General features: G+C 34.3%; 5 protein-coding genes across 5 annotated transcripts in view; 3 read left to right on the top strand and 2 right to left on the bottom strand.

The window, feature by feature from the left end:
- The first annotated feature begins 8,960 nt into the window (after positions 1-8,960).
- LOC108217016 (probable 2-oxoglutarate-dependent dioxygenase AOP1) lies at positions 8,961-10,822 on the top strand. Its single transcript, XM_064092283.1, has 3 exons — positions 8,961-9,551; positions 9,870-10,191; positions 10,395-10,822. Exons 1-3 carry the CDS (start codon positions 9,181-9,183, stop codon positions 10,632-10,634), a joined length of 933 nt encoding a protein of 310 aa, XP_063948353.1. The 5' UTR covers positions 8,961-9,180; the 3' UTR covers positions 10,635-10,822.
- A 2,093-nt stretch (positions 10,823-12,915) lies between these two features.
- On the bottom strand, positions 12,916-15,351 carry LOC108215595 (GEM-like protein 5). Its single transcript, XM_017388101.2, has 3 exons — positions 15,010-15,351; positions 13,378-13,652; positions 12,916-13,294 (listed from the first exon to the last, which is right to left on the bottom strand). The coding sequence occupies exons 1-3, from the start codon at positions 15,206-15,208 to the stop codon at positions 13,103-13,105; spliced, it is 666 nt and encodes a 221-aa protein (XP_017243590.1). The 5' UTR covers positions 15,209-15,351; the 3' UTR covers positions 12,916-13,102.
- An 8,094-nt stretch (positions 15,352-23,445) lies between these two features.
- LOC108217017 (probable 2-oxoglutarate-dependent dioxygenase AOP1) lies at positions 23,446-25,267 on the bottom strand. Its single transcript, XM_017389870.2, has 3 exons — positions 24,833-25,267; positions 24,428-24,755; positions 23,446-23,953 (listed from the first exon to the last, which is right to left on the bottom strand). Exons 1-3 carry the CDS (start codon positions 25,204-25,206, stop codon positions 23,684-23,686), a joined length of 972 nt encoding a protein of 323 aa, XP_017245359.1. The 5' UTR covers positions 25,207-25,267; the 3' UTR covers positions 23,446-23,683.
- A 13,268-nt stretch (positions 25,268-38,535) lies between these two features.
- On the top strand, positions 38,536-55,721 carry LOC108219378 (E3 ubiquitin-protein ligase BRE1-like 1). The gene is made up of 19 exons (XM_017392795.2): positions 38,536-38,775; positions 39,709-39,870; positions 39,968-40,052; positions 41,138-41,359; positions 41,446-41,607; positions 43,592-43,782; positions 43,905-43,988; positions 44,170-44,289; positions 44,403-44,589; positions 44,689-44,849; positions 45,007-45,078; positions 45,365-45,441; positions 48,593-48,787; positions 49,091-49,163; positions 49,255-49,341; positions 53,728-53,865; positions 53,941-54,143; positions 54,229-54,394; positions 55,080-55,721. The coding sequence occupies exons 1-19, from the start codon at positions 38,704-38,706 to the stop codon at positions 55,209-55,211; spliced, it is 2,589 nt and encodes an 862-aa protein (XP_017248284.1). The 5' UTR covers positions 38,536-38,703; the 3' UTR covers positions 55,212-55,721.
- A 13,494-nt stretch (positions 55,722-69,215) lies between these two features.
- LOC108217018 (pleiotropic drug resistance protein 1) overlaps positions 69,216-72,089 on the top strand; it is a 6,940-nt gene continuing 4,066 nt past the window's right edge. The window contains exons 1-11 of the mRNA XM_064091186.1: positions 69,216-69,535; positions 69,882-70,002; positions 70,097-70,185; positions 70,323-70,407; positions 70,500-70,659; positions 70,761-70,837; positions 70,924-70,977; positions 71,069-71,159; positions 71,283-71,584; positions 71,683-71,964; positions 72,042-72,089. The exon at positions 72,042-72,089 is cut by the window's right edge and continues 269 nt beyond it. Of these exons, the coding sequence (XP_063947256.1) occupies positions 69,216-69,535; positions 69,882-70,002; positions 70,097-70,185; positions 70,323-70,407; positions 70,500-70,659; positions 70,761-70,837; positions 70,924-70,977; positions 71,069-71,159; positions 71,283-71,584; positions 71,683-71,964; positions 72,042-72,089 (1,629 nt within the window). The remainder of the gene's footprint in view (positions 69,536-69,881; positions 70,003-70,096; positions 70,186-70,322; positions 70,408-70,499; positions 70,660-70,760; positions 70,838-70,923; positions 70,978-71,068; positions 71,160-71,282; positions 71,585-71,682; positions 71,965-72,041) is intronic.

Below are 72,089 nucleotides of genomic sequence, written 5' to 3' on the forward strand. Positions count from 1 at the left end.
TATTTTTTTATATTACTGCCTTTTAACCCGAGGCACGGATCATATTTTATTATTTAAATTTTAACATCATTTTATTAATATTTTAGTATTACTGAGTTGAATTTTAATTAAATTATATTAACCAACTGGTTATACGTTCTCACGAAAATTTAGCTTTTGCAATGTTTTATCTATTTATAAATATTTTTTGTTATTAATATGTTATAATTTATTATTCAATTAATTGTAAATAGTTTAAGTCATGTAACTTATACAAGTGAAGTGAAGATCAACGACTAATCAAAGCGTCAACGGATGAAGAATTAAAGTACTATCAATTGCTATCTCAATTCATCAACGAATGAGCTCAAAAAGAACTATCAACTGGTAATTAAAGAATCCATCAACGGCTATTGAATTAACTTATCATTTTCCAATTCTGCAGTTATTAGTTGACTGCAAAAAGTCAACAGAAAGGACAACAGTCACATGGATTGATAAGAAAGATGTTGCGATAGTTTTGGAAGCTAAGCTATAAAAAAGCTTAATCAAATATTGAAGACTTCGAAGCGTACCATTTCAAGCAAAGCAACAAAGAAATAAGCTGTCATGTTTTCAGTCACAAAGAACAAGTATTTCCCAAATTGTGAATGCAAATAATAGAATAAGAGTATACTACTGAAGACTAGAATAGAAATAGCTAGTCTGCCTTAGTATATATACACATTGTAATAATAAACGAAACTCTCAATAGCTCATCTCTGTGACTCTACAAACTAACATCACGTTTTCTTCTTTTTCCTTTTTTCACTTCCTGATTAATGTTCCTTGGGCAACATTCTATCAAGAATAATAAACGAATACTTGAGACTAGAGAAAAAGAACAAATCACCTTACTTGAAGTAAATAAATTGATAATAACTCAAACTCAGAGTATCAAAAATTATATACTTCACTTATTGCACCTGTTATATATAAAAAAGTTAAAAAAATAATTAATGAAGTAAAAATTAATATAAAGAATAAATATTGTATTAGTGTGGGTATACATTTAATTAACTTGTGTTTTATGCATATGTGATTAGTGAGTTAGTGTGTGTATTGGATGTACCAAAATATAATATTAAACAGATGCTTGATGATATTTACATGTGAGTGCATCAATGTACAGTAGTGAGGCGATCAATTGATCGTATTATTAGTTTAGGTAGGTAGGTAGTCAAATAAGATATCAGGATAGGCATAACACACACACGGAGGTTAAAACAATTAAAAATTTAATAAAAATGTTTAAGTTATTTTTCCTTATACTGGACAATGTATAGTAGTAACATTACATGCATTATACAATATTTGGGCCCCTAATTTTTGGTCCTAGGCGGTCAACCTGGATGCCTTCCCTCTGGTCCGAGACTGGTTTTTAAACATCCCAGCACAGCACACTGGAGATCGTCCGAGTGGAAGCGCTGATATATATGCATACAGCATTGGAACAACAATATAAATCATTGTAAGCCCGTTACAGTGTGCTGAGCCCAAAAATTGTAAAACGAAAAAACATATGTCATCTTTTTAGTTTTTGTTTTTCTTTTGATGCTTTCGTATGTACAAATTTAGTTAACATACATATAAATTAACGTAAACATTATTGTTGAAATTAAATTATTTATATAAATCTGAACGTTATAAATATAACGTCTACTTTTATAAATTTTCTATAAATACCAACTCTCATAACACGTGGTCCGGTCCGATTCTAGGAAAAACGAGATCTTGCTAGAATAATGAGAGCATGTATCATATTGCACAATATGATTGTCGAGAATGAGAGAGACACATATGCAACTCACCTTGGTCCGCTTCCATCTTACTACGACACAATAGATGGTTTATCACAATCAAATTTATGTGAGGAACCTTTTGCTCCATATGAAAACTTCATTCAAAGAAATATACGAATTCTTGATAAATCAAAACATCGTCAGCTACAAAGCAGACTTGGTTGAACATATCTCACATTTCCATATCAGCCGTTAATTTATTTAAATTTTAATATGTTTAATTGTATCAATGTTCTTGTTATTTTTTATTATGTTATTATTGTAATGTTTTATTATGTTGTTCTTGTAACGTTTTTCTCTAATTATGTAATATATTTTAATTATAAATTAAATTTATTTATTATTTAAATCAAGTATGATTACATATAGCTAGTGAGATATTTATAATTGTTTTATAAATTCAAATAAGTCCTCCCACGGCCCCATTTTAACTGTTTATTTACAAAGATGCACATAAATCAATTTTTATATTTATTAAGATATTTATTTGAATACTTTTACATAGTTATCCCTAATAAAGTCAAGCTAAACTACTATTTGTATTGCATGAAAATCATGAGCTGCATTAATGAGGGGCAAAATTAAAATTCACCTACTAAATAATGTATGAAAACGAGAAAAAATCACTTATATTGGAACAACAATTAAATTTTAAAAAGGTTCTTAAAATATGATAGATGGAGTATTATATAAAGAAAATCAGATTTAATGGGATTGATATATAAATGGAAGCAGGCTTGCATATTTGTAACACCCCATTCCCACATCGAGGAGTGTGAAGACATTAGTTCAATTTATAACCATAAATACTACCACTAACTGTAGGGCTGAGCATTAGGTCGGGTCGGTCCAGAACCGGACCGAACCGAAAAGACCGAAGACCGAACTTTTGAAATTTTCAGGACCGAACTGGACCGAAATTTGTATATGGACCGAACCAGACCGAACCGAAATAATTCGGTCGGTCCGGTCTGCCGGAATTGAAATTTTTTAAAAATTCAAATTAGTCTGTATTATAAAGAAACCCATCAAACTTGATTAATGAGACTTAGTTGCAAGAGCAGGGTCATCCTTATTATTTCACTAATCATAACACAACCTCCACAAAGTAAAAATAATCATGCAGCCCACATCAGCTAATGAAAGCAGAGAAAGAATGGTCTTGATTAGGTTTTGCAGATTGAGTATAGCCGAGGGTCGTATAGAATATACATATTAGATAGTATAACTATAATATGATATTTAATATATAAAATAAAAATATTAATTATATTATATATATATAAGTTCGGTCCATTCGGTCCCGGACCGAAATTTTTTGATGAGTACCGGACCAGATCGTATTTTATTTCGGTCCGGACTGAAATACCTGAACGGACCGAACTTTCAGAAAATTAGGTCCGAACCAGACCGAAAGTATTCGGTTCAGTCCTGTTTTTCGGTTTCGGTTCGGTTTTACTCAGCCCTAACTACTACACCAAAAAATCATGATTTTTTGGGGGCATGTGGTGGGCTTGTGGATTACTCAAGTTTGTGGCAGTTGGGCTAATGTATTTCGGTTTATTTTCGGATTCAAAGTTCGAGACTTGACACGATTTTTCACAAATGACTCGAGATTTAACCTAGGTTGTCACATATGGTATCAGAGCCAACTATTGAAAGCTTGATTAGTCAAGTTGTCGGAAGTGGGGACATGATGGCTAGTGGTATTTAGAGATGACAAAAAATCCGACCTGAATGAATACCCGACCGTTTGACCCGAATGGATTTTACTGAACCCGATATTTTGGATTTGGATTTGTTTTTAGACCTGAAAGAGTTTGGATTTGAATTTGGATATTAGGTATTCTATATCGAAACCCGACCCGAAATCCGAATCCGATTTGAACCCGAAAAAAATCCAAATATCCAAATATGTGTGTGTGTGTGTAGAGTATACAGATATATTTTTTTTTCAATTTTAAATATACTAAATTTTGTTTATAATATATATATAGATAAAGTGTGAATGTGTATATTCTTACGTGATAGTGTCTTTTTTTGTTTAACTAATCAAATACTTTTAAATTTCATACTCCATATAGTGAAGATTTGTGTTAATTAGAAATTATTAAATACGGTTCGAGATTTTATTAATGTGTAATACTTTATTATTAGTGTAGTTTAATTTTAAATATAATAAAATTCAAGGGCGAAAAAATCAAAAATAATATTTTTGCAATACTACTTACATTTTGGGATTCAAGATTTAGGTTTTGGATAAACCCGAACCTGATCCGAAACTCGTGGATTTGGATTTGGATTTGATATGTGAAACCCGATTGGATTTGGATTTTGATTTGAATTTGGGTATCTCGGATATCCGAACCGATCCGACCCGCTGCCATCCCCAGTGGTATATTCCCATAATGACAAGAGCCTGGAGGTGATGACATGAAGTGAGCCGGTATGCTAGAGAGGTATGATCTATGCATATTGGCTATTCGTTTCGGCCTGCCGAGGACGTTGGGAATTTAAGTTGGAGAGTTTGTAACATTCTAATTCCACATCGAGGGTGGACACTTTAGTTCACAAGTTGGTGGACTTGTGGATTATCCAAATTATTATATTTGGGTCTGTATATTTCGGATTATTTTCGGATTTGAAGTTCGGAACTTAACCCGATTTTCGAAAAGATTCATTTGACTCATGTTATCATAATATTAGAGTAGTATTATCATATTTTTCTAAAATTTGTTTTATTTTTATGTGACATCAAAAAGTTTCAAGTACAAGTGGACTTTGGACTCATTATTTGGACGTTCTTATAGAGTTTTTATTGAATGGTGCCCGGAAAATGGACCGGGCCTATGTACATCCGGAGAGAACATCACTGTACACATATATAGGTAGATGAGGATGGTGTGGACTGTGGATAGGGGGCAGAGTAGTAAAAGAAAAGCAAGGGGGCTGACACGGAGGTTACTCCAATTGTACGAACTGTCTGGTGTAGTCAGACACATCTTCTCTTCTTCCCCATGTGAATTAATGCTTCTCTTTATGCTCCCCTCAATTATTCGTAGTCACTATTGTGTGACAGAATAAAGATACTATTGCTTTTATACTTTATCAGTAAAATTCAGTAATTTTCATTCACATTTATCGTTGAACTATTTAGATTATCAGACTATGGCTCGTTTAGTTAGTCTAAAAGGAATGATTTTTTACTTAAATTAAATGAGTCGATTAGAAGTAAGAAGTAATTGATTTAATAAATTGTTTGGAAAAAGAAGTAGAATCTCTAAATAAAAAGTTAAAATTCTGAACTTCTTAAAAATGTTTCTGCTTATTTACACAAACGAGTAAAAAAAATAAATAAATCAGAAGCAACTTATGCTTCCGGTAAACAAACAGCCGCTATGTCCATTCTATTTGAATCCCTTTTTTTTCATTTGGATTGCTCAAAAAGAAAATTATTTGTAACATCTATTTATATTATTATAACCACGTGTTCATATACTAAATTTTTAAAATTTATTACTTGTAATTTTTAGTGGTATAGATAAGTCCTATATCATAGAGTATATAACTTCGATCATAGGGATCAATTTCTAGTCGCATAGTTTCATAATAGTTCTGTAAAGCTTCCGCATAATTTCTTTCGAATTGAGCCGACATCCGTTACGGTTGTCATTCAATTCAAAGAATCTCCATTCTAGAACCGTACATGAGATTTTCATCTCATAGGGCTCTTCTGGGGTGGTGAAGATAGGGCCCCAGTTGGGAGAAGAAAATCCACAACCCCTTGGGGTTATCCTGCACTTGGGAGAAAAAGTAGAATAAAGAATAAATATAGTGATAATTTGATTCTTTGTCGCCGTAGTAAATAGGAGAGAAAATAGAATTTATTTCTTCTTTTTTACAAAAAAAAAAAAAGGAGTAAGCTAAAGTCTAACTTTTAACTTTAAAAAATGGTACCGGTCAAACTTGCTCATGAAATGAGATAGAGTAGTATTCGTGCACTTGAACTCTTGAAGTTGAGTTGTGCCAACGAAGATGGTTTCATAATTCCAGCCTACTCTCTTTTTCTGATCCAGTTACAATTATTTTCTGGTTCCTCACACTTGGTATAACTTTGTGTCAAGCCTGACCCATGAACCTGGTCTGAGTTCTCTACATGCATTAAACAAAATGAAGAAGATTGGACTAATACTGGATTGAATTTGAAAGCCACTGGAAATAATTATCTGTTATCTAGTGTAGTTCTTTACTTGATAGCATCTAAATCTAATGATATCTGATCCATTGCTTACTTTACACAAGGCTAAATGTTCGAAACTTGTCAATAACTATATAGGTAGCTATGTGGGCGATTAATTATCAACCTGTGTGCACTTCTAGATCCAAACATACAATGGATCACATTTGTTTTCATTGTTAGGAGAGTTAGAAAAACAGAATATAAGCAACAAGAACAACCTCAATAATATGAGACCTTTTAAGAGACGTCCAAAAATAAAGCCGTAAAGACTCGTTACAAAGCGGATAATATCATAGAATTTATGGTTCGCTTAGCTGACCCAACATTCATAAAGGGGTGTTACCTGGTGAGTCAATTTGAAAATGTGCGACAATCGAAAGTCTGCTTCTGGGTGCAGTAGCTTTCAGAAACTCGGCTTGCCTAAGTAGAAACAACTAAACTCTTCATGTGATTGATTTTTCAAATGCAAAACCAAAAAATATGGTCCTCAATGATTTAACGTGCACAAACAAAGCATGCAAAACAGCTGCATCGAAAATGAACTACCACAAGTGTGGTAAAACAGCCGAGCGAGGGTTCGGCATTACATAGAGCCTGTTTTCTTTGCCTTGTCACCATCTCACCTTCATTTTTACGAAACTTCAGCCCCACCATGCAAAGAATTGAGAAGACAATTCAATTTTTGTGTGCTTCCGAATCATAGATTACGATCTACATTTTTCTGCATCGCCAAAATCTTTCTATGGTCCCCGAATAAATCAAGCATTTGGCACAATGATCGATTCATGACAAGAATTTACTCACGTTTGATATGGAATTACACCAAGAAATGAGTATTTATACGAGAAATTCTCTTGAATTTTATGTCTCGAAATTATTTCGTTAAAACTACCTACAATTTCATGAAATCTTCGTTACAGAAGAAAGGAGCTAGTCTAGGTGTATATGGGCCTCCTAAAATTTTGTTTCTCAAAGAAAATGTGGAGTTCGAGCTGACTTCGAGATTAAAGAAATATTTGGAGTATCAGAGTTTGCAAGATTCTCGCCAGAAACTCTGTTTCACCTGTCATTTTAAAGTCCTCTTTTGAGTGCTCCTGGAAATAGATAATTGTTTGATAATTTTTTAATATTTGCACATTTTAAGATTTAATATAAAAAATAGTGTTTTTGATCGATGAGTTATAATAGTGAAATCTATGACACCTTCACACACAAAAACTAAAAATCAGTTTTTTAAAAAAAATATGGATGGAGTTGTTTTTTTCTAAAACAGTTTATAAGCTAAAAGCTGTAATTCTTTTGCGCATCTAAAGAATTGTTTGAACTCCCGTTGATAAAGCGGGAGTGATAACGAGAGCACGGATTCCGAAAACGGTGACATGAGTCATCTCTAAGTTGTCTCCACGGGAGACCTAGTAATTAGAGGATGATATTTAGTTTCGTGAATGTAATTTGAATTCGGGTTGATATGTAGTCTTTCGTTTGTGTATGATACGTGTTAAATATTTTTCAATGAAAATTATGGTATTATAGATTGATTTATTTGGTTGAATCAATTTATATAAGTTGAAATATTTGTTATAGTAGTTAAAGATATTGGGGCTGTTTGAGAAAACTTTAAAAAAATGATTTCTTAGTTAAAGTAATAAAATGGATTATAAGTGAGAGGTAAATAAGTTAATTAAATGTTTTGAAAAGAAACATAAATTCTGAAAAAGAAGTTAGCATTCTTAGATTTTTAAAAGTGCTTCTACTTATTTACACAAACGGGTCAAGAAAAACAGAAATCAGAAGCAACTTCTATTTCTTAAAAACAAACAAGCCCAATGAACAGGTTTTGGGTCTATTTTGAATGCCATAAAATGGCAAAAATATTGAAAATACAGCATGATCCCGTAAAAACTAAATTCATATTTGCAATAGATGTTCATAACAGATTCCATCATTAGTTTTAAAATTTAAAAACTATCAAAAAAAAATTATGAAATTGGACCCGCAATTTACATACACCGGATAGTTTTGTTGTAAAATATTTATCTTACGATGGATATTTTATGGTAAAATAGCTATCTTATGATAAAAATTACTATCATAAGTTTATGTGTTAGTATAGCGAGAGCGTGGGGTCTATCTTTTTAACTTAGTGATGTTTTACCAACCTCACTACGAAGGTCAAAATTTTGATGGTTTTTAAAATTTATTACTCGATCCAAAATTATTGCAATTTTTTCGTCGTAAGTTGCCAACTTACGCCAGATTGAAGCCTAAAATTCCGTCGTAAAAAGACCTGTTTTTTTAGTGAAAATCTATTAATACAAACTTTTGTAATGCATTATATAGTCGGACTTCACTTATAGATATTTTAATAAACTTTGAATCAGTCATGCTCACAATTTTGCTTCGAAGTCTACATATCGAACTTGTTCACGAGTTCTTGAGTTTGAGCTTTTTGAACGATTTAGTACTGTATTGTCTGTAGATGAAGAGCTGTAATTTTGATTTTTAAACTTGTTCCACTCATAAAATTAAAAGAATCGGTGTTTGCGTTAAAACATTTATGGAGTCGAGCCGCTCATAAACTTCTCGGCTAGTCTACCAAGCTATGCATGAAATATTATAGAATTATTTTTTTAAAATTTTTAATCATTCCAAATTTTACAAAATTATAGAAATGCCCCATAAAATTTAAAAATATATAGTTAATTTACGAAAATTTGCTTAATACCATCCAAAATTTGGATCCTAAATCCGCCCTTCCCCGTACCATTTACCAGCATATTCAATACATGCAAGTTACGGCCGTCTGCCGTCCTTTAAAGTCAAGAAGTAAAAATTCTACAAATTTAAGTATCAAACACTACAGCAATGCTGTTTATCACATAACAGTTACATCTATATGTAGTAGCCACCGGAGTTTCCAAGTAAATATTATTGGACTCTGACAGATATCATCCACAATTTTCTCCGTTTTTTCCTATCCAATTTATTGTATTGTTTTGATTGGATCTGTCTGTTGTTAGTGGACATATATATCTGAGCAACAGGTTAAAACTGTGATCACACATAAGTAGAACAATTAGCAACATAAAATTAGCCCAACTAAGCAGAATTTTACCATCCATGGATCTCCAAGCAAAGCCACAGCTTCCTATCATCGATTTCACTGAGGCTAATCTTCGGCCTGGCTCCGGTTCTTGGCTCTTGACAAGCAATGAAGTCCGACATGCACTGGAAGAGTACGGTTGTTTTGTAGCTGTTTATGATAAGATAAATATGCAGATGAGCAATGATGTTTTTCGCGCATCAAAAGAATTGTTTGAGCTCCCGTTGGAAACAAAGGTCAAGAATGTTTCGGATAACATCTACTACGGGTATCTTAAGCTGCCAGTGATTCCTCTTTACGAAAGCTTGGGGATAAGAAATGCAACAACTTGTGATGGAATTCGGAGTTTTGGCAATACCATGTTCCCTTCTGGGAACGAAAAATTCTGGTACAAATGAATAAATAACTTTTCCCCTTTTTACCTTGTTGGAAACACCTGCTCCTGGGTTATAAACAGGGAGGAAAGCAAGTGAAGAGGAAGTAAAGTTATAACTTTCACTCCTATTTGTCCCGAGTTTTTTAAAAGGACGAAAGCAAGTGAAAATGGAGGCAATTATAACATAGTTTCACTCCAAAACTTTCACTTTAAAAGTGGGATGAAAGTGAAAGTTCATTGGCTTTCACTTACTTCCTCTTACTTTCTCTCCTAAAAAAACTCGGAAGCAGGGCCTAACTAAATCTTCTTTTTGTTGCAACTGAAATGCAGTAAAACCATGCACTCGCATGCAAATCAGCTAGCAGAGCTAGAACAAATGGTGGCCCGGATGGTTTTCAAGAGTTATGGTGTGGAGAAACACTACGAGTCCCATGTTAACTCAATGGATTATCTTCTACGAGTTATGAAATATAGGCTACCACAGAAGGAGGAGAGTAATGTTGGTGCTCATGTACATACAGATAAGAGCTTCATAACAATACTTCATGAGAATCAAGTTGGTGGGCTGGAAATTAAAACCAAGGCTAATGAATGGATTGCAATGAGAATTCCACCATTTTGTTACTTAGTCATGGCTGGCGACGCTTTGCTGGTGAGTCACAATCTTCCTTCACATATTAGAAAAAATAAATATACTCTATTAAACAAGGACGGATCTAGAATGATATTTGCCGGTGTCACGATTAGGGGAGACACATGTACCCCAGCTTCTTACTAGATCCATTCATGTTCAAGAATGAAATAAATGATCTTAAAACATTAACCATGGACTTGTGTTTTATATGTTGGGAGCAGGCATGGAGCAATGGCAAAATACACTCTGCATTTCATCAAGTGATCATCAAAGGAGAAAAGCAGAGATTTTCGGTGGGGCTATTTTCTTTCGTGAATGGGATAATAGAGGCACCAGAGGAACTCGTGGACAAAGAACACCCTCGACAGTACAAGCCATTTCATCATTACGATTTAATGGATTTTTATGCCAACGATGAAGACAATAAAACAGAGTGTACCATGCAGGCTTTTCGTCTGTGAATTCACTCTTTAAATTTGTAGCACAACTAATGTTTTTGTATGATTTTTATTTTATATTTTACTATGTGATCAGCACTGTATGTTCATAATTCACCAAAACTTTATACAAACTAGGCAAACATCAAAGCTAATGGTCAATCGATCAGCTATGTAATTACGCTATAGAAGAATAAATAATATTTAAACCAGGAAGTACCTTGATGGCCGGAAATTTTATAGAAAATCTCCATATTCGTCATCTCTTTTTTTTTCCAGCTTCTTCTTTTCTTTCCCTTTTTTCTTTCCTTTATTTCTTCCGGAAGATACCTATCATAAGGTTGCGTTAGTTTCTAGTACAAATTATATTCATTACTTACACTCAACAAATATAATATTTGCATTATGAGTACGCATTATACAATCGTGTTTGTATCTTACTCGTTATATTCTTGCATTATACGGATATAGTATTACGAAATTATATAATCATTTTTCTAGTGTTTTCATGGGCACAAAATAATTATTACTATTAATTTTGATGTTAGATTGTTATTGTTTCGATCTCATTAATAATAATGATATGAGTACTCACAAAGATATCCATCAATAAAACTCTACAATATAAAGTACAAGACTGAGCAACTGAGGTGATTTTAAGGGGGAAAGGTGAATAAATTACTTTTGCTGATTGGGCAATTGAAACAGTGGCTGCTACTATAGCCAACCTAAGAAGCCAGCTTACTGGAAGCTTGATACAATTAGCTTGCTTCGTTTCAGTAAGAAAATAACTTGGCGAGAATGTAGCTTATAAGAGGCCTGGTGCAACTGGTGCAATTAGTTTGGTTTTTCTTATTTTGTTTGTTCAACCATGGAAATTGGAAGTTAATACATCCGTAATACAGAAGGAGAAGTTACCTGATTTCAGTGAAATAATAGCACTCCCTCCGCTGAAGGACTATGATTTATCCACGCCTCAGGCCCAGCCAAAGCCACAGACTCAACAGATAACTGAAGACCTAGTAAATTTAAGGGATGATACAATGTTAGTTGAAGTTCAAGGCAACAAACTGGCATTAGCTTTGTTTGTGAGAAGCTACTGCAGTAGAAGGGTTTATGTTAGCAAAATTACCCATTTAACCCTCTGCTTAATTAAAAAAATTTGGAAATATCTAACGTCTGTTAGTGCGGGTGCTAAAATTTTTAAACATGAGTCATGCGGGTGCCTATTATTAAAACTTAGGTATTTTTGTGCAAACAAATTATAACTGAGGCCATCTTACTGCAATTAAGTTGATAAATTATTTATTTGTAATTGAGTACGCCTCAATTTTATCATGAAAAGCAAATACAATAGCCAAATCTCCGACGTGTCAGATTGCTTTGACACTTTGATGATAGCAGCCATTGTAAACACACACCTATCGATGTTAGACTTGTTGGAGCCATAAGGTGTAAATTAGGTCTGCTACTTGCATAATCTAAAGAAACAATAGGAATGTATCCGGCTGCAAAAACCGAATTATAGAAGCTTAAAATACAAGACTAACTCTGTATTTAGAGATTTTAATACATCATATCATGCGAATGGGAAAAATATTTTCTAATTTAACCTATACCTAATCAAAGTTCAATATCCCAAATATTAACTTTTTTAAAGTGTAACCAAACCCAACCTCGCCAAATCATAAAAGGCAAAACACAAACAACACGCATTCCTCATTAAATTTTGTAATGTTATGTAAAGACAATCAATATGATTACAAAAGTTACCATTTTGGCTATATCTTAGGTTGTAGTTTGTACCTTCAGGTGGGAGATCCTCCTTAGCAAGGAAGAAGCAGCTGATGATCTAGCTCTTGGAAAGGGAGAGAAGAGGTTAGTAAAACATTATACAATTCTGCCATCAAGTAAGCAATCGAATGACTACACCTGAAAATGACCTCAAATAAACTTATTAGTACAAGGAAAATTGTGTACCATTGCTGCCACTATTGGAAGTTTCTGTATCTACCTATCTACATCTATATGTATATATATATCAGGTGCAAGAAACACAGACATTGAAGAAGAGGGTAAGAAACATACAACCTTAAATTAAACAGCATATTCAGAAAAAAAAGCTAGAATCATTTAAAAGGAAATCTCAGAAAGCGTGGTTAGGAAACAGGCTCGGAAGGATATAAGGGTCTTGATGTATGGAATTAATTTGCTTAGGTGTGACGAAGCTGTTCTCCTATAATATATACAGTAGATATGCAAATCATCAATAGAAATTCTAACCCTTAACTGGGAAATGCCCATCTCATGTAAACTCATCGGTCATTATTTATTGAAGATTAAGGAGTAACATTCCAGTCAAAAGAGTAAGTAATACAACAAAAGGTGTACCAGTACAATCCTTACTATGAAAAGAAAACAGTAATATTGATATTCCGAGAGAAAATGACAATACAAACATATAGATAGTAGTACTACTGGAGTAGTGGTGACTACTGTACTGGTATTCCGAGAGCGGCAAAATGCGAAACGCTTTCAATCAGATGGTGAGATGCCTTCTCATAATTCACAAATCCCATGAACCAGAAGTTCTGTCCGTCCACTGTCATGATCTGGATATACTTTTCAGCATCACTCATCAACACCGGGTTGATGTTTGCAACTTTCCCAAGTGGTATTAAAACCTGATCATAAGAGATTACTGTTATAGCTTCTGGTAATTTTGGGCATTACAAAGTCCTAATAATTATCTTTGTGTAGTGCATACCTTGTAATAGCTCCAAGTTGTCTGGCCAGAAGGTGCAGTGAATGAGAGGGGACGATCGCTGCAGAAGGCTACATGAAAATTGGACAAATAAAGAGTTCCAGCAACTGGTCCAGTTGTCGTGGAGAGATAGCAAGCAAAGCTCTTCTTGAGCGTCTCATTGGGAAATGTTGAGAAACTTTGCTTGTACAATTGTTCAAATCCAGCTCCTGTTATTGCTTTGGCCGCCAGATTCATTTTTCCCCAAGCCGATTCAGATACAGAGTTCCCTGTTTTCACTAATTTACATATACCCAAATAAATAACAATACCATAGAATAACATCATACTGGACCATACACTGTGTTAAACCGCTGATAAACACCAAAACGGGAGCCTAAAATTGAAGTAGGTGTAAGTTATATAAGTCAAATTAACAAAAAGAGTCATGTTAAATTCAGTGTTCATTGCAAAATGGTTATAGTCATAATTTGGCAGCAAAAAGTTAATAGCAATGCTAAATTGAACTTGCATTTGCATAATGCAACTAAATGCATTGCCATAATTTGGTGATATATATATATATATATATGCTACATATTTTATGTTTTTTTGCATACATACTTGGCAGAGTAAGTTAAATGCAATTCTCCATTTGGTTCACTTGCTGTAATTCATAACTAAATGGAAAAAATTAACAAGTCCAAAGAAAATTTATTAGTTGCAAATTTGGCATTGTTTTGATCATGTGACAAATCATATCTTTATTGTGGGAAAAAAACTGATATATGTTCCGGTAAAAATGATATGAATTCTAGTTAGTTGAAGTTTGTTAATGAGTATTTCTAGCGGGCTAACTACTTTTTAGCTAGGGGAGAGTATCATTACTGGGATGAGAGCAAAAAAAAATTCATCACCTAACTAAAAATGAGTAATTGACAGGGCACACATCGGAAACTCCGTGTGTTAATTAGTGTTAAGAAAAAGGGCAATGCTAGAGACCCCAAATTTTTCCCCCAAAATTTGTTACCAAATGACGTGGCTAACAAGTGGCGAAATTTGATTGGGTGATTGATGAATCTGCAGGGGGCCTCATTATTATGGAAATGAATGCAACCAATGAGATTTTGCCACGTCATTTGGGAAAAATTTTTGGGATAAATATTTGGGGTCCCTAGCATTTTCCTAAGAAAAAACAAGGATAAAATTATAGATGTCTGTATGTTTTTGAGACCCCCGTAGGTTGTGGAGACAGTCCAAGCCGCTTAAAATGAGGTTTTGAGATCCACAGTACAATGCGGGTGTTTGGGTGGAGCTTTTAAACCCCACTTCCGGATTTATAAGTTAAAAGCACTTATTTGTACCGTTTGTGTAAAAAATCGAGAAACACTTATAAAATGCTAAGAATCCTAATTTTTGTTTCATGATTTATACTTTTTTCTCAGACACTTTAATCACTTCTAATTTTAATCACCTGCAAGTAATAACTAATTTCCAACTTGTACTTCACTTTTTTTATTTAAGTAAGAAACATTTATTTTAAACTCACCCAAACGACAACAATGACAAAAAGGACTTGGTCTAAGGTTCGAGAGATGGGTGTGTTGGATTAAGAAAACCAAAAAAGAAAAGGGAAGAAAAAGTGAAAAGACTTACAGTTATGCCAGATGTTATTGGCAGTTTTCTCAGCTTTGGAACTCCAGATATTAAGTTTTTGAACAACGGTATCCATGGGGTTGGCAGGTGGTTTGGGAACAACAGAGTAGTGAACATAAGGATTGGGCTGATGATACTCAGCTCCTCCGCCACTCTCATTATTTGGATAACTTGTTGGCGCTGCTGCTGCTCCTCCCATTCCGTCGTATTTCTCTGTATTTGTGGTTGTAGAAGATAAAGATCCTGCTTCCTCCTCCCCTTTACTTTTATCAAAGGAATCCGATTCTGCTTTCCCTTTGCTTCACCTCGTCTTTCTACGCTACATATTATTTTATGTGTGGGACTGTGGGCTGCGTTTTGACAAAATGTTATCACAAATTCACAATTCTGTCTGCCTAACGATTTGAGCACGCAACACGCTAATACGAAACGAAACGACATGAAAAAAATAAATATAAGTTTTGATTTTTGATACACGAAACACGAAAGTACACGAACACGAAATTATCGATAGATTTGGTGTCGGATATGGGTTTCCCTTTGTGGTACACGAAATACACGAAAGTACACAAAATATTTGTACATAATATATATTATATATATTATGATATTTTAAATATATAATTATGTAAAAAGTATATATTTATATGTATGTGTGAATATATATTGTGGATACATTAACAAATTTATAGAGAATTGTATACAAGTATAAATATATCATTCACATTTAATAAAATTATAAAGGAAAATATATATTAAATCTATTTTTTTGATTAAAAAATATATTAATATTTTTATATATAATATACACGAAAAGTACACGAAGTATACACGAAACGTTCCGGATCAGATACGGGTTTCAAATTAGATACACGAAATTAATAACGGGCAGATACGGATTTCACCTTTGAGTACACGAAACACGACAATACACGAAATGAAAGTATACAAAATGAAACGATTGCCACCCCTAATTCTGACGCTTTCGTAGCCGTGTTGTTTTATGTTTGGAAAATGTTAGACGTAACGTGGTTCCAAAACCTTTTTCCTAATTTAATTGGCTACGTATGACCGGTTCGACTCAATAACACTGAGGGCCGCATCAAACATCCAACTAATTAATAAGGATTGTCTTTAACCGTGCGAAGCAGAAGGACGGATATATAATTCGTAATTTATTATTTAAATTTTAACATCATTTTATTATTATTTTAATTTTTATGAGTTGAATTTTGATTAATTATATTAACCAACCGATTATACATTCTCACGAAAATTTAGCTTTTACAATTTATTATCTATTTATAAATATTTTTCTATTATTAATATGTGATAATTTATTATTCTATTAACTTCATATGTCTGGAAAAAGATATTTATCGTGTAATAGATTAGAGTTAGAAAGTGTTTGTATTGTAATAGCTTGTTCTCATGAAAAGACAGTTAAACGATATTTTGAAGATAATGTATATACAAATATAAGTATCCACTTCATGCATTCTTGTTGAAATACTGGTACCATATTCATCATATCCCGATGGAGCTATCTTTTGAGGTATCGATCAAAACTGTGATCTCATATGAAATTTCATCATCAAATCAAACCACCGCTTACAATCAAGAAGCGAAAACAAACCTCTCACTAAGGAGAGAAAGCAACCTGAAAATCCAAGTCAAAAACCGAAATAAAAACAAACTGAAAACAAATCAAAATAAAAAAATTAGATCCGATAATCGAAACCACAATATAGGTGATTAAATTTCGAATCCGATAAGCTCCGCTTGAATCGAAGAAAAAAGTAAATCAGAAGTTCCGATAATTTAGATCTAGAAACAAACCAAACCTAATCGAAAGGATAGAAAACCTTCCCGACGAGGAAGATTATTAAAGAAAACAGATTAATAAAATAAATATAAGAGTTTGGGGCTTTCCACGGTGAAAACCGATGGAAGCCCCTCAAATAATGGAGGCTCTGTTCTTGGAATCGCGGTGAGTATTGATATTCAATAAACATTTTCTCGTGGTAATTAATATTTTTGAAATAATTATAATTAAATACGCAATCCCAATTTTCCAATAACGAAATATTTTTTTATCATTTTCATGTTTACAAGCTTGGCGAGTCTAAAATTTGTTATGTAAGGCTCATATTCAAGATCAATAATGATATTACTAGCCGTCTAACCTTGATTGAACAATAGGCGGGACACAATCAAGATATAAATATGTAAGGCCTTCTGTTGATCCTTGATGTCTCTATGAACAATAGATGGATACAATCATGATGTAAATATGTGAGGCCTTTTATCGATTCTAATAGAATTTGGTATCTCATTCCCAGTCTGATTAGAATAGGAGAAAGATGGAAATCGAAACTTGAATCTCTTTCTGTCCAGAAAATATGTTTATATATGTGTGAAGATCTTTGTGTATATGTACTTGTGTATGTGTGAAGATCCGTGTGTTTATGAAACTAGCTTATTTTGCCTGTGCTACGCACACGGGTATTTTTTTATCAACTTAACCTATACTTTGTGTCATGATTAACCCTAAATCTGAAGGATAATCGGCACAGTCAAACTATTTATTATGAGTTTTAAGTTACTAAAATTTACGTGTTTATTAGCATTTTGGCCCATGCTACGCACACGGGTATGATTTTTTTGTTTTTTTATCTAGTTAACCTATACGTTTTTTTATTAACAAACAGTATGATATGAGATATAAGTTATGAAAGGCAACGTATGTAAGAGTCAAAATACTCGATTATGTTATTGGCGATCAGTACGTTGTAGATGTTAAAGATAATATATACGAATGTCGATTAAAAAAAATAAATCACGCAACAGAAATTATAATGACGTGGACTGTATAAATCTTTGTAGTTAGTAACATAAATAATTATAAACTTAACCTGATTATGCGGATTATAAAACTTCCATCGATTTCTTAATGATAAAATTAAGGTGAATATGATGATGATAGAGTTTTCTCCCGTCCTTAATAATAATTGATAAATAGGTTAAGAAATAATTAACCTTAAAGGATGTAGTCATAATTCATTTACATTACTAAAATTATATAAATTATATACAACATTTTACTATTATAATCGAGGATTTCGATGCTGCAACATAACCTAGGGATGTTCATGGTGCGGTTCGGTGCGGTTTGCACCTGAAACCGGAACCGGAACCACATAGGTGCGGTTTCTAAAATTTAAAACCGAAACCAAACCAAATACCATTGGTGCAGTTCAGTTTATAATATAAACGGTTTTGGTTTTATATGGTGCGGTTCGGTTTGATAACCGTGAAGAGTGAGGGATTATATCTAGCCTCATCCTCTATGGCAAGTGAAATTTCGAATCTACTCCATGTTGTCATCTTTGTGATTACGCTCATTGTCGAGTATAATAATTGTTCAACCATTTATTTTGAACAAGTGTATTGTTATTCATAAGATTTTAGAATGAATTAATGATCAGGTATATGAATCTGGCCTCATTTCTGATTTCTGGCATATGAATAGACTGGAGAAAATAAAAATTCAATGTTTGAGAAGCATTGCCAAGATAGTGTGGACAGTTTTGTGTGTTGCTAGAGCTATTGCAAGAGCATTGCTCAAACTGAAAAGAATAAAAATACTTTTAACACAGAACTGTCACCAAACAAATGGTTTTAGGCTCTGCAATTTACTTCTGGACAAACTTAATCAATCTATCTACCTAAATTAACTCGTACATAGCATATTTAGTCTAACTAAAGTCACTGGGCAATGCACAACAATTGCATACATAATTATATATTTCTAACAGACATAGTTTATATATTATATTTAAACATATAAAATAAATAAATTAATATAAATATTATTGCGGTTCGGTTCGGTTTGTATTCGGTTTTAAAATGTTTGAAAACCAAAACCAAAGTAGCGGTGCGGTTTTTATTCGGTTCGGTTTTCATTCGGTGTGGTTTTATTTGGTGCGGTTTCATGCGGTTTTTGTGGTTTTTGGTTCGGTTTCGATTTTCGCTTCGGTTTTTGCTCATCCCAAACATAACCTATCATTGAAAGGACTACAAAACCTGTTGACGACGTTGAATCCGTCTTCATACTAAAAAAATATGACCGCCGTTATCACTGCAATATAAAACAAATGTTACTACCAAACACTATGAAAATTGAGAGAGAGAGAAAAATGATCAAATGATTACAGATGCAAACGGATTATAAGAATTTTAAATATAAAAGAATAGCATATAGCGTTAGGGTTGAGCAAAAACCGATTTGCAATCGAAATCGAACCGAAATTGGGAAAAACCGGAGAAAACCGATCCGAATATAACCGATCCGAAACCGAAACTGAAAAATTAAAAACCGAACCAATTTAAATGGTTGAGTTCCGGTTATACCTTCCAACCGAACCGATAAAAACCGGTTGGGTTCCGGTAATTTCTAAACTCTGAAATTACAGACATATTGAAATTAAAAATTAGGTTGGCACTATGCTCACTGAGTCACTGCCTCACACAAGCACTCAAACTCTTTCACAGAGCTGCATAACCATTAGAAGTTTGAACCAGAATAGTACAATATACTCCTGTTATTTACTACACTCTTGTATTAATTATTATGTATGCTAATTTATCTTGTTTATATATTACTTCTACATTTTTATTTTGCGGTTTATAAACCGAAACTGAGCCGATTATAACCGAACCGGCGTTTTAAAACCGAAACCGAATTTGAATCCAAACCGGCGGTTGCGGTTTTCGATTTTAAAAACCGAAGATATATGGTTCCGGTTCCGGTTTTGTCCTAAAACCGAGCCGAACCGGCCCATACTCTCCCCTATATAGCGTAATGGAGGTGGAAGAGATTGATTGATATAATTAAGCATGGATTTGTTATGATTAACTGTTATGATTGATTGAGATAATTAAGCGTAATGGAGTGGCATGATCGAAGGAACTGTATTCAATGCTATTTTCAAATTCTGATATGGTTGGAAGATGCTGTAGATCAAAATTTAATCTGGTTCGGGTCACATGAAGATCCGAAATTTGATATCATAGTGTTAATTTGAATAAGGAAGATACTGGGTCAGACCGGAAGCTTAATGAGTTGATCCAAGAGAATGTGAAATTACCATATCAGCCTTAAAAAATCACTCATGCTTTAAGAAGTATATAGATATAGATTAAGATTGCAACATGATTATATCTTTGCAAAAATATTGAAGTTGCAAATATATTTGCAATTATTTTTTTAATATAGTAAAATTACAAAAACAAACTTTCAAAAACACTATATTTGCTAAATTTCTAATAAAAAACTTTATAACAAAAAATTTAACTTCTACAGTATATGCGAAGATTGAATAAATAATCGGTTTTTCTATGGTATGCCCATGAGCACATGTTAAGCAGTAAAATTTATAAGTTTCGGTCATTTTGATTGACTCCTACTTCTTTATAATGGTGGGACCCCTCAGCAAATGCACCAACCACACCCATCGAAATCCACTAAACTTATAGAATTTGGTGCTTAGCATGTGCCCATGGTCACATAATAGACAAACCCCTAAATAATCACATCAACTATTATTAAATAAGTAAATAAATAAATGAAAATAGTAAATAGTAAAATGGATTAAATATTATTATACATGCTCAAAAATTTAGAAATGTATTTTACTATCACCATTTCAATATATATAGATTTAATAGTAAATGCACCGCTCCCCCGGCTTGTTAATACTCCCTCGTCCCGGTCAATTTTTTACGTTTGGTTTGGTCACGGAGGTTAAGAAATATGTATAAAGTAGTGAAAAAAAAGAAAGAAAGATGGATGAAATTATGGGACCCATTATTTTTAATGTATAAAAGGGAGATAATGGAGTAAAAGTAGTGTGAAAAGGAAGTAAAAGTAGTATGAAAATGATGGAAAAGTTGAGTTTGGTGAGATCCATCTAGGGGTGATCACAGTCTAGTTTAAACCGCAAAATCCGCATAAACCAATTCGATATTAATCCGATCCAAACCGAAATGGAAATGAGATTTACGGTTTCGGTTCGACTAATTTAAAAAACCGTGGTTTGTGGGTTGGTTTCGATTTAATATTGAACCAACCCGTTATAAAACCGAACCGCATATTTATATATGTACAATATAAATATTTAATATTAAGTATATACAAAATATTAGTTTTATATAAATATATTAATTTTTTAATTTATACTTGCTAGAGTTGTTGTTTAGTTACTTACCTTATCAATACCAATTACAAGTCATATCAATTCAGTTTTTAACGATTTTGATTCAAGTTTATGCATTTTATTAAACTAAAATTTTTATATTAATTTAACTATGTGAAATTGTGTAAATAGAGACAAAATGATACTTTATTTTCTAGGATTATTCATGAATCCTCATCTCTGGATCATAAGCCTTAGTCATAAACCGATCAATCTGCTTAACCGAACTATCAAAAACCGCACAGTTTGGTCCGGGTTAATTGGTTTGCGAGTCATGGGTTGGTTTAAGATTTTAAAAAACCGCTGATATATGATTTAGTTCCGCCTCTACCTCCAATTCGAACCAAACCGGACCGCAATCACAGGTGACAATAGCTTCTTTGGTGTTACTTCCCTGGCATGTGCACTTACGTGTTCAAAACCAACTAATCTACCAGCCACGTGGCACTTTTAGGAACACGAAGGGGACACGCGTCAGTCTTGCAGCTCTCGAGAGTGGGACTCACACAATGGTAATTTTTTCACTTTTTTTTTGACGGAATGATGTCCACATTTTTACCACTATTCAAAGATTTGATATACTTGTACCAAATTCACCATAAGAAAGACGAAATTCAGGAAAAAAAATATTTTTTTCAGTTTATATACAGGAAGAATCACCGAATCACATTCGTATAAAAATTTCATAATTTAAATAAATTTGGTATCTAATATCCGTTGCTTCATCGTCCGTTAATAAATCGGTACAAATGTTTTATATATTATATTAAAAACGTACTGTGTTCAGTATTGGAATTTTTAATCTCTTTCAAGTTTCATGTACTAATATTAATTTTGGAACGAGTTATAAAGCCTGTATATGTATATCCTGCTATAAAAATAAGCTCCGAGAGAAGAGAACACAATTTTGCAACCTCTAGCAAAAAAATGAAGGAAACTAAGAGCGAAAAGCCAGAAAAATCCACCGAAAAATTAGTGGATGGCGACGAGGAGGGGCAAGGGAAGTTGTACTCCCCCGAATTCGCTGTCAAAATCAACACTCGACAACAACAAGATGCTCATGTATGTACATCCTACTTAAAGTTCGAGCTAAACTTCAAAAATATTAATAAGAGGACGAACATAGGATTTATTGTAAACCAAATCTATTTGAAGCTTTTTTTGTCCTGGAATATATTTTCATGTGTTTTATTGCTGCATGTATGATTGCACAAATCGTCTGTTATTGTTATTTTACACCGAATTGAATACACAGTGTCAATAGTTGGATGCTAAGATATAGGGCCGTTTGGCTGAGCTTAAAATAAGTGCTTCTTGCTTAAAATAAATAAGTGGAGTAGAAGTTAGAAACCAGACAAGACTTATAAGTGATTAAAGTGTTTGGCAAATAAGCAGAAGTCCTGAAACAAAAGCTAGCATTCCTAGCTTTTTATAAGTGCTTCTTGACTTATTACACAAACAGTACGAAATAAGTGCTTCCAACTTATAAGCCCAGAAGTCGGCTTAAAAGCCGTAGCCAAACACCACCACAGTTTTTTTTTTTTTTTTTTACAGAAGCAGGGAACAGAGGAGATGGGGCAAAAAATGAACAAGGAAGCAAGTGGTGGCAAGGAGGAGAAGCCAGCAAAGAAAACTATAGCTTCAAAACTCTGATTAAGGGCTTCCAAACATAACCATATTTGCCTTTGTGTTTTTTAATATGAAAGCCTGTTTTTCTTTTCCTGTTCTTCTAGCCAACTGTTGAAGGATATTGTAAGCGTGCAAGTGTAGTATAGCTATTGCACTTTAGTTGTTTTCATGGAACATATATGTATGAGTATGAATCTTTGTATATATTGAGTAGTGAAGCACTGTATTTTGGTCGTTTTCAGAATTATTTTTGGATAGCCTCTTGGAAAGTTTAGGAAGCGTTTTGATCGTGAGCAGGAATGAGGATCGGGAATGAGGGTTTCGAAATGAACCCAGGAAGAGCTAAGTGGGATTGGGGTTTTCAGTATCACAAAATTGCTAATTCAAACACTAACATTTGAGATTCTGATTCCCGTTAACCGGTCTGATTAATCATAAACCAACCGTCTTCTTAGTTTCATATTGCAAAGGAGTGCATGGTAATTTTGAAACTCGATTTTAAGTTTAATGTTGAATCTTGAATTGAGTTCCTTCTTTTCATCCCTCAGAGTGATGAAATAGCCTGCAAAAATTTATTCTCTGCTAATTCGATGGCCGGAATAGCCTAGTAGTAAAGCTTTATTCTCCACTAATTTGATTCGATGGAGAGGATACAATGGCTTAGTCTCACTCTCACCAGATACAATCCCAGAGATGATCACAACTGATCAGGTATATAGAAAGCTTATTACAAGTATAATAGTTGTCACATATTAAGAACCCAACATGCACTTAAACTAGGAGTTCCTTCAGACCTTGATAGCTTTTCCTAGTACTGCAGAATAAAACTTGGCGAAACGTTCTTGTGGGCTATCCTGATCAGCTATATTAGTGAATAGCGTGTAACCAAGGTGATCGAAATCTTGGAATTGCAAAGGGTGATCATCATCAACCAGTTCTTCGGGTGTTCGTATCATGCCATTCTTGTATGATTTTATGGTGATTGAGTATCTGACTTTGCTCCCCACATTCATCACAACTCGATGGTATGGAGTATGTATTCTCCCATTGCTCCAAGCCTAAGCCACATAAAGTAACAAATTTTAGTTTTTACAATTTCATGTAAAATGGACTCTTAAGGATTGGGTCACTGTGAGAAGAGTGAGAACAATTGTATTAACGGTGATATTGAGTTTTAAGTGGTATATGCATGTGATCAACTAGTGAATTTTTGAAAGTTGTAGGAAATCAGAGAGAATGTCACAAAATACACAAAATATAAAGGTAAGCCCAAAATAACGTAGTTGGAAAATTGGCCCAAATATCATTATCAATACCGCACAATATTATTATCAATACTGCATAATCTAGCGTTTTCAATTTTGGAAGAATACGCTATAGTTTTATGTACTTTTAACCATAACACACGATGTAACGTTTTTGATAAATATTCAAAATGCTACACAATGCAGCGCTCATAAATGGTATTCGAGACTATATTTTCAAATCGTAATGTTCTGGGTGGGCGAACGCCCAAAATCAGATGTGCTCACCATAAAAGCATCACCAGCGATGATAACAAAAGACGAAGCTTTGTTCTCAAAGCCAATCCATTCCCCATTCTTTGTTTTCACTTCCAGTCCATTAACCTCATTTTGTTGAAGAACTGTGAGAAAGGTCTTATCAGTATGAATCTGGAGGCCTATATTCGACTCCTGCTGCTTCGGGCTCGTATACTTCGTCCCTCTCAACGTGTAACTATACGAATCATTCGTAAAATGAGAATCGCAACTTCTCAGCACTCCGTAGCTTTGAAATACCATCCTCTTGATAAGCTGTTCTAGCTCCGATGCTTGCTTCGCGTACGCCAACACTGTTCCGCTAATAAATTCATCGAAATATTACATTCGGGTGATTAAAAACAACAAAAACAGCGAGGATCGTAAACGTGCAAGTACCTGAAATGATCGTTTCCAGAAGGCCACATGAGATGAGTAAAACTCTGAGTTCCTTCGGGTGTGTTCACTGCTTTAATGCCTACACTTTCGTACAGAGGAAACAGAGTATTCGGAGCAACATGGCCAAAATATTTATTGTTGGCGAGGTTCTGAACTTTGGTTTCGGTGGGCAGAGAGAAAAAATCTTGCAGACAATTCACCATTGCGTTGCTAAGTTCGGTAGAAAATTGATCATAGACCGCGATGAAACAGCCGTATTCTTCAAGTGCATGACGAACATCATCGCATGCTACGATCCAAGAACTCGAATCAGACTTGAGATTTTCAGTGGTCAGATTTATTGTAGGAAGGCTGGGCAGTTTTTTGCAAGCCATGGCTTCAGTTTTGCTAGTAGTAGTTGAGCTGGTGTGAGTTATAAAGTTTGTGCATCACAAAGACAATGAAACAAGATGAAATAGAAATGCTACAAGGGAATGAAACAGAAGTGACGGCCATGCATGCAAAACAACAAAGTAAAGAAGTTAAATTACAACTTTTTGTGTCCCTTGCAATAATCTATGCTTGTGATGCCTCCGTCCGATTTACCAATATACCTTGCCAAATAAATTTAAGAAAACTAAGCAGCATCAACACATAGACACCCAGGGGACAAGGGTGAGAACTTCTTTAATTCTTGCAGTTGCAGAGCTGCACAAGAAAATGAGGAAATGTGTTGAATCCTTTACAGAACTTTAGGGGCCATTTGGGTGAACTTAAAAAAAGCGCTTATTGCTTAAAGTAAAAAAGTGAAGTAGAAGTTAGAAGCAAGTTAAGACTTATAAGTGATAAAAGTGTTTGGGAAATAAGTAGAAGCCGTGAGACAAAAGCCAGTAATCGTAGCTTTTTTTAAGTACTTCTTGACTTCTTACACAAACGGTACAAATAAGTGCTTCTAACCTTAATTCCAGAAGCCGGGCTTATAAGCCGATGCCAAACACCCACTTATACACTCGGTCCTCCTGAAATATATATTCAATTACTCCCTCCGTCCCAGTCATTTGTATACAAATGGCTGGGACACGGAGACCAAGAAAATGAGTAATAAATGAGTAAAGTTGGATGAAAAGTTGGTATAGTGGTGGGACTCATTTATATTTAATAATAAATTTGAGATGGTGGAGGAAAGTAGTGGGTGTAATAGTGTTTATATTATTATAGAATGGAGATAGTGGAAGAAAGTAGTTGGTGTAATGATGTTTTATATTATAAAAGTTTACTACTTTTGGAATGTATACAATTGATGGGACGTCCCAAAAAAGAAATTGTATACAATTCATCGGGACGGAGGGAGTACATCAAGATCAAATGATTTTAGTCATTTGTACATGATAAAACTGAATTCCTTAAAATAAACGGGAATTATATACTTATATATAATAAGCGTAAGGGAGATAATTTGGTCGCATGGTCCTCTGGTCCAAAAGCTTATCATCCGTTGGATCTTATATTGAACAAATAAGCACCGTTAGATTGGAACAAAATTAAATTCTGTTCTAGAAGGCAACTGATATCTACTTGCATGTTTATAATTCCTTTTCTGAATCCAAAACAAATTTTGTCTTACACATGTATATGATTTTTTTTAATCCTAAATAGATATTTCCTATCAGTTTTATTCGTAGAATCATATAAATCTCACCGTCACAATTTTTTTTATAATATATTTTAAAATTAATAAGCCGGATTTATGTGAGGAACAAATACAAAAACTTTTTCTTAATCCAAAATAGATTCTACCTTCTTATTGCATATTTATGATTCCTTTTCTTAATTCAAAACAAATTATGTTTATCAATTTTAATTTAGAACCATATAAATTTTTTGAAAAATATTTAAATCACATTATAATAATTTTAATATAGAATACATTTATTAATATAATCTAATAGGAGTTGGCATAACGTATTCCACTCAAAATATATTAAAATTTGATAGATAGAATTTAATACTTTGGCATGATACATACGAGAAAAAGGAATTGCTTGATTAAAATAATTTATTTGAAACCATTAATGGCTGTGATGATGTATTTACCAAAGTTCTAACTTACAAACAAATCATAATTTTGAATTTTATTTTATTGAAAATTTAAATTTATTATTTATAAATTAAATTTTTTCACACCATTTAAAATATATTTAAAAAGTTTATAAATAATTAAAAAGCTCCCGTGCCTTGCACGGGCTATAAGCTAGTATGTATAACACTTGTAGTTTTGACGTGTGTGTGCGCGCACACGCTGATGAATACAGTCTAGAATAGGTCGGACTAGGGCTGGCAATCGCGGGTTGTGGGTCGGGTTCGTGTCGGGTCAACATCCTCGGGCAGTATTTTTAACCCAACCCGAACCCGACCCGAAAATTTTACGGGTACAGGTACCTAACCCGAACACGACTCGAATTAGTTTCGGGTTACCCGACCCGACCCGAATTGACCCAAAACTCTCGTGTCATGTCCAACCCGACACGACCCGACACGATTCGACACGACCCGACACGACCCGAAATTAATAAAATTCACTGAAAATAGTTTTAAATTGCCAGATCTTCACAGTAGCTTCATTACACACAGGAGGAAATTGTTCAAACATTCATAAATTAAATAAAAGTTACAGGAATACAAACTAGTGGAAACTAGTGAAAAAAGCCGCGCTTCGCGGCGGCGTTATAAATTTTGATACGATTTAGTATTATAATAGCATAAAAATTATTTTGAGTCATCTTACCGTTAAACATATCACTAATAAAAAATATTATAATTAGTATAAAAATTTGTTTAAGTGATCATCATGTCAAACACAATTTAAGAAAAATTAGAAGACTGAATATAGTTTCTATCCGAAATTTAAGAAAAATTAGAAGACTGAATCGCGTTTTGCGGCGGCGTTATGAATTTTTTATAAATTTTAATACGAATTATTATTATAATTGCATAAAAATTATTTCGAGTCACCTTCCCGTTAAATATATCACTAATAAAAAAATATTATAATTAATATAAAAATTTGTTTAAGTGACCTCTTGTCAAACACAATACTAATAAAAAAATTGTTTGAACCGCTCTTCTAAACAATATTAATCAATAATTATATTAAAATTAAATATAATAATATAGATTAAATTTAGTTTGAGCTGCTCCATTGTCAAAAACAATACTAATAACAAAACACTATAATATAGATATTAGTTTGAGTCACCATATCATCAACACACAATACTAATAAAAAATTATTATAATAATGATAAAGTTGAAAATTATAATCGGATGAAAATTATTTTAAGCCGTGGTCCTGTTTTAATAGAAAAATATATTATAACTTAAATAAAAATTGTTTTAGCCGTTTTCCCGTCAAACATAATACTAATTGAAAATTTATTAATGTTTACACAAAAATTAATTTGGGCCGCCCTCCCCTTAAGCACGATACTAATCAAGAATCATTTACATTATGATAAAATTATAATTATAATTGGATAAATATATCCAATTTCATAGATTTTAGTTATTATATTTTTCTTTTAATATTCCTGTTTCTTAATGGTTTAGAATTATCACTCTTTTCTTTTAAGAATCCTATTTTTTAACTACTTAGAACTTCGTAGATTTTTAGCTATTATATTTTCATTAGATAACTATTTCTTAACTACTTTGAATTATAGTTGTTTTATGATTACTATGATTTAGCTATTTTACCTATTTTTTCTCAAAAATTAGAAAAATTAAATGATGGATTTGTAGAAGCGCCACATAAAAATTTAAAAAAAAAAGATTTTAACTTATCACATTATAATTTATATATAAAAAAGTTGACTTATAAATTTCTTTTGTAAATTTTTTATACCGACTTAACGTAACACACTACACATTATTTACTTTTAATATCTTCCCGTGATCGGTCCCAAATTTCGAAAGAATCGCAAGAACATCTCGTAACACATATTTAAATTTGACCTAAGACCATGGAAATTGCATAGAAGATTTGGTTTACAATTTCAATTAAAATCAACAAACGTCGTGGATGTATTCATGATACTGTAAAATTTTTATAAATCAATAATGTCGGTATCTCTAAATTTTATCTATTTATCAAAATTATTAATTAAAATTATACTACCACCAGAGACGGAATAAGGAGGCATCAGGGCATCATCCCTAAAATCTCCTTTTACTTCAATCTTGTGTATAAAATTTAATTTCAAAATTGAAAATAAGAATATACTTCTTTAATAATTTGTATATAAATGTATAAACGAAAAATAAGAATTGTATTACTTTTATGATTCCCAAATAAAAAAAATTATATTAATTTAAGAATCCTTCTTCTAGATTCTAGAGTATTGCCTTAAAAATCCAATAAGAAAATAATTGTATTAACTTTAGAATTGTATTAAATCATCCGATAAGAAAAGAATTATATTGGTTTTAGAATTCTTAAACCTGATTTTTTGAATTATAAATATAATTTTTATCCGAAATTTAAGAAAAATCAGAAGACTGAATCGAACAATTCTAGAGGCGCCTGCATCCTCCTTTATAAAAAAAAGAGGTAATACAATTTTTTTATTATCTAGGAATGCCAAAAGAAATATGATTATATTTATTTAAACTAATAATCATAGATAAAATACAATTTATATTTAAAATTTGTGAGGTAATACGTACAATTTTTATTTTCGATTTAGTCTTATAATTTTCTTAAATTTCGAGTAGAAAATTAAGGATTATAAAGATAATAATCATTAAAAAAACTAATAGCACAAAAATTAGAATAATAAAACTGAAATCTGAGTCCGATAACGCTTCCAAATCTTCGTTTGAATCTCAAGAACACGAAGAACACTCTCTCGATAAACCCGTGTTTAACTGATATTATGATTTCCCCAATGAAATAAAGTACGGTTAAGGCTATTTATATTTACGAATAATTAATACCCCTCTGGATCATATATGACACGAAAATACAATGTTTAATAGCTTTATATTAATAAAACGGGTCCAATCGGTACCGGTTTTCGAGATAAAAATTAGAATAATAAAAGAATAGTATTTTTAACTAATTAATAGGAATCATTAAATAATAATAATAATTAATAAATAGGATATATAAAATTGAAATCATATATTGATTTTATGATAATCAAAATGAGATCTCAAACATGTTTTCATGATAGTGATGCTATCTTTTTGATCACGTGAGTTTAGCGCTACAAACCTGTTTAGACAATTTGAGATTACGGAAGATGTTGGTTTTTATTTGTTAGATATATAATTTGAAAAAAAAACTAATAAAATAAGATTATAAATTTTATAACTTTTGAAAATAAGAATTGTATTTTTTTTAATTATATTTGTTCTATAATTGTTATTTTGAATAAATGGAATCCTACTATTTTATGAATCCTAAATAAGTAAAAGAATTGTACTATCTTTGCAATCCTTTTATCTATACAATACTTGAACCTGGTTTATATATTATAATTTTATTTTATATTTGAAATTTAGAAAATTATAAAACTGAATCGAACAATTCTAAGGACGCCACGTCACCGCCCTGCATAATTTTAGATTTGAATTTTATTTTCTATCAAAAATTTAAGATTATGATTTTAGTTTAGATTATAATTTTATTTTTTATCTAATATTTTAAAAAAAATTATAAGCCTGAATGGACGTCATACCTGCAGGCTGCAAAGGACCAGACTGCTCTTTCTTGGTTGGACATGCAAGCACCACTCTCTGTCTCGTATGTTAGTTTGGGAGCGTTGCAGCATAAGAATAAATTTCTTGAAATGGCTGGGGGCTTGGTCAATCTCAATAGTAATTAGTAAGCAAAAATTCTTGTGGGTTGTTCGACCTGAAGTCATTCGTGGCTCACAATGGCTCGAACCCTTTCCTGATGGGCTGCTCGAGTGATAGAACCATACTACTTTTTTATTCTTAAATAAGTAAAATAATTGTACTATGTTAAAATCCTTTTATCTTTATAATAGTTGAACCTCTGAAATTTTAAAAAAAAATTATAATTTTGAAAATAAGAATTGTACTTCTTAATAATTTGTATATTAATGTATAATAAAAAATAAGAATTGTATTACCTTTATGATTCCTAATATCTTGATTCTTTTATATTATCTTTAGAATCTAATAAGAAAAGAATTGATATCTTTAGAATTGTATTAAACCAAAATTTTTAAAGTAATTATATTTTTTATCCGAAATTTAAGAAAAATTAGAAGATTGAATCGAACAATTCTAGATATCATCTTTAGAATTCAATAAGAAAAGAGTTGTATTTACTTTTAGAATTCTTGAAAGAATTGTATTATCTTTAGAATTCAATAAGAAAAGAGTTGTATTACTTCTAGAATTCTTGAACCTGATTTTTTGAATTTTAATTATATTTTCTTTCCGAAATTTAAGAAAAATCAAAAGACTGAATCAAGCGATTCTAGAGGCACCCGCATCCTCCTTTATATATATATATTGATTCATCTTCAAATGCACAACAAAGTGGAATTCTAATTTAAACTTTAAACTGCAATACTTAAAAACAATGCACTGGTGACTGGACTGCAATAGTTTAAAACAATCCACTGGACTGCAGCTCCTAGCATTCATCTCCAGGTCAATTTTCTAACACCCTGCAAAAGCAATACAGAGTTACAGAGCATATAAAACAATGCACATAATTATATTAACTAATTAACTAATTTAGTAATATGTGAACTAACATTACAGCAACATAAATTAAGCAAGCTACCCTGTATACTCATAACTCATAAGAAGTAGCCAGAATGCTAGATATTGAACAAGTAACAGAGCATCCAAGTAAAAAATGACAAAAAAAAACTTAAAGGATATAACCACATCATAAACTTACAGAATATGTTAATCATTCCGGGAAAAATAAAGTTCTGGAATATGAAAAATTTTATTTTCATATAATTTTTTCTAAGTAATTTAATATAAATTTATTTTGTTCTAAATCACAAATAATAAATTATATAAAAATAATGTATATTTTAATATAAAATCAATTAAAACAATGTTATATTGAATAATCTATTTTTACAAATAAGTAATATTATATTGTATATGTGGTTGTTTACGTTATTTAATATAAAATTAATTTACAAACAAATATGAAATTATAAATTATAAAAGAAAATTATGTAAATTAAATTTTAATGGCTATGAACATTAAATTCTTATTAGATATTTACACAATTTTTTATACAAAAACTAAAGTTTTGAAGATAAAGAAATAATTTATTTAATCAAATTAAGTATCAATAACTCCGTTTTATTTTTCTAATTTTCTGAAAGTTTTGGATGAAAAATATCAAAAAAATTGATATGGTATATATCTTGGCATAAATTAATCTGATTCTGTTTCAGATTATTTATGTAATATAGTAACTTGCAAATTTTTTAAATCTGATTCTGTTTCGGATTATTTAACTATGGAAAAGAGTAGCACACAAGTCTCTCTGCACCCTATAAATACCCCTATCGGAGGGGCATGTAGGTGGCGCCTCTCAGATAGCTCCGGTCTATTTTTCTAATTTTCTGGAATTTTTGGATGAAAAATATCAAAAATATTGATATGGTATATATCTTGGCATAAATTAATCTGATTCCGTTTCAGATTATTTATGGAATATAGTACCTTGCAAGTTTTGTAATCTGATTCTGTTTCAGATTATTTAATTATGAAAAAGAGTAGCACGCAGGTCTTTCTGCACCTATAAATACCCCTATAGGTGGTAGGGTTTTGGATCATTTAAACACAACACACTCTCTCTCAATACCACAACCATACTCGCTCGTGGGTGCCGTTCTTATGCAACGATATCGTAACCCGTTTTATCTTGGGAAGCTATCGTTCTACGCATACGGTAAGGGGGCGAATACGCTTTATAAACAACTTTTCTTTGCATATTTATATTCTCCATCTAATACAATAATAAGTTACCCTATGATAGCTGTTATCATAGTTTTGAATGACGATAGAGATGATTGATTGACAAGAATAAGAGTTTGTCGGACGTGAGAGTAAGACTGTGAATGGCGATAGAGATGATTGATTGACAAGAGTAATAGTTTGTCGGATGTGAAAGTAGACTGCTATCTCATGAATTTAAATTGATGTTATTGCGGACAGCCAGTCCAAAAAAATTGGACGAAGGAGTCACTAATATACACATGCATGGATTGGAATTCATAAGTCCCGACATGATTAATGTTCGTATAACTAGAACATAATGTTTATCCCTATTAAAATTGGGGATGGTTTCGGTGTTGCATCTCAATATCTTTTTGACTTTTACGCACTTATGTTTTTGCAAGCTTACTGTCTGTTTTATTGGTCAATTAGTGTATATGGCTAGATGTCATCAATCAATTCTGTTAAAGAGCCGTATGCTTTTTTACATGTAAATGTTAGTGAAAAACATGATTACTTTTAAAAAAAACACAACTAAAATTAAGATTCATCATGCTTTAAATTGTTGATTATATGTAGAAATTTATTTTCATTTTTTCACTCATGAATTATAGTCCAATTTTGTAATTTTATATATTAATATTGGTATTGCATCGAGATGTTTATAATATAAAATTTATTTTATTCTACAAATATTAATTTTGAATAATTAATATAATTTTAATAGACTGCCACACATTTATTTTATCTTACAAATACTAATTTTGAATCATTAATATAAGTAAGTTTTATAGGTCGCTGCAACGCGCGGCTTTACAACTAGTTATATATTATATACAAAATGTCTTAACAAATTTGGGACTCTTAAAATATGAGACCATGTGCAAATGCTCCACTTGCACATGTTAAAAGCCGGCTCTGACCCTCACCGAAATTGGGATTTTTTTTTTTAACTAAGAAAATCCAGCTCACAAGCAGGGCCGAAACCAGGATTCAGAATCCACCTGGACTGGTTCATTATTAGTCATGAACCAAACACCACACTAGGGTTAAAGGCCACCATTGGCGTCAAAACTCCCTCCTTTAATACACATGACAAAAACGACAAGCGCACAAAAATTGAAACTTGCCCGTGAATGCTAACTAAAATAATTTGTAAAAAAATTGCATATAATCTGTACCATGCTCTCAGCTAATACTCAATTATAAATTTTCATGATTAGACAATGTGGCATGTGCAAAGAACTATAATAATGGTACACTAAATTTAGGCACTTGACGATATGTATATAACTATTGGGTCTTGACCTCTAAGTCTGCTTTGCTTGACTATGATTAGGCTGAAGTAATTTGTTCCCGTTTGCATTGCTGGAATAACACATGGGCTAAACTAGTCTAGGCCAACAACAAAATATAAAAAAAATTGTGAAAATTTCAAATGGACCGGGCTATAGCTGGTTCCGCCTCTGCTCATAACATACCTTTGACCTTACACAAATGACCCGGAGCAATGTGCACGTTAGATAAAAAAGAAAAACCGAGATGAAAGGAGTAATAATTGACAACATTAGTTCAGCATTACATCGAAGATCATGATCATCTGTGTGCTCAACAATATGCTCCAATACATTTATAGCTAGATTGAATAATTTGATCAAGATCAATTGTGTAGTATATGATCAAGGAGTAATGGTTGACAACATTAGTTTGCTATTAGACTTCTTAAGGTGATTCTTCATTTACTTTGATTATATATATATATATATATATATATATATATATATGGTCATGCTCAAATGAGAATCACTCTTATTGTGCCACACAATTTATATCAATCTCTCACCATACATTAATTTTTAATTTTTAAATATTTTATCACCATCTTCATTCTAATTCCACCACCTGCCACCTCCAACCATCGCCAACCACCGATTCCGGCCACCACCACCTCCGGCGACCATAAGAAAATCACCACTGGCAAACATAAAATCACCACCGTCAAACTAAAAATCACCACCGGAAAACTAAAAATCACCGCTGGAAAAATGAAAATCACTGTCAGAAAACGAAAATCACCATATCACCACCATCAACAGACCCACCCAAATTTGAAAATTCACCAAATACAAAGCAAAGTCCGACGCGGACTTCACCCTTTGTCGTCGCCGCTCAGCAGTTCCACATCCAATCGCCCCTTATCTCTCCATTCTCTTCCATCTCGCATCGCCTCCACAACCCCGTTTCATCCCTCACCATAACTCCAACTCAACCACTGCCCGCAACACCACCGCCTCCCACCGCGATTCCGACGCCATCTCTACACTTGTACTCCTCCCCACATCGGCACATCCACTCCTCCACCACCCCTTCTATCCACCCCATTGATTCTACAATATATACATACAAACTGTGTGTATATATAAGTGTAAAGAGAAGAGAGTAATGGAGGCTGTAGAGAGGTGAAGAAATTATGTATTTATAATTGGGGTTGATTAGATATGACTACAGGAGGTGGGTTGAATAAATGGCGGATGGAGATATATGCCTTATGTAACAAGCGCTCCTTTTCCAAATCATGCGGCTGTGAGCAGAAGATAAATATAAAATGGAGGGCTGAGATTAGATCTCATATCCCATATTATTTGGGGTTCTCATTTGAGCACCACCCTATATATATATATATGTATGTACACACACATACTAAATCTCAATATATTTTACTTCAGTGTCAATGTTATTCTTTTATCGAGTTTAAAATATACTTAAGCACTATGATTTGAACCATAAAAATTTTCGTCCGTCGAAATTTTTAATTCATCAATATCTATATGATGAAAATGATGTTTTTATATATTCCAAAAAGAATAAGGGTTTGGCTAGTGTGTGCCCATGGACACATGCTAAGCGTTAAATTTGATATATTTAGTTTGTATTGATATGTGGATCTTTTATATCATTATTGATAAGTAGTAGCCAACCAAACATAAAATTTGGTGCTTTGCATGTGCCAGGGGCGGACCCAGGACTTCAGTTTCACCCGGGCTAAAAAAAATTATGTCAAAATTTATAATTTTTATTCTTGAAAATTGGACACATAGATATACCTCTCCCGTGATATATATGTACTGACATTTCATATACATACACCAATATAAATTAAACAGATATTAAAAATTTAATATTATTCAATAATTATTTTAATTTTATATTCTTAATCCATCTTTATATTGTATACATATAATTAAAATAATATTAAATTTTACAAAAGGATTGAGAATTTAGGAATTTCATACGTTTAAACTAGATATACATTATATATTATAGTGTATATAATATGAAAGTTAAATAATTATTAATTAAAGTTTTAATAAGAATACACAAGATATATGAAACCGAAAGATGCTAAGGAGTCAACTACGATGCAATTTTATAATACAACTACTCGGCTGTGCTCAGTTTCCTTAACAAAAAAATTACTACTAGTTCAAAAATTCAAACATAGAGTATGGACACTACTTCAGCCCAAATCAAAAAATCTGCTTTTGCCAAATAATGGACAGGGCTGGGTTTTAGAGCACCCATAATGGGAGCCCATTTCAGACCTCGAGACTCGTGAAATGGAACCGGCCATCAGTTTTTTCTTATATTTGCATTGGATGAAAACCTCCTGAACTGGGCAGTCCCACTACGGTGGCCAGACCCCCAGACCCATTTGCCTGCTCTTTGATTTTTTTTTTTTATCAATATTTTTATGTAACTACAGAGACAACATATGAGTTGCGTTTTTAAATTCAAATACTATATTACTAATAAGGTGGACCCGCTGGATGTGGAAAGTGGCCCAACATTGTACACATTTTATCTACAATTCAGTTTTGATTAGTTGGCATAAAGTAAGTTTAAAATATTCAAAATGGGTTCACAACATTGTGGGTGCTCTTAGAGCACCTCCCGTGTGTGGCTAATTAACGTCTCGGTCCTCGCGAAATGACCATGACAGATAGTTACTTGAACAAATAGGATTGTACATGCATGAGTAAAACTGGGCGTGGTCGGCTTGGTGGCCTTGGCCACTTTATTACTTTTTCATTTCTTAAATCAACTGGTTGCTCACTTAACACTGTAAAATTGCTGCTGCTTTAATCAGTATTTCAATGAACGTTTAGTAAATATTAACGTTATAATATGTAACGTAAAAATTATAACTAATGGTTAAATACAAATGTTAACTAATGGTTTATCACAACCAAATTTAGGTGAAGAGTCTTTTATCCCGTTCGAAATGTTTATTCAAAATACTATACAATGTAACGGACACATCGTCAGCTACAAAATGACTTGGTTGAGCATATCTCCCAATTCCATAAAAATCGTTGATTTTTTATATCATAATAATTTCAATTTAATGCAATCTCGTGTGATGTTGTTAATGTAATATTTTTTTTGAAATTGTTTTATAATAATATGTTGTATTTTAATTACGGTATACGTCTTTTATTTTATAATATTTTAAAATATTTATCACTTTAACTTGATTATTAATATTTTAATATTATTTAATTAAGCAAAAATTAAAATATAAAACACTATTTTATTACAAGTATAATATAATAGGAATAAGGTAGATACAACAAAATGTGAAAATTGGGCATAGCATTGTATGAAGTTGGCCAGTTTGATCATGTATTGAGGCCCAAAAAAAGTGACAAATGGTTTCAAGAATAGCATTAATGAGTATTAAGGATAAAAAAAATATTTCAAAAATCTTACCGGGGCTTTGGCTGACCCCAGCCCAGCTATAAGTCCGCCCCTGGCATGAGCCAATGGACACACCATGAAAAAAAATGAAAGAATAAATATCAATGGTTAAATTATAACACGCGAATGATATAAAAAAATCTGTCAAGTTAGAAACTCGTGCCACGCACGTCCTTTTATGCTAGTTTAGCTTATATGGTCAAATACGTGTCCAACTTATTCTCCTATTTCATATCGCTTTTTTTTTTTCTTTGAATTACAGACAAATTATTTCAGGAAGAAGAAGATTAATAATAATATGAGAATAATCACCCTTGTTAAAACCAAACGCTGTCTTTTCTATTAATTTTGCTCTCTGTTACTCATTTTTATTGTGTTACCGCCGTCAACAAAAATATCATGTTTCAGAACGAGATCGACGAGATCGACGAGATCGAGGAGATCGAGGAGAAAGAGGTAAGATCGATTCTCGATAGCATTAATTTTTGATGATTATACGGTATGTTTGATTTAATCTTACAACACCATGAGATTATTCATACCGGCGTAAACTGAAACACAAATTTATGACATATTTAATATCGACTGTTATCGGCGCATAATTTGTGAAGTATAAAAATTAGAGGTTTTTACAAGATAGTCTCAGTCAAGAGTATGATTTATGTATAATTTTACGTTTTACATCATTGTTCAACTGAGATATACCGAATATGTCTGAGTTGGGTACTGCTTTTAGAATTTCGATTACAGTGTTCTAAAAATCAGGAATCGGACTTAGTCAGTGAAGTAATGGAACAAGAATTAATCGAAAATTGATTGGACTGATCAAAAATTAATAAGATGATTAATGAAATAATCGGATGTTTAATTAGTCGAGTTACAAAACATGAATGAATCGGTGATTAAATCGAGTTTTAAATCGGATGTTTGGAATCGTGTTGGACAACAGCCCCGAACAGCCAAACCAAGTGTGAATGTCACTGACATAAAAACCCACGTGGCACTCTTCCACCAAAAACCAATAAACTCCATGTACACAAGACACAATACAATACGCACGGCGGGCTATTGTACTCAGAAAACCCCACACACACAGTGAGTATCGTATCGTGTGTGTATATAGACTCTGATGAACCCTAAAGACAATTCAACAATCTCTCACTCTAAGTCCGATTCTTTCAATCATTCAATGGAATACCAGGTCTTTTCTTCGCTGAATTCACTCTATTTCATCCTCAATTTCGTTTTTGTTTGCTAATTCTTGGCCTCTGTTCTTGTTTTGGTTACATATATAAGCAAATATGTGTGTATCAATGTAAAGGCGTGATTTTTATGAGTTTTGGTACTAATTCATTCAATTTGACTTGTTTTAAGCTTTTTCTAGGTGATTTGTTTGTGTAGGTGGTTGTGATTTTGTTGTGTATTGGCCTTTTTTTCGATTATATGTATGTGTGTGTTTTCTAGTTAACAGAATTTTAGGGCTTGTTTTGTTTGTGTATATAAAGATGGATGTGTGTATAAAGATGCAATTTTGCATCTTCGAGTAACTGAATGAGGAGGTGCTAGCTGTGTTGCTTTATTATTATTTTTTTAGTTTTAACCATTAAGCAAAGTGTTTTTTCCCTTCGAATTTTGGATTCGAGTTTCGTTTAGCTCTTTTTTGGTGTTTTATTTGTGTAACTGATTGCGAATTTGATTGTTTTTTCGACCCTGATGTCATATCATGTACTGAATTAAAACTTGTAAATTGGGGCTTTATGTAGACAATTATGAAGGTATTAGGGATTGTCCTTATGTATTAGTCAACTTTGAAAGTTGTATTTCGTTTGTATCTAGGTTTATAGTAGTTAGAGCTCCGATTGTGTTGTTGTGGTGTGTTCTTGTTCACCTATTTTTGAATTTCTTGTTGCTCTGAATGTTATTTTTCTTGGGTGAAAATTGGACTGGTGTTGGTTTGCTAATATTATTTAATTTTATATGAATAATAGATGTGATATTACTTCTGAAATAAAAGTTGTGATGAAGTTTTTAAGAATAGTAAAAAGCAACAAAGGTAGTATTTAGGGGATACCCCATTAGTGCATTTAACTTGGTGGTTTGTGTTTTAACATCTTTCTGTGACATTCTGTTGTAGCTTGATACGAAAGTGCTCCAATTTCAAAATCTTAAGCTTGTTCAGAAGTTAGAAGCTCAAAAGGTTGAGTGTACTGCTCTTGAGAACAAGTATAGTCAGCTGAGGGACAAACAATTACCTTACGATAATACATTGGAAGTGGTTCATAAGGCTTGGGAAGAGGTATCTGTGCTCTCTCCTGCAGCTCAAATATCGGTTATTATTTCTTGTAACAAGTTAAAGTGGTGTATCATGACTTGATGGATATATGGCTCATTAGGTCGTCATTGATTTGGAGTCAAGTTCCAAACGCTTAAAGAACCGTGCGGGATTATGTTTAGGTGCTAGAAATGAATTTAATGAAGGTGAGTTCTTGTTTGTATCTGCTAATATTTTCCAGATTTAATTTCTTTGCTAATCATCTCTGCATAAATTTGAAACTTTTCATTAGTATATTAATCACTTGATTTATTACTCTTAGTTTGTCCTTTTTGTGAAATCTGCCTATTTGTAAGATGTACTGGTGCACAAACTTGAAAAATATTTGACTAAGATTTCATCTATTTCTATGAAATATTCAAGTACTTTTTGGCCTTTATGTTAAAGCTCGAACGTGGCATTGACTTATGCAACAGTAGAACGTATAAATTGTTTTCTGGGAACTCAATTAGTCGATGTCAGCTGTCTGATTGTTGATATTACATAAATCCTTCTGTTGTTTCCCCAAAGCATCGCATACAGATTTGAGTTCTAACTATTAGCATCCAAAAGGTCCACTCTGTATTGAATCACTGGGGTCAGTTTTGGTGTAATTTGAAATAGGCACAATTGTACTTGCTCATCTATTATGTTTATCTTGTCTCAATAAGCTTTGAACAGTCAATTGTTTTATGTATATACTTTTTATAAACTTTGATATAACTATGAACACTAGGGCTTTATCCAGCCCAGAATGATATTGAGAATGCAAGGCCAATAATAGAGAAAAAATTAAGATCTCAAAACTATGCTCTCTAGATTGTGACGCAAAAGCCCAAAGAAAGTATATTGAAATGGTATAGTCGTATGGAAGGCTTTGGAAGCCTAATACTTGGTATATTTCTGGAATTACTTGGTTATTATTAGAATACATTCAGCATTCTGGTATTTATATAATTTTGATCTCTGCCTGTCTCTATTATAAAATCTATTTTGACATGGAACCTATGTGTATTTGTTATAATCTCTCTATAAAGCACAGCAAAACTTTCTGATCATTCGGGTGCATATGGATCTCGATTTTTATATTGTTTGTTTTCTCTTCGAGTTTATGTAGTATGTCTCTATGTTGAAACTCCTCTATGAAATTAGGTATGCATGTTGAAAAAAAAGTTTTATTAATTAATCCTCGTTTAACATGGCTTTTACAGAGTTTACTTTTAAGATTGATTTCCTCTTTATTTGTTGCTAGATGATTGCTCATCTCCGCGGGAGGATGAATTTCTTAAACGACTTGTAGAAACTGGTGCAACAGAGAGTAGCTTTTTGAGTAACATCCACAGTCAGGTGAATGAAGTTAGACAAGCAGTAGGTGAAAGAACCAAGATGATTTTATCTAATCTGGTCGGCGGGATTAATGATCTTTGGTGCTTAAAGGGAGGATTATATGCTTCAGCTCAAAATCCAGAAGATGGTGAGGCTTATAATGTAATTATTCTTGACTTACATTATCACTATATTTTTTAATTCAACTTTAGTACCTTCTACTCCCTGTTGCAGGTTACTGCAGGCAGAATACAAGTATTAAAATGGAGGAAGAGGTTAAAACACTTAGATTGCTAGTAAGTGATCTTCATTTAAAGCATAGAACACTTTCTAGTGAATTGCAGAACCAGCGAGATATCGATGCGAAAAATAAAGCTCAGCTGAAACATCTAAAAGGTAACTTTCTAACAGTAAAAAATTCATGTGATCTGTTGGCTGAGATTGGGTGCAAATGTAAAACAATAAAAGGGAATTATTTCAGGTGTCATGTTCCATATTTATGCCAGTTTGCGTGAATTAATTTAGATTAGCACTCATTTGATTACTCTCTAGAGTATGATAAATTAAATCCAGTCAACTTTCTAAGGTTCTCACAATTTTGGGTCAGGAATCACCTTTTTCTTATTTCACTATAAGTTTGCATTGGTTTCTTATGGTTATCTTGTTATGGCCCTCCTTTAGTTAATTCTTCTAATATTCTTAACACTTTCCTCCTTCGGGTATTTATACACTTTATAAATTAGCAATTCACTGACAATTGGGCTGGTTGTGTTCTTGTTATGTTGTTCTTGTCTAAGTTCATTGCATGTTGATGACTGTTAAGTACTTGAAGGGCATGTGATATTATCATACTTGGTTCTACACATGTTAGGATATATTAAATATTAGTGGCAGTATACTAGTACTTAACTTATCCTGTGGCAAGTGGTGAATATTGTCCTGCCAAGGCATTAATTTGAAGAATTTATCTAATACTTGAGTAGATATCTGGGCGGCTTCCAGAACTGTAAGATGATATAAAGTAAGATTCTGCTTGCATTCTGTCATCTGCAACGATAATGTAGCAGTCCTGTTTAGCACTCATTTGATCACTCTCTAGAGGATGATAAATTGAATTCAGTCGACTTTCTAAGGTTGTTGCGATTTTGGGTCAGGAATCACCTTTTCCTTAATTCAATATATGTCTTCATTGGTTCCTTATGGTTATCTTGTTTTGGCCCTCCATTTAGTTAATTCTTCTCATATTCTTAGACACTTTCCTCCTTCGGGTATTCTCTATAAATTAGCAATTCACTGACATTTGGGCTGGTTGTGTTCTTGTTATGTAGTTCTTCTGTAAGTTCATTGCATGTTGGACTGTTAAGTACTTAAAGGGCATGTGATATCATCATACTTGGTTCCACACATGTTAGGATATATTAAATATTAGCGGTAGTTAATAACTTATCCTGTGGCAAGTGGTGAACATTGTCCTGCCAAGGCATTAATTTGAAGAATTTATCTAATACTTGAGTAGATATCTGGGTGGCTGCCAGAACTTTAAGATGATATGAAGTAAGATTCTGCTTGCATTCTGTCATCTGCAACGATAATGTAGCAGTCCTGTTTGGGGTGTTGGCCCTGGTTGTCACAGATTTGAAGAAAATGGCCTCAAATACCAGTGTCGTAGAAGATGGCCGTTAGCTATCACTTTGCAATCCAAAACGCTAGATCGTGCAGCGTTTATCCCTCTTTTCCTTCTTAACGCTGCATGATCTAGCGTTTTGAAACCCTAAACGCTATTTCATGTAGCGTTTTACTCCCAAAACGCAAGATTGTCTTACGTTTTGTAGGGTTTTTCAGACCAAAACATAATACGATCTAGCATCTTCTTCCGAAAATCAAAATATTATATTATCCAGCGTAATAAATGGTAGTTGGGGCCATTTACCCCGACTCTGTTATTTTGGGAATTACTTGTGGTTTTTGTGACTTCTGGGGCCTTTTCTCTCCTGTTTGTGACAAAAGTTAATTCGTTTTTGCATGTTTTGTTGTGTGGTTTTGGTATAATTTGGTGTAAAGGCCTGACATTCTTTAATTATATTGATATGAAAATTCTGTTACTCATGGTAGTGGACCTCTAATTATCCGTTGTCACATATATACTACTGTATCGTTGGTTCTTAACTTGGTGTGTATAAGTGATTCCTTAGAAGTTGGTAGGAAACACTATTGGTTCACGAACAGATGTCAGTGTGACATTGTTTCCCCGTTAAGCTGGGTGCTTTTTTTTTGAGCTTGTTTTTGGTTTATTCTTCCATCATCTAATGAACAATTTTTGTTTTAATATTTTAATTTGTAAATGGTAATAGAATAATCTTGTTCTTTTGTTTCAATAAAGCGGAGTTGGACAGTACTATAGCTGAACTTGATGAAAGCAACTGTAGACTAGCAACCTTAAAAGCAGAAAAAAATGCTGTGAAGGGAGTAAATTTCCCTGTCCTTGTCGGGAATAAGCATGTTGCTAGTGAGAGGGCAAGGAATAAACAAGAAGATTTGCATGATATGGAGTCTACACTGAAGGACTTGCTGGCAAGTATTTGACAGAGACTTACATTCCCTTTTTCTTTGTTTATTTTTCTTTTGGTCACAGTCCTGTGGCTAAATATTCACAGTCAAGTGGCTAAATGGCAGTCTATTGAGTTTCTGTACAGGATCAATCTTCTTCTCGACTAATTGAACTCAAACGTCTCTATGAAGAAAGAATTGGATTACTAAAGCAATTAGCCGATCTTCAGGTTGATTCTTTATGCTGATGTGTTGTTCTGGTTTATTATTGTATGTTATTTTAGTATTTATTCTGATGTGGTGTTCTGGTTAATATTGTATGTAATATTTGTCTTATATTGTGTATTCATATTTACTCTGTTTTTTGTAAAATGCATCTGACTTTTGCTCTTCATGGTACATTGCTTATAGAATACTTTGAAGAGTGTGAAGTTCGTATCTTCCTCCCGGGCTTACTTACTGGTAAAAGATCAGCTTGCTAAGGCGAAAGCATCTGTACTCCAGTATCAAGTTTTATATGAAAAGTTGCAGGTTTAAACCATTTCTTAACTTTCTTTCAGTGGTTTTAAACTCACGTTTCTTGTATATATTTTTATTTGTTTTTTCAGCGATATAAAATACATCATTTTTAATCCACATTATAGGTTGAGAAAGATAACCTTGCATGGCGGGAAAAGGAGAGTATCATGGAAAGTGATGTAGTTGATGTCTTCCATCAATCCACGATAGTTAATGAATATAGGATAGAGGAGTTAGAAAAGGAAATAGAAAAGCAAGTTAGTTCGAGGCTTTTAATTGAAACTAAGCTCGAAGAAGCATCAAGAGAACCTGGTATGAAAATTTGATATATTCCATAAAATCTTCAGTGAAATGTTTAGTAATAATATCATGTATTATGTTGTCATTTAATTCAGAATATTTCGATTTCAGGTCGGAAGGAAATTATTGCAGAATTCAAAGCATTGGTTTCTTCGTTTCCTGATAACATGCGGAGCATGCAAGAGCAATTGACTAAATACAAAGAGGTTGCTTCTGATGTTCATTCTCTGCGAGCTGAAGTTCAATCTCTTTCAGATGTTTTTAATCGAAAGGTTGGTGTTAGCTATATTGAACTTGTATTCCTCGATGCACCTATGTTATAATCTCTTTCAGACTTTTTTAATCGAAAGGTTGGTGTTAGCTATATAGAACTTGTATTCCTCAATGCCAGCTTGGTTAAACAATGAACAACTTGTTTTATGCGTACAGGCGAAAGAGGTGGAAACATTATCTGTTAGATCTTCTGACCAGGTTGCTGAGATAAAGAAGTTGCAAGCCGTGGTATGATATGCTTCAATGGTTTGAATTTCTTTTGTTTTCTCATGTGAAACATAAAGTTGGCTGTTGTTCAAGCTATGTATAGTGCTGAACCCGTTAATCTCTATGGACTTTAATGCCTCTTAAATTGGATTCCTTGATGTCATTCTATCCCTTTTCATTTGCATTTAATTGCTGCACTTTGCTTTCATTAAAAATTTAAAAGCAGTTCCTAATATGTGCATATATTGTCTTTTCTTGAGGGTGTTTTTTTGTTGTTTCCTAGCCACTCAAGTCTGTTATGTTGCAGGTTGAAGATTTGAAGGAAAGTGATTTGGACTTGAAGCTAATTTTAGAAATGTATAGATGTGAATCTATTGACTCAAGGTGAGATCATCTCACTGCACAATTTTCCTACTTCATAAGTCGTGGTTTTTTCCAAATTGCCTACGATTTTTTAAAGAATCTTTAACTGTTTAAAAGCATGCTGTTGTGATCATTCATAAATTTCAAGGTACAGTTGAACTGTGAGTTTCTCATGTAGGTAGCATATTTTGTTTAACGTTTCTTAGTAGTAAACTGCATTTTGATGGATTGGATAATTTTTTTGCAGTTCAAAAACTTTATTTTAAATTTAGCACTTCACTGGCCTATACTTTGAAATTGTAAGCATATCAATGATTTGTGACAAATTCTGTTAAATTCAACCATCTTTGTTAGTGATAGTAGGGATATAAGCGTCTTTAGCAAATTAGCTTTATTTTACATATGCTAGTTCTACCTTTTTTTCTCCTGCCAAGCTCCAACCTGAATCACACAAATTAAATATAGCTTTAATTCAAGATTATTATTATAATAGCGTGAAACCGTCTATTACAATGTGACAAATAGGAGAAGCCTACTCTTATTTTTTAGTGTTGTCAACCATGTAATCATTGCCACTATCATAATTAAATTTAAATTTAAGGCTAAGAATCCCCCATATCATAAATTAGTAATTACATTCAAAGTCAAATTCAAGAACCCAAAACACATTAGATTCAATTCAATCGATTTTTGAATATCCATCAGTATATACATATTTGGCAATGTACTCGAGTAATGTTTAGTGAGTTCTAATGATTTACTATAGTGGGAACAATTAGTAATTATAATTTGAAAGGCTTGTAACATCTTTGTCTTCCACCCCATGTCTATACGGTGTGTTTTTTGTGTGCCGTTATGTATTGCAGGTAATCATGTTTAGAAAAGTTCATTTAAGGTGGCATAACAGGTTTATTGCAGAAAAGTGTTGAAGGGTAAGGGAGATTATTAGATTAGAATAATATAGTATGCAAGCTTGTTAAGTCGACAAGTCAAGCCTAGGCGTCCAAGTACCTTCAAATTCAAATAAAGCTAATAGGTAGTAAGTTCAAGTACCCAAAGTCATATAGTGAAAACAAATAAAAAACACAATAATGCATTAAAGAGTCAGATAAAGTAAACAAACACAATTATGCATCAATGAGATCGGAGATGAAGGAGATGAGATGAAGGCAGTTGGAGATGATAACTTTACCCTTTAGGTTTCAATCAAAAATCACGCAAGTTTTATTAAAAGCCCCTAATTTTTAAATTCGGGTCAAGTAATTAGTCGGGTTTCGGGTCGAATCTGGGTAAAACCCATGGACGCCAAACTGAACAAGTCGTGGGTCGACTTTCTCTGCTATGTCGACTTGTCGACTAGTCGTCGACTTGACAACCATGATAGTATGAAGTATGAACTATAAAAGAGAAACTACTGCTGCCTAGGTGGGGAAGATGTGAATATATAAACGAATCTACCCTTAAACAAATGGCATTATTTGATTTGGATGAATTTACCAAAGTCCCTTATTAGCTTAAATAGTAATTGTATAAGACATTGAAGTGCTGAAAGTATAATAAAGCCATTAGATTGCAAGGCAATCTACTCTTTTTGTAATTAATACACAACTTTCAAATTTCAATAGTTCTTTTTGCAGGAATGCATTTTTTTCAAATACTAGTTTTTTTTTTCTTCTTGATTTTTTTTTACAAATTTGCGATTTTGTGAAGAGTTTTTGCAAAATACGACACTGACATTGCAACTAGACCTGGCAATCGTGTGGTTGTGTCGTGTAATTTCGTATTAAATTCAATTAATAATGAATTAATAATGAAGAAGTATGATAAAATGATTTCTTTTTTCTCGTGTACTTGAATGTGAAAGTCGTATCTGATTAGATTTAGAGAAGTGTTACTTTCGTGTACATTTAATATAAATATGTCAATATAATTTAATTAAAATATATTTAAAGCATATTTATTGTGTATAATTTAATAAAATATATATTATTGTTTATATTTACATACAATTCTATAGTGTGTGCGTGTGTGTGTGTATAAATCAATACATATATATTGTGTTCTCATATACCTAAAGTAAAAACCCATATTCGCCACTAAATTTATAGTGTACTTTAGTGTACTAAAAGTTGAAACCCAAGCACTAATCGTGTTGTGTGGCAATGTCGTGTACCAATTGCAATGTCGTGTACCAATTGCCAGGTCCAATTGCAACCGAATGCAACTAAAAAATAAGAATTTTGCTGCCAAAATCAAGCAAATGCAACTCTTTAAAAAAAGCGAAGAAAAACTTGATGTTTGTTGCAAAACTGTATATTTGCTAATATTATTGGGTGAGTTGTACAGTTGTAAAAAGGGTTCTTCCTGTTAATTTCTCTTGTATATTATATTCAATTGTAGGAAGTGAACCCTTTTGTAGGACTTTGGCTTTTATGATGTGATGTTCTTTGGATTGCCTGGCTTCAGTAGTAGCTTAGAATATGTGGTAAAATTTTATTTTGTGGAAGACTATGAATGCTTAATGCTGCTGCGGAGAAACTGGAACATGATTTAGGACTAATTTATGGCTTGAAGAGGAAAACCATTATTGATTGTTGAAAATCCATTACCATAGTGCCTAAGGCTGTAAATTGATCTGGACTATCCGGTATCTTAGCTTATATCTTGCTCGAAAATATGATACATGTCGGTGTAAAAATTAAGCCCGGATATGAGCACTCATATACCCGCCCAGATTATATCTCATATTATTTTCAATAAAATTATCCTACTCGAATACCCGAATATTATCCTTGCTCTGCATCATTACACATACACTAATCATATAAGCAAGCTCAAGTAATTAGGAGCAATATAACCACATATTAATATAACTACATAACTTAATATATGTTTTTAATTGGCTATGGCCCTTTCTTATTTAAGTGGGGATATAAGAAGCTGTGAAGTGTGCACTTGTGGATCAAACGAATGCACACAAAATATGTTCTAGACTGGAGCAGCTCTATTTATTTTCATTGTTGTAGTGGTTCCTTTGCTTAAGGATTTGTGAGGAACTAGCTATAATTTTCTATAATTATCTGAATTAGGTGCTTATTATTATGCTGCTGTTTAAATTCTTTACAGAGCCACTTCAATAAACTTCTACCTGTAATGTTGACATAATTTGCAGGGACATCTCAGAAGCTAGGACTGCGGAAAATAAAGCGTGGGCTCAAGTTCAGAGCCTAAATTCTGCCCTTGATGAGCAAAATTTGGAATCACGAGTTAAAAAAGCTGTCGAAGCTGAGGCTACTACTCAACAGAAGTTAGCTGCTGCAGAAGCCGAAATTGCCGATTTAAGACAGAATTTTGAAAATTCTAGGAGGTCTATATTTGCTTTTGATGATGCTTTTTTATTCACCATGATAATTTTATGCTACTGACTATGAGTTGAACAAGTATCTACAGGCATCTGTATGTATAGTACTCTAGTGCATTTTATGTAGCCTTTATTACTCTAGTGCATTTTCCATAGCCTTTATTTGCTTGACACTTGAAAAATATTGTTTATGGTAGCTTATTTGTAAACAAAGCATTTTCTTCTGGTTAATTTTGTATATGTATATATTTTTAGAGGGTAGTGTGGTTTCTCTACTCTTAGTGTAATTTTTGTAGTACATGATATCAGGGAAAAAGTTAAACTTTCTGATGTGCTGAAATCGAAACAAGAGGAGAATGAAGTCTACCTATCTGAGATAGAGGTTAGTCTTTTCTCAAAATTTATGGATATTAGTTTGTTTTGGATACAACCCTGCCGGCTGCCTAAATTGTCATTTTCATTACCTTGTTCAGACTATAGGACAGGCATATGATGATGTACAAACTCAAAACCAACATCTTTTGCAGCAAATCACTGAAAGAGATGACTACAACATGAAGGTAATAAACTTTCGCATATCAAAATCTTGTTACTCTGTCTTATTTTTCGACTTCTTTTTGTGGTTTATTATGTTCTCATAATACTGGGTGTCCATATGCACTAGCTTGCTCACTTGTATTTATTTACTGTTTTGATTACTGATTTAAGTGAATGTAACATACAGTTGTATATTTTAATGTTTATTTTTCCTTGCAACACCTGAAAAACTTGTTTTCGATTTTAGAATCGCAATGCAAGTGGCCTTACAGAGTACTCCCTCCGTCCCCCTCAATTGTTTACATTGGAGGGGGACACGGAGACCAAGACAATGTATGAAAAATGAGTAAAGTTAGATGAAAAGTGGGTAAAGTGGTGGGACCCATCAATATTTAATAATAGATTTGAGATAGTGGAGGAAGGTAGTGAGTGTAATAGTAGTTTTTATTGTTAAATATGAGATAGTGGGGGAAGATAGTGGGTGTAATGATTGAAAAAACTTACTATTTATGGTAATGTAAAGAAATGAGAGGGACATCCCAAAATAGTAACTGTAAAGAAATGAGAGGGACAGAGGGAGTAACAAGTAAATATATGTTTGTTCGCATGGAGTGAAATTTAAGAAGTTAGTAATTAAACACCATTGTTCTTTTGATTTAAGTAGCAGCAAACTTTGTTGAAGTAACGAAATAATTAACACTAGGAAATAAAATTCACAAGCTGGATTTTAGTAGTCATAAAAGCTAGGCCCTTAAATTCCAGTAAGTTAACATCTGTAAGTTACACCTTCTCTCTATTTTAATGCTCCAAGTGCTGGTCCATTGTCCTTAAGACCTTAAATAATCCTCTAACTAATCACAAGGACCTTTCGTATACCAAGTGATTCAAATTCGTCAATTTATTTTCAGAATATAAATCCTTAAATGATATTAGAATAACCTTAAATCGACTCCCTAGGGTGACTAGGTATATTCTTATTCTTGGCACAAATTAACAAGTTTTGATCCCTAAGCTATATTCATGGGGTATTAGTTTAGGATTTTTTGCCCAAGTCCACCAAAATTACCAATTCAATTTGAAGGTGAATCATCAGTTATCTTTTGGTGATCAACTTTTGAAAAGCATATATAAAAACCAGTATTATCAATTATGATGGACACAAATAGAGAATGGAAATTTAATATATATATATATATATATATATATATATATATATATATATATATATATATATATATATATGAGCACAAGAATCCATTAAAGGCCTAGAAAGAGAAGTTGGTTCATCTCATCAAATAGCATAATGAACAGAATTAGGGAGATATGGCTTCAAGTTCACAGCAAAGAAAGGTAGTTGTTAGGAATGGAATAGTACAGTTTAATAATTCTGTTACTAGTATATGAGTATATTAGTATATGCAGTAGTAAGGGTACGGTAGTCCGCCCTTGGTCATTAGTGGCAGACTACTATAGATAGTCCTGTAATGTTTACATTTCATATGATGTTGAATTTGAATCCATAAAATGGAATATATCTCCAACAATTGCTTCTCTCTATAACTGTTTTCTCACTCTGAACCCCAGCTTTCTCTACAAGTTGTGCTCTGTTCTTCAATTCTCATGTAAACTCTCTTTTTTCTTCATTTATATATATAGGGTCCTACTCCAGTACAAACGACTAAAATACAAACTAAATACAAACCAATGCGATTAAGTAGAATGGTAAGGGTTTTGGGACCGGGGATGGATACCGAGATAGGCCTAGACGGGGTCTAAGTGGGGCCTAGTAGGGTCGGGACGGGGCCTAGTGTGACCATGGTGGGGCCATGTTTTGGCTCTTAAGGTTGTCTGGAGCTGTCCAGGGCCAGTGCGGAGCCTTGGTGAGGCCCTAGAGGGCCCGGGATGGATTGAGTGGGGGCGAGGGTGGGCCCTAGGTGGGTGATGACATATACGGGGTGGGTGATGACATACAGGGGGTGGGTGATGTCATTTAGGTATAGTCTCTCTTGGTTTGTATTTTAGTGGTTTGTATTTGAGCAATTGCCTATATCGAGTCTTACTCCAGTACAAACTACTAAATACAAACTTTAATGCGAACCAATGTTTTTAAAAGTGTGGGGAAGTTTGTGGGCCCCGAGAATGGACCCCGAGGTGGGCCTTGGTAAGGCCTGGGTGGGGCCTAATGGATGAGGGTGGGCCCTGGTGGGAAGGAGGTGGGGTAAAGTATTGACTCTTGAGCTTGTCTGGATCCGGAGCCTTAATGACGCTTTAGTGGGCTCGAGGTGGATTGAGTGGGGTGGGTGATGACACCTAGGGGGCGGGTGATGTCATATAGGCTTAGTTTCTCTTGGTTCGTAGTTAAGGTTCGCATTTAGTGGTTTGTATTTGGTATATATATATATATATATATATATATATATATATATATATTATATGCTATATCTGTTTATAAAACCAGGAAACCCTAAAACTCATCACAAAACAGTTTAGGAACTCACTGATTCCTAACAGTAGTTCAGATAAAACTATGGATCATGAGGAACTGAGGTTGAGAATTTTTATATATTCTATTATTTAGTTTATATGTATATTAATGTTTTGGGTAGAAGCAGTGAAAGAAAATGATATGCAGCAAGATTCCACATTACATATTTTTGAGTCATAAACTTGCCGCCTTATAGCCCAATACAGTTGATAACCTATTTCTAGAAAATAGTGATATAATTTCTTTAATATATCACTACTAACATATTCAAAACTAATCTTCTAAACTAACTAAACTTATCCTAACAATTTCAAATAATTTTAAAACAATTAAAATAAATTTGAATTATTTTCAACAATGTACTTAGCTTAGATAGTGTTGAAATTATGAACGTATATTATATATGTGGAGCTAGTAGGTTATATAATAAGCCCAATATAACCTAATAAGCCCAATTGTTATTGAGCGTTGGTCTGTTAAGTTTTTGATTAGGGTTCGTGTTCCCTATATAATATTTGTAACTAGCCTAAAACCCCGTGCGAGGAATGGGCCTGTAGTATTTTTTTTTTTTTGCCTAACATATATTATAATTAGAATTTATTTTGTTATTTTTGTTTTTCATATATTTTTCTTTTCTTAAACATAATCATAAAATGCATGTTTGACCTCGATAAAATAATAATCTCCATGAATGAAAAAGAATAAAGTATATGTATATATTTATATCTGGTTAGCCAATCAGATATTGCTAACTCAACTTTCACCTAAATAAACTTTTAATAGATGTTAAAAAATAATGATTTAATAGGCATATAAGAATTAAAATCCAGTTATATATTACTTATTATATTAACTGCCAAATTTTTTTAGTTTACTCTTTTTACCCCCTTTGTGAGAAGTGCTTTGATTTAAGTCATAATGTACTGAGTTACTGGTTTTCTGTGCGGAGATATCAGTTGAACTTACAGCCAATAGTTACAGTATATCTGGCAGTTATATCGCTAATGATAGATTTGTGACTGTGTGGTATTTTGGGGGTTAACAATGGAAAAGACGCAAGTAAAATCAATTTATAAGCAGATAAAGCTCATGAGAATAATTTGCCTTCTGTAATATCTGAATAAAAATATAGTTAATAAACTTATTATTATTAATATCATGATACATCATCATAATTATTATACTTAACCAGTATCTTTTGATACAAGAATTAGATTGTCAGCATAATTTACCTCTTATATCTTCATTGGTGAAAATAATGTGTGGCCCCAGAGAAGAAACATTCCTGCTTGGCCTTCAAGAAAAGATACTAGCCAGTATCAGTTTCTTTTGTGTATGATATCTTTACTAAGTTACAGTTGAGGTTATATCTTCAAAGTATGAGTCAGATACCCTAATTATTCCTGTGACACAATGATCACAATGAAAAATGAAGTAGACGCCTATATCATGCCGGTGCACAATGCGTGATGTAAACTAGTTCGTAGAGTACCTCTCACACATTGAATTACACACTTAAGTAATGACACATTTGGAAGCGTAACATAGTGGAACATGCAGTGGTCATTGAAAAAAAAGTGAGCTCCTTTACCCTTTTTCCAATCATAATGACCGAACGTGAAAAATTTCTATAGGAAATAAACATAAGGTTCTTTTTGTCCTGACATTTGTCTAAATATATTTGTTTGTACACCGTTGAAATTGTTAAGTTGTACATTTGTTTTGTTTGTTTTTACTCCATGCTTGTCTTCTTTCTCTCCTAACTTAGTTGTATCACCTGGTGAAATCTGTTTGAGAATAATAGAAAGTATCCTTCATACGATGTTCCCAATGCTTTACATCCCAAAACTTACCTTTCTGCTTAGTTCTTTGCTTTTGTAAAATCTTGGCCTTACAATTGATCCCATGTACTTCTTCTTTTCAGCTTGTTATCGAGGGTGCACGTGCAAGACAATTGAGAGATACAATTCTCATGGAAAAGCAAACCATGTACAGAACATTTCAACAAGCTAGTTCATTGGTTGATTTTTTTGAGACTAAAACTTCCAGGATAGAAGATCAGGTACTTAAGAGTTTTGCTCTGTCAGGGATTCTACTTTGGTACTGAATGTAATATGATTTTATTTATATGATGCAGGCAAGAATGTGCTCAGATCAAGTTCAGAGACTTGCGGAAGATAGGGTTCAAAAATCAGTTTCCTTGGAAAACACACAGAGGAGGCTGTCAGATGCGAATAAATCATCTCAGCGCATGACAAAATTATTGGAAGAATCACAATCTAAGCTTGCAAGAAAGCGAGATGCTCTTGCCAACCTGCAGATAGAACTTGAGAAAGAGAGGCAAGTGATTTGCATTTGTTCCCTGGTATATTATTTTTTGGATTTCTCACTAAACACCAGCATAACAATATCAATATCCTGATAGATATGAGAGGAAAAGAGTTGAAGAGGAGGTAGAAGTTGCAAGGAGAAAGGTTTTGCGTTTACGGTCAGAAATAGAAGGATCACCTGTGGTCCAGAGGCTCCAACAAGAGCTTAAGGAATACAAGGACATCCTGAAGTGCAGTATTTGCCTTGAAAGGCCGAAAGAGGTAATTTAGTACTTAATAACATTATATGCCAATTTTTAGACTTTGAAATTCAGGTTTTTATGATGCTGTGTATAGGGGTCATTAGATTCATGAGTCATCTGGATGAATAAATGGAGTAGGTTTGGTAGTAGTAAATTGGTAATAGAATTCTGGACTATTATAAAGTGTGAAATTAGATGCAAGATTCTTAATGTGATTTGAAAATTTTGAAGCTGTGAACTGTAGGCTGGCCAGCAAATATCAGTTGAATTTGTAAATAAATGTTTGATTTACTTGGCACAGAGTTTCTTTTGGATTATGATTTGTTTGGTTTTAACATCTATGTCAAAGGTTTCTAGTTAAAATAGATTACCAGGCTTCTGACTTTTATAATCGACTCGGTTGGACACTATCTCCAGCTCCCGTCCCCCCTCCCCCTCCCCCTTTTCTCTCCTGCCCCATTTTTAGTGCCTACCACCACACCTTATTGTCTGGGGATTATACAGCTAAATCCTATAGTGTGTTGTGATTGTGACAGGATTGATTAATTGTTGCCTCTATTTTTTATTGCTTGATACATATTAGATTAGTAATCTCTGTATTGATTAATTGTTGCCTCTATTTTTATTCTTGATATATAATTAGATTAGTAATCTCCTCTTGGTTAGTGTATCTGACCCAACTTAAAAATGTTTCTGGCTTTCAGGTTGTAATCACGAAGTGCTATCACTTGTTCTGTGGCCCCTGTGTTCAAAAGATCGCCGAAGGGAGGCATCGCAAGTGCCCAGTCTGTGCGGCAAGCTTTGGGGCCAATGATGTGAAGCCTGTTTATATTTAATTGGCTCTTGGGAAACCTCACTATCTTGTTTTCTTTTTCGCGGTGACATCATCAGATGCAGTTGCTGGTTTGCATTTGTGGGTACAGGCGGTTTGCCAGTATATGTGACTTTTATTTATAAAAGAAGCATCTGACAGGAGATGGTGGAAGTTTAATTTTATGTATTTGCAGCCCCCTTGCATATATGAATATCTTTTACAAGGTGGTCAGATTTTTTTAAAACAGTTCTGACATTTGCGTATCATGTTCTATTTAGAGCAATTAGATGATATATGACATCTGTGGATGATCAGAATTGGTGTAGTTATAGGAGATAGGATGTGGGGGACTTGCTGGTGGCAGTGAGTTATTTTACTACTTATTCTGTAGGCTTATACTTTCAGTTTTGCTAGAGAGTTTGATCATTTGGAATTGTTTCTCCCAAAGTTTGGAGCCAAAGGGCACATCAAAGACATTAGATTCAGCTTAATTGTCTCCCTTCGTAAATTTTTATGAATATGTTTCAGTGTAGTTTGCTGCTGTCTTATCCTGTGCTAGGAAGCTAGTGAATTGATATAATGCAGAAGTACTTACTTTTTCTAATGTAAGTGGCCTTGTGGAGAAGTGCATCCCTATGTGGGTTGGGTAGGAGATTTTGTGTTACTTACTTTCTACCCTAATTATTATTTTCCAACTCCAACGAACTGAGTTGAGTCGAGTTGAGTTTTTGTTGAGTTTGGTCTAAAGTTTATTGAACACTTTTTGTTGTTCAAACTTGAGTTCGTTAAAAATAGAGTCAATTTTGAGTTGTGGACTAGTCAAGTCGATTTTGAGGCGGGTTCGGTTCCAGTCAAGTAGTTCGTGAAAATTTATTTTATTTTTTTTCATAAAAGTTCATTTAAATGTAATTAATATTTAAAGGTTTTTAAAATATTTTTTTGGAGATCTAACCTTCATGTGTGCTAAGGACCAGCCCAAGTCATATGATGGAGTGGTTTACAGGAGGAGGCCCAAGACTGCAGCCCAGACAACAACAGGCCAGAGCCCATAGCTGTCAAGGGTATTATGGTCATATTATGTAATAGGGTTAGTTAAGGGCGAGTTGGGGGAATAGTGGAGGTTATCGAGAATCTATTTGTTAGTTGTTGCTTGGGAGACGCCCCCTTCTCGAAGTGTGGGGATTGTTTCGATAATTCTGTGAACCAATTGTCTTTGGGTTTTCTTTTAATTCAGCTGTTGCTTGCTAGTTTAATCTCTTAGTGGTACTCAATTCATAGCAATTGGTATCAGAGCGTACGACGTTGGTGTTCTGAAAGAATGGGTGCGCCGCCTTCTAATCAGCATCGTATTGAAGTACTGGAGGCAGGGTTGGGTGAGTTGCGTGCGGCTATGGCCGAACAAATAGCCATCGCCGTCACGTCAGCAACCCAGGAGTTGCAGCGATCTCTGGTGGATCATCTCACCTTGTCCATTGACCAAAATTCTCAGCGTCTGGAGGCGCGAATCGCTCGATCTCGTGAACAGAATGAAGTGATGTTGAACGCTATGAAGGACGAGCAGATCCGGTTTCAGGACGAAATGAAATCGTCCTTATCCTCCATTCGAGGGTTGGACCCAACTCACCGATTTGGGGCTTCAGCTTCTGGGCCACCGCCGAAGCCACATCCGGGTAGTATGGTGGGCGAGGGTGGTGAGGGATGTCGGCCAGAAGGGTCAGTGTTTGGATCGGGTCGAGGGGGAGCACAACAGGCCGGTTTCGGGTCAGGAGGGGATGATGGGTATGTGGGTCGGATTGCGGGGCAGGCATCTGGGTCGGGTTGGCGACACAAGAAGTTAGATCTACCGGTTTTCTCGGGCACTAACTCTATTTTCATTTCTACCGTCTTTGTGACGAGGAGCAATTGGAGGCTGCCATCGTGTCTTTGGATGGGGATGCCTTACTGTGGTACCAATGGGAACATGGCCGTCGGCTGATTCGGCGTTGGGAGGAATTGAAAGGGATGCTCCTGCTTCAGTTTCGACCCTCATCTGCAGGAAGCCTTTACGAGCAGTGGCTGAATCATCGCCAAGAGGCTGGAGTGCTCGAGTACAGGAGGAAATTCATTGAGCTCATGGCTCCATTAACAGGGGTGCCTGAGGAGATAGCGAAAGGCCAGTTCATTACGGGGTTGAAAACTGAGATTCGAGCTGAAGTGAGGTTGTTGAGCCCTAGGAGCCTCGCCTCGATCATGCCATGGATTTGGCTGTCAAAGTGGAGGACAAGTTGAAAGGGATGCACTATCGAAAAGGCGAGTTTAAATCAGGGGGAGTACAATATCATTCGGAAGTGGCATTTTCCCCTCAGTCAGGTAATGCCAGCTTCTCATCTTTTAAATCTCAGTCTCAGTCGTTTATACCTCAGCCCAAATCTGCTTCATCATATTCGCAAGGCTCGTCGAGCCCTACTATGTCCACAGCCCGCAATAATAGTTCGGGGTCCAGTGTTAGTCATGGGGGTGAAGTGCGCCGATTGAGTGACAAGGATTTTCAGGCGAAACGGGAGAGGGGAGAGTGTTTCCGTTGTGATGAGAAATGGAGTGTGGGTCACAGGTGTAAGAAAAAGGAACTTAGTGTGATTGTGTTGCAACCCGAAGAGGATGTAGTGGTGGGGGAGGAACAACAGCCTATTGCAGGAGAGGAGGGTGTAGTTGAGGAGGTGTTTCGGCCAGAAATTTCTTTGAATTCGGTGGTGGGTATCACGAGTCCAAAAACGTTGAAATTGTTGGGGGAAATAAATGGGCGTGAGGTGGTGGTCAAGGTAGACCCTGGAGCTACTCACAACTTTATTTCGCTGGAGGCTGTGGCACGACTAGGTATTCCAGTAATTCCCTCAAAATCTTTTGGGGTTGCACTAGGCACAGGTGAGGCGGTACAGGGTGAAGGGGAGTGCAAATCGGTGGTTCTGAAATTGGCAAGTATCACTGTGATTGAGGATTTTCTGCCCCTTCCCTTGGGCAACTCGGACGTAATTCTAGGGGTACAATGGTTGGAGAAGTTAGGCACCATGTCTACCAACTGGAAAACGCAAACCCTCAAGTTTCGAATGGGCAAGGAGGATGTGGTAATTAAGGGTGATCCTTCACTGGGCAGATCGAGCATTTCATTGAAAGCTATGTTAAAAACTTTACGTACAGAGGGTCCGGGTTTTTTGGTTGAGTTCAATCAGTTGGCTGCAGTAAGGGACACACCGCCTGTGTTGGAAAATCTACCCCCAGCCCCTGACTTTCTAGCAGCTACAGTGGCTCAGTTCAAGAGCGTGTTTCATATGCCTGAGGGACTGCCTCCGTCGAGAGGTCACGAACACGCAATAGTCCTCAAAGATGGGGTCGACCCAGTGAGTGTTCGGCCGTACCGCTATGCCCAAGCACAGAAAGATGAAATTGAGAAGTTAATTGCTGATATGCTACGGGCAGGAATTATTCAACCCTCAGCCAGTCCTTATTCAAGCCCAGTGCTGCTTGTCAAGAAAAAGGATGGATCCTGGCGTTTCTGTGTAGATTATCGAGCATTGAACAAAGTCACAGTGGCTGATAAATATCCGATTCCAGTAATTGATGAGCTTCTTGATGAGTTACATGGAGCCAAGTGGTTCACCAAGCTTGACCTTAAGTCGGGTTACCATCAGATTCGAGTCAAAGCAGATGATGTGCATAAAACTGCATTTCATACTCACACGGGCCACTACGAATTCCTCGTGATGCCGTTTGGTATGATGAACGCACCTGCCACGTTTCAGGCACTTATGAACTCGGTCTTTCAGCCATACCTTCGGAAATGTGTATTAGTCTTTTTCGATGACATCCTAGTGTATAGCACTACTAAGCAGCAACACATGTTGGATGTGGCGGGTGTCCTGGCTACTTTACAGCAGCATCAGTTATTTGCGAATGGTAACAAATGTGAGTTTGGCAAGCAACAAATACAGTATTTGTGTCATATGATTTCACAGAATGGGGTTGCAATGGACGAGGAGAAGTTGAGGGCGGTGAAGGATTGGCCGCTACCTCGTAACCTACGAGATTTGAGGGGTTTCCTAGGCTTGGCTGGGTATTACCGTAGGTTTATTGCGGGTTTTGCTGAGATTGCTCGCCCACTCACAGATCAATTAAAGAAGGATCAATTCTGTTGGACTGATGAAGCCACAGCTGCTTTCAGCCAGTTGCAAAAGGCGTTGTTGCAGGGCCCTATTCTGACTATGCCTGACTTCACTAAAAGTTTCATTATCGAAGCCGATGCGTCGGGGTTTGGATTGGGGGCAGTATTGTCACAGGAAGGCCATCCCATTGCGTATTTTAGTAAGGTGTTGGGATCAAGAGGGCGGTTAAAGTCCATTTACGAGAAGGAATTGATGGCAATCGTGTTGGCTGTGTTAAAATGGAAACACTACTTGTTAGGCAGGCACTTCGTTATCCGGACGGATCAACAAAGTTTAAAATATTTGATGGAGCAACGGGAAGTGGGGCCAGAGTATCAACGCTGGGTAAGCAAGCTGATGGCATATAATTTCACGATCCAGTACAAATCAGGGGCGGCCAATAGAGTTGCAGATGCTCTTTCGAGGGAATTTTGGAGTGAGGTGGAGTTTGGGGCATTACTGGTGTCAGGTGGGGCTAGATGGGCTGAATATGCCAATGATATTAGGAGGCATGAGTTTATCAGTCAGCTGATCTCGGATATTCATCAAGGCAGAGCCGTACCTCTGGGCTATCACCTCGAGCATGGTGATTTGAAGTATAAAGGAAGGTTAGTGTTGCCTCCAAAATCGGTTCTTATAGCCACTATATTGCATGACTATCATGATTCCCCACTTGGGGGCTATTCGGGTGATTTCAAGACATACAAGCGCATTGCATCTGATTGGTTTTGGCCAGGTATGAGAAAGGAGATCGCTCAGTATGTGCGCCAGTGCAGCATTTGTCAGCAGGCCAAATCATCCACTTTGTCTCCTGGAGGGTTGTTGCAGCCACTTTCTATTCCCACATTGGTTTGGGATGCCATTTCGATGGATTTTGTTGAGGGTTTACCGAATTCTCATGGGTGGAATACTGTACTGGTGGTGGTCGATCGTTTAACCAAGTACAGCCATTTCATTCCTCTGAAACACCCTTACACAGCAGCCTCAGTAGCTGAAGTGTTCGTGCGAGAGGTGGTAAAGCATCACGGGTTCCCCACCACAATTGTATCTGACCGAGACCAGGTGTTTGTGAGCTTGTTTTGGGCTGAATTGTTCAAATTGCAGGGCACGCTTCTCCATAAAAGCACTGCCTACCACCCTCAGTCTGACGGGCAAACTGAGGTGGTAAACAAATCCCTAGAAACGTACTTGCGTTGTTTCATTCAAGATCATCCAAAGTCGTGGTCGAAGTGGCTTGCCTGGGCAGAATTTTGGTACAACACGTCCACACATGTTTCTACTGGTTTTACTCCGTTCCAAGCCTTGTACGGACGTCCCCCACCCCAGATAATGAGGTATCAAGTTGGTGATACGGCTGTAGCCAGTTTAGAGGATCAGATGCTGGAGAGGGATGGGATATTAGATGAGTTGAAGGCCAACTTGGTGAGGGCCCAGCATCGAATGAAATTGCAGGAGGATTTATCGCGTAGAGAGGTGGTTTTCTCAGTTGGGGAGATGGTATATTTGAAGTTACACCCGTATAGACAGCGCTCAGTCGCACGTCGACCGTTTGAGAAACTCGCAGCTAAATACTATGGGCCTTTTCCAGTGATTCAGCGTGTGGGTGCAGTCGCCTATAAGCTGCTACTACCTCCTGAGTCCCGTATCCATCCAGTGTTCCATGTCTCGTTATTGAAGAAGTCTATAGGACCTGTGGCAGTGGTTTCTACCTTACCCAAGATGGTAAATGAGTCGTTTTCTGCTGAAACTTTACCAGAACAGCTGCTGGGAGTTCGAAATGGACCATCTGAGTTGAATGGTGCAGTTGAGGTCTTGATCAAGTGGCAGGATCAGCCAAAGGAGGAAGCCACCTGGGAGCTTTTTGACCACATTACTGCATTCTTCCCATCTTTCCACCTTGAGGACAAGGTGAGTGTTTGGGCCCGGGGTAATGCTAAGGACCAGCCCAAGTCATATGATGGAGTGGTTTACAGGAGGAGGCCCAAGACTGCAGCCCAGACAACAACAGGCCAGAGCCCATAGCTGTCAAGGGTATTATGGTCATATTATGTAATAGGGTTAGTTAAGGGCGAGTTGGGGGAATAGAGGAGGTTATCGAGAATCTATTTGTTAGTTGTTGCTTGGGAGACGCCCCCTTCTCGAAGTGTGGGTATTGTTTCGATAATTCTGTGAACCAATTGTCTTTGGGTTTTCTTTTAATTCAGCTGTTGCTTGCTAGTTTAATCTCTTAGTGGTACTCAATTCATAGCAATGTGATATTGTGATAGTCAATTAGTGAAACGACATTACTTCAAACAAGTTTCAAAGTTTTGAAGTCAAGTCTGATTAACAATTGATATGTTGTGACATACTACTTCAAACTAAGTCTCAAGTCTGGTTAAGAATTCGAATGTTGTTTCTTCTATGATTTACTTATTTATACAAAAATTTAATAAAAATAAAACATATATTTGATGTGAAATATATTCGTAGGTTGGATAGTGTGTATATATTTTCAATTTATTGGTTATCCAAACTATTGTTACTGTATTTTTGATGATGTTTTTTTTAAGAACCCCCCATAAATTTTTGAGTACACACCACCCAATATGTTTTTGCTTTCTTAGAAAGTTATTTGCGTAATTCTGACCTCGTCGTAACCGCTTAGGAAGTTTTCTGTTTCGAATTCCTGACCAGTTGTCGCAGGGGAAGTGCCTCTGCGTGGCTGTAACACGGAGTAACTGTTCATTTGCCATAGTCGATTCCCTGTTTCAAACTAGTGATCACCTTTTCCATTACGCTGCAATTTTTCAAAGTTTTCTTTCTTGAGATTTTTGATAACCGCCTATCTTTCTTCTTGTCTCTCTATTTCGTAACGGTTTCTCTTTCTCCTCTTGCTTTCTTCTTCTCTCCCTGACGCCACCCTCCTCCGTTGTTTTTCAATGTCCGACCACTGTCGCCCCATTACTGTTCTGCCATCAATTTTTCAGGTCAAACCGCCACCAGCAACCATCGTTTCAAATTCAAAATTCAAATTCAAGAAATGGTTATGGTAAATCGAAATGGATGGAGTACACCATAAAAAATTGTTAATTCAAAAAAGTGTGCAATGGCGGTTCTTATCCAGTTTGATATCTCCGTTTTAGATCATTATCACCCATCGTCGTCAAATAAAATTGTGTAGGTAAGTATCATGTGAAGAAGGCCATGGGCTAAGGTATTATATTACTATTATATCATACACAATTTTATTTATTGTGCACTAAGCTGAGGGTCTTCACGGAAACAGTCTCTCTATTTTAAGGGTAGGGACATGGTCTGCTTACATCTTATCCTCCTCAGACACTGCTCTAAGCGGGATATACTGAGTATGTTTGGTTTGGTTACTCCTGCATGATGTTATGCACACGTCATATTTTTTTTTTGTTTAAGACCTGTTTGACCAATCTTTCATTTCTAGCTTGTGAATTATAAGTCAAAAGTAATTTATTCATCGTTTTTGTAAATAATTCGTAAGCCGATATCCGACTTAAAAACCAAAATATGAGAAGTGGAAGATTTTAACATTTTTAGTTACTTATTTTTATTTTTAAAATTTGATTTTCAAATATGTATAGACCACTTTAAAAGATAATTTATAATATTTTATTATTATATTTATAATTTTATACCAGATAAGTTGTAGATATCAAAATAATTATTCAAACGTGTAAATTAAAAATTACTTTTCATTTATAAATAACTTCTCAAATAATAAACACTTTTTGGGCTAATCTAAACGGTGACATCTTAACTTAGTACTAATCTCATTAGTATCGATTTTAAGAAATTTGATATAAACCATAACTGAATCGAGACCTTGAATCTAAACTTATATACACATGAACACGTCATGTTAGATGTTGAATATTCCTAAACATAATTTTTATAGGAAATATTAAGCATGCACAGTTAGATATGAGAAGTAGATGTACAGTGATTTCGTACTGACGGATGATAGGATTTAATAGTAACTTAAGCTCTGTTCATGTAAAATATATTTGTCGAAACCCATAGAACTTTTATCCTATTTCTAATATTAGTTAGGGTTCAGCAGCAGAACTTCACATGCAAAAATGTCAATATCTATGTATTATATTTTAAAATAATTTTTAAACACATACAACGATGAAAAATATGAAAAAAACATGTATTTAGATTTGAATTCTAAAAATTTATTTAAAATTTAAGGTTTTGCAGCAGAATCTTAGTGGTTTCTTGGTTCTATTTTAAGTACTGATTCTCTGTTAAACGCCATGTAAGTAACATGAAATAACTAAGATGTAAGTGTAATAACACGAACTTTTTTAATAAGTGGAAATAATATTATTGTCACTTATCCTGGTCGGCCCCCATTTTAAGGGTAGAATGACCATATAATAAGACCACTTTCGTAACATTAAGTCACTAATTTCATGGTATCAGGTCCTTGAAGCCTTTTACCTCCACCATATATTTCGTGCAATCAACGAACTGGATTTGGTGGATAAATGTTTGTCATATACAACCTTGTATGCATAAATGATCAGTAAATCCATTCCGACTGTCGGTCGGCTTATATCCGACTCAAAAATATGATACATGTCTTGTATCCGTTTCGAAAACTATCTAAATCTGACGAAAAAATTAAAATCGGATAATATATGAGCCCGAATATGAGCACTCATATACCCGCTCAGATTAGGTCTCATATAATTTTTCATAATATGATCCTACCCGAATATGATCTATGGTGCATATTCGATTCGAACTTATGAACATATTATATTTTTAATCCATTACATTTGTAAGTAATAGTCATCATTTTATAAATTTTAAATATATTATTTAAGTTTAAATCTTCATAAAATATGATTTATTCAGTGTGATAATGCTTATTTATCTCCATATATATTTAGTAAATTATATATACCTACATATAATTGTAGATTTTAATTTAAAATTATTATATGTTATAATATTATGTTTATCTAGACTAATGATAAGTATTTGAATAATTAAAATAATAATGATATTAAATGTTAGTGGATCATATCCGGCTCACATTCGATGAATCATAAACTACCCGGTTAAAAAATAGAAAATACGATACTAGATCATATTGGTTCAGATTCGGATCTTAAATACCCAGGATTGGTTTGTATCCGAATAAAATGATCACGGACCCAAATCTGGACAAGAAAAAAAATTATATGATCTGATACCTGAGGGGTACCCAGATCATTTTAGGGATCCGATATCTGGACCACATTTTTATACATCTAAACACTTTTGATGTTCAAAATTAAATTTTGGGACAACTAACAAAAATAAAAACTTCAATAATATCTCGCAAAGTGTCTTAAATTACGAGAACATATTTCATCCATCTTATTTTTAAGATTGCCTCACTCTCAAGTCTTATTTTAGATTTAATAATAAAATATTATTGTTTCCTCTCTTAACACCCTTCTTTCTACATTTACGATTCAAATATATTATAATAGCAGGATCTATAAATAAAGATTCTTGTTGGAGTGAATGTCTTAAATTATTTAACCACTATTTTTTATAATATTTATAAGATAAATTCGCCAACGCGAATTTGAAAGATAAATCTAGAATCCACCAGAAAAGATGAGAAAACTGTCAAGGGTTTTGTTTATTCAATCATAAGCTGCCGACTGTTTGCTTACAATATTGTTTATATAAAAAACATAATAATAATAAAAAATTCTACTTAAAATAAAATATTAAATACAAGTGGCATGATCATGCAGCCAGTCAGCATGATCATGTTGTTGGCCTCTCTAGCCTCTCGAATTTTTTCCTGTTTGGGCATGATCATGCAGCCAGGGCCGTCTTAAGGATTTCAGAGGCCCTAGTATTTTTGAACCAAAATCTATATTTTGATGAACTAAAATCACATGAAAAATTAGCAGTAGCAAAAATAACTTAACTAAGAAACAAAGCATAAAAATAGTTCAAGTTAAAGCCAAAAAGTTATTATTCTTCTTACTTTTTGAGTGTGAAAAATCTCTAATTAAATCACCAAAATTCAATTTAGCCAACATTTTGAGTGTGACATTCTCACTTGAATTACCCAATATATTGAATTACCTAATATATTGATAGGTTTCACATACCTATTTATAGATCCTTGTAAAGATTGTGTGAGTTTGTTTTGCCTCTATTTTTTCTTCTCCTAAAACATCCTGAATCATGCTTCCTTTTACCCGTCATTATGCTAACACCTGTAATATACTACAAAGAATCAAAATTATGTAGTATCTAGTATAGGAAATTAATTTTGAATTAAAAATATCAAAGTATAAAAGAATTGAAGAGATCACTATATATTACCTTTGCTGCTTTTGTTGGTTCCATATTTGCTCAACTGAGCGTATTAGGTTTTCTATCTTTTTGCATATATTAAAGACTTAAAGTGATTTAAAATATTGAAAAACATTATAATTTGTTGGGCTGTTATCTTTCTTTATTCTATTACATGGGCCTAAAGTTAAATTGCTTCCCATATTCCTAAACCGGTGTATACGGGAGAAGAATAGATATTATTCAAATAATTTTATTGAATATAATTATTAACTAATAATTATAAATATTAATACTACATGTATGTATATATATTGGAGACCCCTGTATTGATGGAGGCCTTAGGCAAATAATTGAGGAGACTCCTCGTGAAGCCGGCTCTGCATGCAGCCCTTTAGCATGATCATGTTGTTTTCCTCTCTTCTTCCTTGCCGTGATAGGTGCAACAATAGTACTGAAGTTTCTAATGAATCGACGATAGAATGTAGCCGAGCCATGAAAACTTCCAACTTCTGAGACTGTTTTGGGTGTAGGCCAATCATTGATTGCCCTTATTTTCTCCCCATCAACCAAAATTCCGTTGGAACTTATAATATATACCAAAAACATCAACTTTTCAGTCACCCAACTACACTTTTTCAGATTAATAAACAACTTATTTGCATTTAGAACCTCAAGAACCTGTCTCAGATGCTCTATATGATCTTTTTCACATTGGCTATAGATCAAAATATCATCAAAATATACCACGACGAATTTACCAATGAAAGGACGTAATACCCAATTCATTAGTCGCATGAAAGTACTTGGAGCATTACACAATCCGAAAGGCATCACCATCCCCTCGTAAAGTCCATCTTTCATTGTAAAGGCCGTTTTCCACTCATCTCCAAGCTTCACTGGAATCTGATGATAACCACTTCGTAAATCTATATTTGAAAATAATGTGGAGCCCTCCAACGTGTCTAACATATCATCCAACCGTGGAATAGGAAAATTATATCTCATAGTTATTTTGTTTATAGCTCGACTGTCAACACACATCCTCCAACTACCATCTTTCTTCGGTACTAACAATGCAGGTACCGCACATGGACTCATGCTCTCACGTATAAACCCCTTCTGCAGCAACTCTTCTACCTTTTCTTGTAAAATCTGATTTTCTTTTGGGCTCATCCTATAATGTGGCAGGTTTGATAGACTCGCTCCAGGAACCAGATTTATATGATGTTGAATATTACGCAAAGAAGGAAGGTCATCGGGTAAGTCTTCAGTCAAAATCTCTTGAAACTCCTCAAAGAGCGGTTGAATGATCTCAAGCGCTGTCACTTTCTCCTTTTCCTGCGCTTCCATCACCTGATCTCCTTCAGTAAACAATTTTTGTCATCACTTTGTATCAGCAAATTTCTTGTACTTTTCATCCTGAGTCTCGAGTAAACTTTTATTGAAAACTGAAAAAATGAAATTATTTATTTTTCTCCTCTAGCCTAATGTTATCACATTGGTAAGATAAGTAACTTCCAGAAAAGGGTTAATGCTCTATTTGGTCACTATACTGGATCAAAACTTTCAGTTAGCCTACCGAGTCAAAAAAGTTTTAATTTAAATAACAAAGCATCTAAAAACTTGCGATCACGAGATTAAGCTTGAAAAATATTTCAGCTCCGTTAAATAATCTTTGACTTTAACGGACAAATGTTAATTTTAACAGAATTGCATTTTTTTAACAAATTTGCATTATTATTATTTTTAACTAAAACCCCTAAAATCAACACCCAGCTCCTAAACATGTACATACACACTTCTCTCAACTTCGATCTCAACAGAATAGCGATGGATGCTCGAAGAGCTTTGCTAGATGAATTCATGGATGCTAATATTGCCCTTCTTTCATTCCTCCACCTCCCCTCGCAACAGTGGCTGCATCGCCACCTCCCCCAACCCCCATCGTTTCGTTGATGTGAATATGAGCGACAACCTCCGCCGCAAAACCTTGATACAGCCACCACCACAAATTTGCCACTCCGTCATCCTTATTCCTCCGGCCAAACTATTGCCACCGCAAAACACCCACTCTTCTCCGACAACAACAATCAACTAACACGATTCAAGCTTCCCAAAATTGGTTTCTCCTCGTCGATGCTGCTGTTGTATACAAACTGATGGTATCATTTTGTTTTAAAAAAAGAAAAAGAAAGGACTGGGAGAGGGAGATGATAGGAGAGAGAATATCTCTGTTAAAAAACTAACGGAATGATCTATTTGAAAATTTTAAATAGTATAATTAGTTGACTGAAAGTTTTTTTGAATCGGTAGATCACTTGAAAGTTTTGATCCAGTACAATGACCAAATAGAGCATTAACCCTTTCAGAAAATGCTACTGCTAAATGTCAAGGAACCAGTTACTCTAAAACCTCAAGGTGTTAGAGAATGGCCCTTTCCAGGATCTTATATTCTAACATTCCCCCTCACTCGAGAGCCCATTTATGGGTCGAAGAGTGGATCACGGGCGCTCATCTTTGGAGCATTGATTTGCCATTCGTGCCACTATAAATTGTGAGAATATTGGGGGTGGCAGGGATCGAACCTGAGTCCTCTGCCAACCTCGCTCTGATACCATGTCAAGGAACCAGTTACTCTAAAACCTCAAGGTGATAGAGAATGGCCCTTTCCAGGATCTTATATTCTAACACTAAATACACCAAAAAAATTTATCAAAAAATTCCCAAATTTCACGTGTCAGTTGTTGATAGTGCCATGCACTTAAATCAATGTCACCCATATTGTTGCTGAAAAAGATCCATTTCCCGCTTTAAGAAAACATGAATATGAAGTCCGGGGGCTGCGGGTATACGGATCCTCTGACTCTTGCTCCAAGAAATTGACACATCGTCTATTTAAAAACACTTTTGAGAGAATAATTTGGATGTCTAGCGGTAAGTTTTAACATTGTCAAAGTGTGACTTAGATGCAAAATATTACTTATTATCGAATTGGAGGGCCCTGTATCATTATTTCCAAATATTGGTTCTCGGTATTTAAATAATGAATATGTTGTAATCACGACGTCACATTACAAATTGCAATATTTGGTTTTTACGCGCCAAATATAAATGCACACAAGCAAAATTATGAAAGCACAAGCTATTACAAATCCTAAAATATAATAACCAAATGCAATGAAATCAAGTGATAAGTAAAGATCAGATAGCGTATGAAACTTCCATAAGAATCAAAATAATCTAAATATCTTCCCAGATGTTTTTTTTTGTAATATCACATCTTAGAAAGATTGAGTATTGTTTTTATGATTTTCTGATTCGAAACTTACATTTTTTAAATATGTTCTAGTTCTGTAACATCCGAACTAAGTTAAAAATTTTGTAACTTTTGTATTTATTTTCGACATTGTTGCCTTTTTCTGATATCTTGATTTTTGGCAGCTTTGATTTTGAACATTATGAACTTATATAAATAGTGATCCTGGCCTATTGTCACAGAGATTAAGTTTTAGTAAGCAATGGCAAGTAACAGTCTAAGACTCAGTAGTTCTTCAGTTTGGAGAAATAGTGTAGATGTTTTCTCACAGTCATCAACAAGAGATAGTTATGATGATGAGGAAGCTCTCAAATGGGCTACTCTGCAGAAACTGGCTACTTATAATCGTCTCAAGAAAGGCCTTCTCGTTAAGTCGAATGGTTCTGGTGGAAATAGTATAGATGAAGTTGACATTCAGAATCTTGGTGTTCAAGAGAAGAAGGAGCTCATAGAAAGACTAATGAGAGATTCTGAAGGTGGTAATGAGAAGTTCTTGCTCAAACTCCGGAAAAGGCTTGACAGGTTTTGGTTATGAGAGCGGATTTTGCTTTGCTTTGCTCTTTCTTTCAAGTATATGATGATGTTTAGTCTCTCCGTCCCAATTTGTATGAGCGTCTTTGACTTGCACGGTTTTTAAGAAAAAAATGCTTGACTTAATCTTAATCACATGAAAAGAGTTAGTGGGTGTTAAATAAGTGTAGTTTATGAATGTGTGGTTGTAATATTCTTAAACAGATGTTATAAAGGGAAGGTTCGTTGTTTTTAGGACATTCAAGAAAGGAAAGCGATTCATATAAAATGGGACAGAGGGAGTATATTGTAAGATGTTTCAGTTCTTTGGTGTGATAAACTGTTTACAATATTGCAGGGTTGGGATCGATTTACCGAAAATCGAAGTCAGATTTGAGCATTTGAAAGTTGATGCAAAAGTTTATGTAGGAAGCAGGGCTTTACCAAGTTTTCTGAATTCTGTGTGGAATATGCTGGAGGTAAATATATAAATGCATTGCATATATTTTTTTTTAAATTTTTTTTGTTGTTCATTTGTTGGTTTTATTTCTAACAATTCTCTGTAATGAAAAGGGCTTCTTCAACTGCCTCCACATACTACCAGATAGAAAGAAGAATTTGTCTATACTTAGTGATGTTAGTGGAATAATCAAGCCTGGCAGGTAACTTGACTAGATGGAAAATTTTATTTTGATTGGCATCTTTTTTTCCCCCCTGTTTACTAGAATTTTGAAATATGTTCTTTTGTTAAGTAAATTAATTCTTTGAAAATATTATTTACTATGTAATTTATTTGCAGAATGGCATTGCTACTAGGCCCACCAAGTTCTGGCAAGACAACATTGTTGTTGGCTTTGGCAGGAAGGCTTGATTCTGATCTGAAAGTATAAGAGCTGCAGCTTCTTTCTACATGGAGTTTATCTTTTTTGTGATCATGGCTTGCTAGCTCATCAAATTCTTAATTCTGCAATGCTAGGTTTCCGGGAGGGTGACTTACAATGGTCATGAAATGCATGAATTTGTACCCAACAGGACAGCTGCATATATCAGCCAAAATGATTGCCATATTGGAGAATTGACTGTGAAAGAAACCTTGGCTTTCTCTGCTAGGTGCCAGGGAATCGGATTTCGTTATGGTCAGAAATAGCGTAAATAAATTTTTGTAGTAATACATTTCTGATTAATCACCTGTCACGGGATTCACTGAACTGACATGAATTTTCTCTTATATTTGTAGAGATGTTGGCTGAACTGTCAAGAAGAGAGAAAGAGGCAAATGTTAAGCCAGATCCTGATATTGATCTCTTTATGAAGGTAATTTATGATCAAGTCAAATTGATGTTCTTGCATAGAGTTTTGCTTTCATTAAACAATTTTCTATGTCGTCTCTGCTGATTCAGGCTGCTGCAACTGAAGGACAAGAGGCCAGCGTGGTCACAGATTATGTGCTGAAGGTATTAATGATTACATTACTAAGATTTAAAAGAAATGAATGGAGCGACCTAAATTCGTATATCACACCATCCGTCTTGTTTTCTTTTGTAGCTTTTGGGATTAGATATATGTGCAAATACAGTGGTTGGGAGTGACATGATGAGGGGTATTTCTGGAGGGCAGAAGAAGCGGGTTACTACAGGTACTAAAAATTTCATTTATTCTAAGGCAAACACAAATCCTCAATAAATGGGGCATATTTAATAATATGATTTTAGTTGGATTGTATTTGAATAACTTATCAGCTCCAAATGCATCACTGCAGGTGAGATGTTGGTTGGACCATCAAATGCTCTTTTTATGGATGAGATATCTACTGGTTTGGACAGTTCGACAACATATCAGATTGTGAATTCACTGGGTCACACAGTCCACATTCTTGAAGGAACTGCAGTCATCTCCCTTTTGCAGCCAGACCCTGAGACTTATAATCTATTCGATGATATTATCCTCCTATCTGATGGCCATATAGTTTACCAAGGTCCTCGGGAACACGTGCTTGAGTTTTTTGAATCTATGGGTTTCAAGTGTCCAGACAGGAAAGGAGTCGCAGACTTCTTGCAGGAAGTAAGTTCAACATGATTCTGTATCATTCAACTACTTGACATTAGTTTTCAAGACATCCATATTGATTTATGTACTTTCAATCTTTTATGTGTTTGTAGGTAACATCAAAACAAGACCAGGAAAAATATTGGCTGCACAGAGATGAGCCTCACAGATTTATTCCAGCCCAAGAATTTTCTAAAGCTTACCAAGCATTCCATGTGGGCCAAAGAATGAGAGTCGATCTTGGAACTCCATTTGACAAGAGCAAAAGCCACCCAGCTGCTTTGACAACTAATAAGTTTGGAGTTAAGAAGATGGAACTCTTAAAGGCATGCACCTCAAGAGAAATCTTACTTATGAAACGGAATGCATTTTTATACATCTTCAAATCGAGCCAAGTAAGTATTGTTCCCTCTATGTGCAGAATATTAAGTACAAGAATTGTTGACTCCAACTAACAAATGTTATCTTTTAGCTTTTCTTAATGGCGTTGATTGCAATGACACTGTTCCTGAGAACTAAT

The sequence above is a fragment of the Daucus carota genome, chromosome 4 (assembly GCF_001625215.2).
Source record: "Daucus carota subsp. sativus chromosome 4, DH1 v3.0, whole genome shotgun sequence".
Taxonomy (NCBI): domain Eukaryota; kingdom Viridiplantae; phylum Streptophyta; class Magnoliopsida; order Apiales; family Apiaceae; genus Daucus; species Daucus carota.

Bases quoted from the DNA above. Each gene is read 5' to 3' on its own strand.
- LOC108217016 (XM_064092283.1), top strand. From the start codon at position 9,181: ATGGATCTCCAAGCAAAGCCACAGCTTCCTATCATCGATTTCACTGAG. The intron at 9,552-9,869 runs GTACAAATGAAT...ACTGAAATGCAG, and splicing joins TCTGGGAACGAAAAATTCTG to TAAAACCATGCACTCGCATG. The intron at 10,192-10,394 runs GTGAGTCACAAT...TGTTGGGAGCAG, and splicing joins TGGCTGGCGACGCTTTGCTG to GCATGGAGCAATGGCAAAAT.
- LOC108215595 (XM_017388101.2), bottom strand. From the start codon at position 15,208: ATGGGAGGAGCAGCAGCAGCGCCAACAAGTTATCCAAATAATGAGAGT. The intron at 13,653-15,009 runs GTAAGTCTTTTC...TATGTAAATTAG, and splicing joins CAATAACATCTGGCATAACT to TGAAAACAGGGAACTCTGTA. The intron at 13,295-13,377 runs GTATGCACTACA...TCTTATGATCAG, and splicing joins CAACTTGGAGCTATTACAAG to GTTTTAATACCACTTGGGAA.
- LOC108217017 (XM_017389870.2), bottom strand. From the start codon at position 25,206: ATGGCTTGCAAAAAACTGCCCAGCCTTCCTACAATAAATCTGACCACT. The intron at 24,756-24,832 runs GTACTTGCACGT...TGAATTTATTAG, and splicing joins TCTGGAAACGATCATTTCAG to CGGAACAGTGTTGGCGTACG. The intron at 23,954-24,427 runs GTGAGCACATCT...TATGTGGCTTAG, and splicing joins TCGCTGGTGATGCTTTTATG to GCTTGGAGCAATGGGAGAAT.
- LOC108219378 (XM_017392795.2), top strand. From the start codon at position 38,704: ATGAACCCTAAAGACAATTCAACAATCTCTCACTCTAAGTCCGATTCT. The intron at 43,989-44,169 runs GTTGATTCTTTA...CATTGCTTATAG, and splicing joins AGCAATTAGCCGATCTTCAG to AATACTTTGAAGAGTGTGAA. The intron at 45,442-48,592 runs GTGAGATCATCT...CATAATTTGCAG, and splicing joins TGTGAATCTATTGACTCAAG to GGACATCTCAGAAGCTAGGA.